At 40.1% G+C, this 58,269-nt stretch overlaps 2 protein-coding genes and 1 pseudogene across 2 annotated transcripts; all 3 read left to right on the forward strand.

The window, feature by feature from the left end:
- Positions 1-1,812: 1,812 nt before the first annotated feature.
- Positions 1,813-41,840, forward strand: LOC125676348 (scavenger receptor cysteine-rich domain superfamily protein-like; annotated as a pseudogene).
- Positions 41,841-44,683: 2,843 nt separating this feature from the next.
- LOC130046310 (rhamnose-binding lectin-like) lies at positions 44,684-45,509 on the forward strand. The gene is made up of 2 exons (XM_048912238.2): positions 44,684-44,842; positions 45,174-45,509. The coding sequence occupies exons 1-2, from the start codon at positions 44,782-44,784 to the stop codon at positions 45,464-45,466; spliced, it is 354 nt and encodes a 117-aa protein (XP_048768195.1). The 5' UTR covers positions 44,684-44,781; the 3' UTR covers positions 45,467-45,509.
- Positions 45,510-51,149: 5,640 nt separating this feature from the next.
- LOC125674877 (rhamnose-binding lectin-like) lies at positions 51,150-51,937 on the forward strand. Its single transcript, XM_048912239.2, has 2 exons — positions 51,150-51,309; positions 51,603-51,937. Exons 1-2 carry the CDS (start codon positions 51,249-51,251, stop codon positions 51,890-51,892), a joined length of 351 nt encoding a protein of 116 aa, XP_048768196.2. The 5' UTR covers positions 51,150-51,248; the 3' UTR covers positions 51,893-51,937.
- Positions 51,938-58,269: the final 6,332 nt, after the last annotated feature.

Here is a 58,269-nt window from a genome sequence, read left to right on the forward strand (position 1 = left end):
GGGACGTAATCGATTAAAATACTAAATTCTCAATAGGAATTTATTATTCTAACAAGAAAAATGGGAGACTGACTTCTTAAAAATAGTTAGAATATGTGAGGGATCACAAGTACTGAATTAGTGCTATTTAAAAAATTACAAAAAGTCGAGAGAATTCGGTCGGATTGAAAACATTTTAAAAAAAATTTGGTTTTTTTCCCCCACGACTAAAAATAATAAGTACTTCAATCCATTTCCTTTTAATATGTCCGGTAATGCAAACCACGATGACCCCCCCCCCCCCCTCATAACAACTGAAAAATAATTAATTAATTCTAGTTTTGTGAATTAATCTTAATTACTGTATCCTCACAACAACAGCATTCCAGGAGAGGGGCTGAAATCAATGATATTGCAATTTTATTCAATGATTTTATGTGAAAGCTGAAATATTTCATCATTGTGTTACAACTAGGATTATGTACAATATTATAAAAAAATGTTCTAATTTCTCTTTTGGAACATAGAATTGCTACAAGGGGATTATCATATGAATTTCATTTTTTTAATTAGATAGGTTCGCAGGGGGGGGGGGGGGATATACATGCCCGATCCGATAGTTGAATTTATCGATTTATTTTTGAATTTTCATTATATATTGAAATGCGTTTTGTGTTCAAAGGCAGTGCTGTTTAAACATAGTTTTACAAACTTGAAAAGTTTGGGCATTTTTATCACAATTAGTATCTTGAAAAGATTGAGAGTAGAAAAAAGGAAAGTAGAGGCTGAGAACATACAATTCAGAAAAAATATTTCAATCACATTCATGTATACATGTTTTTTTGTTTTAATGATTTTTAATATAAAACCCTTGGAGAAAATTCATGTAATGAGTATTTGGCAAATAGATATTGTTTAAATTGAACCTGATCAAAGCATGAACATTGCAAAATATGTACATACATGAAGCTGCGCTCGTTCAAACGGTAGCACCGTCAACATATTATATAAGGTCCGTGTTTGCCCAACTATTTATTTTGTATTGCTTATAGGAATTATGAGATTGATCACTGTTCGTTATCTTCACCTTGCATGTATAGTATGCGCCACAGTAATTTTGATAGTATAGCCTATAAGTCACCGAAATCGCTCTTACATGCACATGCAATTTGCATTTCTAGGCATTTACAAAAAGAAAGTCAGCCGTAAGTAAACAATGACTCAGTGGAAGTGCAAGATGATGATCGTTTGTTGATATTTACTATAGTAGTGTGAAACTAGAAAATTCTTGCAAAATTTAAACATTCCTATGATGGACGTTGATATTTGACCAAAAGTAACGATTGTCGTCATAAGGGGGGGGGGGGGTATTTTTCGCAAACAAGGATTGATTATAAAAGCACCTGAATAGTCCGTACGTTTCCCAAGCAAGATTCGGAGAAATGTGTGTACAGTTCTAGTTTCACTAGTGAACATATTGTAACGTGCCCGAGGTCTATTTCTCTCATGAGGAAATAAAAATATAGCTCCAAATTTTTACTGCATTTATTACTGTACTCGGGTAAAAACACAATTACAGGTTAACAATAAAAATATGAATTGGTCTCAGTTGATGAGCAATATTCATTATGTTGCGTTATATAAAAGGACGAAAGGGGTAGGGGTTAAAAGGTCGACTGGCACCCATCGAAGTAGGATCTGCATCTGGACAGTAATTTGGTAATAATTTCCATTCAGGATTTAAGAAATATTGGTGACTAATAACTGTTGCCCAACTTACATGTTGAATTATCTCTGCTAGCTTGCTCTGGCGTTTCAACTCAACGTAACGCAATGCCCCGAGTGTCGTCTGGCGCCGGTATATATACCTTTTTCACCGGATACCCAACGTTACCAATGTACACAGTGACGTACTGCACATATGACGTCACGTTCTTTGGTGGTCGTGCCAAATTTAGCAACCGGAAGTGTGAAGTTACCAATGTCGATTCGGTAGGGTTATGACTAGATGGTATCCCTCAAAAGCAGGCGACCCACGAGTTACTTGCCCCTGATCATAGATAGAAAGATAAGTCGTACGTCGAATAATTTCGTAAAGAAATGTGTTTACGATAAAGAAGGCAAAGAAAATTGTTGGGATTTTTTTTACTAATTAAGATTACTAATTAAACCCTAATTAGCTGAACTATTAAAAATGTAAGAAATAAATAAAGCAATGAACGCAATATGGAGAGAAATACGATTTGATAGAAAGTATACAGAGTATTATTTAATTAACATAATTAATCAAACCCTAATTCTCTCAGATGTTAAAAACAGTAAGAAATTTGATATAAAAAACTGTAAGGGGCGAGATCAACAGATTGATTTCGGATAAAAATCTAAATTCAAATAGTTAGGGGGAGGAGGAGGGGGGGGGGGGTGTTAAAACTTCTGTAAGTTTCTCTCATCCGACATCGATTACACATTAGTCGAAAAAGAAGAAAGACAAGTGACTGTTAAAACTACATGACGATATTACATTTTAATGAACATTTGATAGTTTTAATCTACACTTTCATTTGTGAATAAACAGAAGATAGGGTATACAGAGTTATTTATACTCGTTTGTTCTTACTTGTTAATCGATTATAGTTTAAACACTCATCATATCTAGTTTAGGGGGTCGTTGTGGGGGCGGATAGGGGGGGGGGGGGACGTAAAAACTATGTGAATTTAGTTTTTTTGTCAGACATTGAACTTTCGATCTCGCCCCTAGGAAGTAGATAAAACAGCGAATGCAACATGGAAAAAAATAATATTTAATAAGAAGTCTTATTAAAAGCAAAACTGATGATATCTAGCGGTGGTCAAAGTAACATATCTTTAGAAATTATTTTTGAAAGTACAGAAGGGTATTTTTGATCAAAAGTTAATCATAGAAATTATTTTAATTACCCCCCCCCCCTCATTCAGTACACAAAATCAACTCAAAACTTTCATTCAACATTATAACTCACTAAAAAGACCATTCCTCAAAACCTGCTTTTGGATATCGAGTTAATTATTAAGACCAAACTAACTCAAGATCCAGGGCGATATAAACACCTACTTTTGAGGGATACCAGATAAGCTTTGCCACCCAGCGAGCCCTATGCTAGCCCTGCCTTTCAGGGATACCAAGTTACTTAATAAGGCTAAACTAGCCCAGGTTCCCGGGAGATCTAAACACCTACTTTTGAGGGATACCAGATAAGCTTTGCCACCCAGCGAGCCCTATGCTAGACCTGCCTTTCAGGGATACCGAGTTAATTATCAAGGCTCAACTAGCCCGGGTTCCCGGGCCCTAAAGTCACCTACTTTTGAGAGATACCAGATAAGCTTTACCACCCAGCGAGCCCTATGCTAGACCTGCCTTTCAGGGATACCGAGTTAATTATCAAGGCTCAACTAGCCCGGGTAACCGGGCGATCTAAACACCTACTTTTGAGGGATACCATATAAGCTTTACCACCCTGCGAGCCCTATGCTAGACCTGCCTTTCAGGGATACCGAGTTAATTATCAAGGCTCAACTAGCCCGGGTAACCGGGCGATCTAAACACTTACTTTTGAGGGATACCAGATAAGCTTTACCACCCAGCGAGCCCTATGCTAGACCTGCCTTTCAGGGATACCGAGTTAATTATCAAGGCTCAACTAGCCCGGGTAACCGGGCCCTAAAGTCACCTACTTTTGAGGGATTCCAGATAAGCTTTACCACCCAGCGAGCCCTATGCTAGACCTGCCTTTCAGGGATACCAAGTTAATTATCAAGGCTCAACTAGCCCGGGTAACCGGGCGATCTAAACACCTACTTTTGAGGGATACCAGATAAGCTTTACCACCCAGCGAGCCCTATGGTAGACCTGCCTTTCAAGGATACCAAGTTAATTATCAAGGCTCAACTAGCCCGGGTTCCTGGGCCCTAAAATCACCTACTTTTGAGGGATACCAGATAAGCTTTACCACCCAGCGAGCCCTATGCTAGACCTGCCTTTCAAGGATACCAAGTTAATTATCAAGGCTCAACTAGCCCGGGTTCCTGGGCCCTAAAATCACCTACTTTTGAGGGATACCAGATAAGCTTTACCACCCAGCGAGCCCTATGCTAGACCTGCCTTTCAGGGATTCCGAGTTAATTATCAAGACTCAACTAGCCCGGGTTCCTGAGCCCTAAAATCACCTACTTTTGAGGGATACCAGATAAGCTTTACCACCCAGCGAGCCCTATGCTAGACCTGCCTTTCAGGGATACCGAGTTAATTATCAAGGCTCAACTAGCCCGGGTTCCCGGGCCCTAAAGTCACCTACTTTTGAGGGATACCAGATAAGCTTTACCACCCAGCGAGCCCTATGCTAGACCTGCCTTTCAGGGATACCGAGTTAATTATCAAGGCTCAACTAGCCCGGGTAACCGGGCCCTAAAGTCACCTACTTTTGAGGGATACCAGATAAGCTTTACCACCCAGCGAGCCCTATGCTAGACCTGCCTTTCAGGGATACCAAGTTTATTAATAGGGCTCAACTAGCCCGGGTTCCCGGGCGATCTAAACACCTACTTTTGAGGGATACCAGATAAGCTTTACCACCCAGCGAGCCCTATCCCACACCTGCCTTTCAGGGATACTAAGTTCATTAATAGGGCTCAACTAGCCCGGGTTCCCGGGCGATCTAAACACCTACTTTTGAGGGATACCAGATAAGCTTTACCACCCAGCGAGCCCTATGCTAGACCTGCCTTTCAGGGATACCAAGTTTATTAATAGGGCTCAACTAGCCCGGGTTCCCGGGCGATCTAAACACCTACTTTTGAGGGATACCAGATAAGCTTTACCACCCAGCGAGCCCTATGCTAGACCTGCCTTTCAGGGATACCGAGTTAATTATCAAGGCTCAACTAGCCCGGGTAACCGGGCGATCTAAACACCTACTTTTGAGGGATACCATATAAGCTTTACCACCCTGTGAGCCCTATGCTAGACCTGCCTTTCAGGGATACCGAGTTAATTATCAAGGCTCAACTAGCCCGGGTAACCGGGCGATCTAAACACTTACTTTTGAGGGATTCCAGATAAGCTTTACCACCCAGCGAGCCCTATGCTAGACCTGCCTTTCAGGGATACCGAGTTAATTATCAAGGCTCAACTAGCCCGGGTAACCGGGCCCTAAAGTCACCTACTTTTGAGGGATTCCAGATAAGCTTTACCACCCTGCGAGCCCTATGCTAGACCTGCCTTTCAGGGATACCAAGTTAATTATCAAGGCTCAACTAGCCCGGGTAACCGGGCGATCTAAACACCTACTTTTGAGGGATACCAGATAAGCTTTACCACCCAGCGAGCCCTATGCTAGACCTGCCTTTCAAGGATACCAAGTTAATTATCAAGGCTCAACTAGCCCGGGTTCCTGGGCCCTAAAATCACCTACTTTTGAGGGATACCAGATAAGCTTTACCACCCAGCGAGACCTATGCTAGACCTGCCTTTCAGGGATTCCGAGTTAATTATCAAGACTCAACTAGCCCGGGTTCCCGGGCCCTAAAGTCACCTACTTTTGAGGGATACCAGATAAGCTTTACCACCCAGCGAGCCCTATGCTAGACCTGCCTTTCAGGGATACCGAGTTAATTATCAAGGCTCAACTAGCCCGGGTTCCCGGGCCCTAAAGTCACCTACTTTTGAGGGATACCAGATAAGCTTTACCACCCAGCGAGCCCTATGCTAGACCTGCCTTTCAGGGATACCGAGTTAATTATCAAGGCTCAACTAGCCCGGGTAACCGGGCGATCTAAACACCTACTTTTGAGGGATACCATATAAGCTTTACCACCCTGCGAGCCCTATGCTAGACCTGCCTTTCAGGGATACCGAGTTAATTATCAAGGCTCAACTAGCCCGGGTAACCGGGCGATCTAAACACTTACTTTTGAGGGATACCAGATAAGCTTTACCACCCAGCGAGCCCTATGCTAGACCTGCCTTTCAGGGATACCGAGTTAATTATCAAGGCTCAACTAGCCCGGGTAACCGGGCCCTAAAGTCACCTACTTTTGAGGGATTCCAGATAAGCTTTACCACCCTGCGAGCCCTATGCTAGACCTGCCTTTCAGGGATACCAAGTTAATTATCAAGGCTCAACTAACCCGGGTAACCGGGCGATCTAAACACCTACTTTTGAGGGATACCAGATAAGCTTTACCACCCAGCGAGCCCTATGCTAGACCTGCCTTTCAAGGATACCAAGTTAATTATCAAGGCTCAACTAGCCCGGGTTCCTGGGCCCTAAAATCACCTACTTTTGAGGGATACCAGATAAGCTTTACCACCCAGCGAGCCCTATGCTAGACATGCCTTTCAGGGATACCGAGTTAATTATCAAGGCTCAACTAGCCCGGGTAACCGGGCCCTAAAGTCACCTACTTTTGAGGGATTCCAGATAAGCTTTACCACCCAGCGAGCCCTATGCTAGACCTGCCTTTCAGGGATACCAAGTTAATTATCAAGGCTCAACTAGCCCGGGTAACCGGGCGATCTAAACACCTACTTTTGAGGGATACCAGATAAGCTTTACCACCCAGCGAGCCCTATGCTAGACCTGCCTTTCAAGGATACCAAGTTAATTATCAAGGCTCAACTAGCCCGGGTTCCTGGGCCCTAAAATCACCTACTTTTGAGGGATACCAGATAAGCTTTACCACCCAGCGAGCCCTATGCTAGACCTGCCTTTCAAGGATACCAAGTTAATTATCAAGGCTCAACTAGCCCGGGTTCCTGGGCCCTAAAATCACCTACTTTTGAGGGATACCAGATAAGCTTTACCACCCAGCGAGACCTATGCTAGACCTGCCTTTCAGGGATTCCGAGTTAATTATCAAGACTCAACTAGCCCGTGTTCCTGAGCCCTAAAATCACCTACTTTTGAGGGATACCAGATAAGCTTTACCACCCAGCGAGCCCTATGCTAGACCTGCCTTTCAGGGATACCGAGTTAATTATCAAGGCTCAACTAGCCCGGGTAACCGGGCGATCTAAACACTTACTTTTGAGGGATACCAGATAAGCTTTACCACCCAGCGAGCACTATGCTAGACCTGCCTTTCAGGGATACCGAGTTAATTATCAAGGCTCAACTAGCCCGGGTAACCGGGCCCTAAAGTCACCTACTTTTGAGGGATTCCAGATAAGCTTTACCACCCTGCGAGCCCTATGCTAGACCTGCCTTTCAGGGATACCAAGTTAATTATCAAGGCTCAACTAGCCCGGGTAACCGGGCGATCTAAACACCTACTTTTGAGGGATACCAGATAAGCTTTGCCACCCAGCGAGCCCTATGCTAGACCTGCCTTTCAAGGATACCAAGTTAATTATCAAGGCTCAACTAGCCCGGGTTCCTGGGCCCTAAAATCACCTACTTTTGAGGGATACCAGATAAGCTTTACCACCCAGCGAGCCCTATGCTAGACCTGCCTTTCAGGGATACCGAGTTAATTATCAAGGCTCAACTAGCCCGGGTAACCGGGCCCTAAAGTCACCTACTTTTGAGGGATTCCAGATAAGCTTTACCACCCAGCGAGCCCTATGCTAGACCTGCCTTTCAGGGATACCAAGTTAATTATCAAGGCTCAACTAGCCCGGGTAACCGGGCCCTAAAGTCACCTACTTTTGAGGGATACCAGATAAGCTTTACCACCCAGCGAGCCCTATGCTAGACCTGCCTTTCAGGGATACCAAGTTTATTAATAGGGCTCAACTAGCCCGGGTTCCCGGGCGATCTAAACACCTACTTTTGAGGGATACCAGATAAGCTTTACCACCCAGCGAGCCCTATCCCACACCTGCCTTTCAGGGATACTAAGTTCATTAATAGGGCTCAACTAGCCCGGGTTCCCGGGCGATCTAAACACCTACTTTTGAGGGATACCAGATAAGCTTTACCACCCAGCGAGCCCTATGCTAGACCTGCCTTTCAGGGATACCAAGTTTATTAATAGGGCTCAACTAGCCCGGGTTCCCGGGCGATCTAAACACCTACTTTTGAGGGATACCAGATAAGCTTTACCACCCAGCGAGCCCTATGCTAGACCTGCCTTTCAGGGATACCGAGTTAATTATCAAGGCTCAACTAGCCCGGGTTCCCGGGCGATCTAAACACCTACTTTTGAGGGATACCATATAAGCTTTACCACCCTGTGAGCCCTATGCTAGACCTGCCTTTCAGGGATACCGAGTTAATTATCAAGGCTCAACTAGCCCGGGTAACCGGGCGATCTAAACACTTACTTTTGAGGGATACCAGATAAGCTTTACCACCCAGCGAGCCCTATGCTAGACCTGCCTTTCAGGGATACCGAGTTAATTATCAAGGCTCAACTAGCCCGGGTAACCGGGCCCTAAAGTCACCTACTTTTGAGGGATACCAGATAAGCTTTACCACCCTGCGAGCCCTATGCTAGACCTGCCTTTCAGGGATACCAAGTTAATTATCAAGGCTCAACTAGCCCGGGTAACCGGGCGATCTAAACACCTACTTTTGAGGGATACCAGATAAGCTTTACCACCCAGCGAGACCTATGCTAGACCTGCCTTTCAAGGATACCAAGTTAATTATCAAGGCTCAACTAGCCCGGGTTCCTGGGCCCTAAAATCACCTACTTTTGAGGGATACCAGATAAGCTTTACCACCCAGCGAGACCTATGCTAGACCTGCCTTTCAGGGATTCCGAGTTAATTATCAAGACTCAACTAGCCCGGGTTCCCGGGCCCTAAAGTCACCTACTTTTGAGGGATACCAGATAAGCTTTACCACCCAGCGAGCCCTATGCTAGACCTGCCTTTCAGGGATACCGAGTTAATTATCAAGGCTCAACTAGCCCGGGTTCCCGGGCCCTAAAGTCACCTACTTTTGAGGGATACCAGATAAGCTTTACCACCCAGCGAGCCCTATACTAGACCTGCCTTTCAGGGATACCAAGTTTATTAATAGGGCTCAACTAGCCCGGGTTCCCGGGCGATCTAAACACCTACTTTTGAGGGATACCATATAAGCTTTACCACCCAGCGAGCCCTATCCCAGACCTGCCTTTCAGGGATACTAAGTTCATTAATAGGGCTCAACTAGCCCGGGTTCCCGGGCGATCTAAACACCTACTTTTGAGGGATACCAGATAAGCTTTACCACCCTGTGAGCCCTATGCTAGACTTGCCTTTCAAGGATACCAAGTTAATTATCAAGGCTCAACTAGCCCGGATTCCCGGGCCCTAAAGTCACCTACTTTTGAGGGATACCAGATAAGCTTTACCACCCAGCGAGCCCTATGCTAGACCTGCCTTTCAGGGATACCAAGTTTATTAATAGGGCTCAACTAGCCCGGGTAACCGGGCGATCTAAACACCTACTTTTGAGGGATACCAGATAAGCTTTACCACCCAGCGAGCCCTATCCCAGACCTGCCTTTCAGGGATACTAAGTTCATTAATAGGGCTCAACTAGCCCGGGTTCCCGGGCGATCTAAACACCTACTTTTGAGGGATACCAGATAAGCTTTACCACCCAGCGAGCCCTATGCTAGACCTGCCTTTCAGGGATACCGAGTTAATTATCAAGGCTCAACTAGCCCGGGTTCCCGGGCGATCTAAACACCTACTTTTGAGGGATACCAGATAAACTTTACCACCCAGCGAGCCCTATGCTAGACCTGCCTTTCAGGGATACCGAGTTAATTATCAAGGCTCAACTAGCCCGAGTTCCCGGGCCCTAAAGTCACCTACTTTTGAGGGATACCAGATAAGCTTTACCACCCAGCGAGCCCTATGCTAGACCTGCCTTTCAGGGATACCAAGTTAATTATCAAGGCTCAACTAGCCCGGGTAACCGGGCGATCTAAACACCTACTTTAGAGGGATACCAGATAAGCTTTACCACCCAGCAAGCCCTATGCTAGACCTGCCTTTCAGGGATACCGAGTTAATTATCAAGGCTCAACTATCCCAGGTTCCCTGGTGATTTAAACACCTACTTTTGAGGGATACCAGATAAGCTTTACCACACAGCGAGACCTATGCTAGACCTGCCTTTCAGGGATACCAAGTTAATCATCAAGGCTCAACTAGCCCGGGTAACTGAGCGATCTAAACACCTACTTTTGAGGGATACCAAATAAGCTTTGCCACCCAGCAAGCCCTATGCTAGACCTGCCTTTCAGGGATACCAAGTTAATTATCAAGGCTCAACTAGCCCGGGTAACCGGGCGATCTAAACACCTACTTTTGAGGGATACCAGATAAGCTTTACCACCCAGCGAGCCCTATATCAGACCTGCCTTTCAGGGATACCGACTTAATTATCGATGCTCAACTAGCCCAAGTTCCCGGGCGCTAAAGTCACCTACTTTTGAGGGATACCAGATAAGCTTTGTCACTCAGCGAGCCCTATATCTGACCTGCCTTTCAGAGATACCGAGTTAATTATCGACGCTCAACTAGCCCAAGTTCCCAGGCGCTAAAGTTACCTACTTTTGAGGGATACCAGATAAGCTTTGCCACCCAGCGAGCCCTATATCAGACCTGCCTTTCAGGGATACCGACTAAATTATCGATGCTCAACTAGCCCAAGTTCCCAGGCGCTAAAGTTACCTACCTTTGAGGGATACCAGATAAGCTTTGCCACCCAACGAGCCCTTTATCAGACCTGCCTTTCAGGGATACCGATTTAATTATCGACGCTCAACTAGCCCAAGTTCCCGGGCGCTAAAGTCACCTACTTTTGAGGGATATCAGATAAGCTTTGTTCGCCCAACGAGCCCTATATCAGACCTGCCATTTAGGGATACCGAGTTAATTATCGACGCTCAACTAGCCCAAGTTCCCAGGCGCTACAGTCACCTACTTTTGAGGGATACCAGATAAGCTTTACCACCCAGCGAGCCCTATGCTAGACCTGCCTTTCAGGGATACCAAGTTTATTAATAGGGCTTAACTAGCCCGGGTTCCCGGGCGATCTAAACACCTACTTTTGAGGGATACCAGATAAGCTTTGCCACCCAGCGAGCCCTATGGCAAACCTGCCTTTCAGGGATACTGAGTTAATCAGCAACGCATAACGACGAGTGTAGTACGATTTGTAGGCTACGGTACTAATCTGCCTTTTAAGGATAGTATTTTTGATTTCCTATACAAAGATCGATTCATAAGATCTGCCTTTTAGAGATACGGAGTTAGTAATCCTTGGACAGCTAAGCCAATTCCTATGGTGTTTTGCTAAGCTGCCTTTGGGGACTATTGTGCACAAATGAAGCTATTACAATAACGTATTTCGCGCCTAGCATAGTTATTACTATGGAACTAAGATGTATAATACTAGTAAATGAGAAACACTTCGTACTGTAATGGAAATGACGCTACACTGTAATGATAAAAAAATCTCCATGGACATCCTTAAACGTTATGAAATAATCACCATGTTGCATTGACTAGATCAAATTAAAACAACATTTAGTACGGAATTTTAATTTTTGATAGACTGATTAAGCTCATCAGCTATGATAGTTTGTAAATGAATGTGTGCACATATTATATTGGGTGTTAGTTGTTACTGTTTTTCTTTCTCTCGCTCTCTTGTCTTTCTTTCTCTCGCTCTCTTGTCTGTCTACCTCCTCCCACCTTTCCTCTCACTCACTCTCGGTCTAATCTATCTCTCCCTACTCAATGCCTCCATGCCTGTCTTTCCCTTTCTCTCTTGCCCCTCTCTCTCCCCACCCTTCCTCCTCCTCTCTCTCCATGTCTCCTGTCTTCTTCCTCCTCTCTCTGTACCACCCTTCCCCTCTCTCCCTTCACTCTCTACCCTCTCCTCTTTATCTCTCTCTCTCATTCTCACCTCTTTATCTCTCTATTCATCCCTCTCTCTCTCTCTTTCTTTTTCTCCCCCTCTCTCTCCGACTGCAGTATAAAAGAAAGGCTCCTCATTTATTTTGATTTTGCAGTTTAATCAATAAGTCCACTGAGTGAAGGTAAGATAATAATATTTTTATCTGTATTCAAATATATACTCAAGATATATCATCATATTTTGGGCAAAAGCATGTATCATTGCATTGAGAGAGCTTGAGACATTGCAACTACATGTATATGTAATCAGAATTGTTACTGATATACCAACATTACCATAAAAAGAAATGATTTATTATAAATCTTGGGTGAAAAATCTAATTGAGAGTTACGCGTATAATTGATCCTTCTTTTCTGCAATATCACATTCCTTGTAAGTATAAACAGCATTGTTAGGTGGGTCAAAGGTCAAGTGATGATGTAACAATATAAGCCATTAGCGCTATAACGTAAAATGTCAATGACGTAGGATTAGGATGGACTCAATCGGATCACGCGCTCGCCTTTTTCCGTAACCGGTAAAAAGACTCGGACGTGGATCGGCGCAAGAATTGCATCAAATTGATGCATTTCTTCGCCGGAAGAGCGCCTGTGGATTAGGTTAAAAGGCCAAAACCGAATCCTTGTATAATGTATTATTTATATTTTCACCAGAGATTCAGTTTTGGTATCATTAACGTCTTATTCACTCCAATACATAAACATAAAAGTAAAAAATAATAGTGGTAGAATACCTTAGACATGTATGATATCTTAAATGCATTTGAAAGCTCGCGTTTCATATTGTAACGTACGCCTGTGACGTCATAGTTGCATTTCTGTACACATGGTAATAGACTATGATGGCGTCGATCCACATATGAGGTTCATTTGCGGTTGCGGAAATAGCCGAGTAGTTACGATTGGGATGAACTAGGTCGGGTATGATATGAAATGGTACCCTGTTGACCTCGCTTCTCTTGCAAATCAGCGGGGAACCAGTTTAGGGTATGATATAAAAATACAAGAGACCTGTGACGTCAAGTCGGATATGACGTAACAATAGAAGTTGGGAGCGCTATGTTGTAATGATAACGCAGAAAAAATTGAGAAAGCCAAGAGCGCTATGACGTAGCAATGACAAGGGAAAAATCGATCAAGTCGGCATAGTATTTAAAGGTGTTAATAATAAGTGTGCCAGTGGTACCATGTATGTATAGGAGGTGATATAGGTAATTGTATGGGTGGTGGTATGTGGTGTATACCACCCATACACTATCAACTACAACCTATACACCACATACTATTACACTGCCCATACTCCACATACCACCACCCATACTACAAAATACCATTACACCTATATCACATATTACTGCAATTGTTACGTCATTGTGTTCTCTGCTATTTCAATTTTTTTAACGTTATTTTCCCGACGTAAAGCTAATAACTCCCATTGTTACGTCATGCTCGACTTAACGTCATATCGCTCTTCAAACTTCCGCCAGAGTTCGTTTGCTCACAAACCAAATTCTTCCAGTTAGGCATTATGGGATAGCGATTGTATACTGTGTGACGTCACTGTAGAATGACGAAAAAAGAACCATAATGTCAAACGTAAATAGTTCAAATCAAGAACGTAAACAACAAGTTTATTACTTTACACTATAATTTGAACAGTCTCCCTTCTCTTTGATGATCTTTTGATCATTTTATATTTAAAATAAAATCCATACTTTTATATATATGCTCTTAATGTCAATATTTTCAAGCTTTAACTACGAACTACTTCTTTAGTGTTATTTGCCCGCGTGATAATCGCGGACTCACAATATACAAATCTGTATATTGTACTGCGTCACATAGGAGATGTCTATACATAGGTGACGCAGTGAGGCCTCGACGGGGAGTTTGTACGCTTTTGCATTCCTACGTCATACCGCTCCCGGCTTCCATTGTTACGTCATACCCGACCTAGGTCTAGTCTCGTTCAACCAGACACTCGGCTGTCTCGGCAAATCTGCAACGAAAATCTCTGCTCGTCGGAGATTTCTGGAGACAGCCGAGCGTCTGGTTGCACGAGACTACCTTAGGTCCTAAGCTGGTTCCCTACTGATTGGTGCTTCATACGAGAGAAGCGAGATCAACAGGGTACCAGTTTACCTAGGTCCCAACCCAATCGGAACGCCTCGAATGTCTCGTGCACTCGACATAGTGCGCCATTCTCTACCCAGTGTTCTGTGCGCTACTTTTAAAGGGAAAGGAAACGAGAATAATTGTTTATATCATGTGATTATATTATCACGTGATTCCAAACGTTGACAGAGGTATAAGCGACGCTTGCGTAACGCCACCTCTGGTAAGAGAAGCTTGCGTAACGCCCCCTTTGTTGAGAGAATGATAGTGCGCGAGACATTCAAGGAATTCCGATTGGGTCTCAACCTAAACTGGTTCCCCGATGATTGGTGCTACACCAATGGTTGCTATACATAAGAAAAACCCTACTCCGACATGACCCTTTTAAGAGGGTGACCCCAAACTATTGTGAGACCATTTAAGAACCTGCCCTTATAGGGGTCGTCCGAAGACCCTTCGTGGGGTCCAGGATTAAAAACTGGGGTCCCTAGGTATTTCCGGTACCGAGATATCAGCCCTCAAAGAGAGCCCCCTTGGCCGATTTCGACCCTTTTTGCAAGTTTTGGGACTCGAGAATGGGTGGGGCTAGGGGACCCAAATTTGGGGAGGGGCCTTCGTGATGAGCGCCTTGGAGCCCCATGGAACTTATTTGCCCCAGTGGGGCCAAAGTGGGTGACACCCTTTACTGGAGGACTTGTAGGTCTGGGGTCGATGGGGCTAGAGGACCCCAATTTGGGATGGGGCCTAAAAGGGGTCCGTTCTCGGTCGCTTTGGGACAAATCGGCCCTTTTGGGGTCAGGGGTCCTTAAAAGTGGGGCCAACATTTTTTGAATTCCGACTGGGCCGAAGTTGATGGGGCCAGACCGGACTTTTCCCGAGTGGCAAAAGGACTGGCCCCACTCTGTTGCCCCATGGGGTCCTAAGGGGCAAAACACCTATCACGACCCTACCTTTCTAAAGTTGTCATGCCAATCCACTCTGGCCCCCTCATGAGGCCTGGCCTTCGCTGAGTCATCAGAGGGCCCCATTTGGGGTCAGTTTTTGAGAAGATGGGGTCCCTAGGTACTTCCGGTACCGAATTATGGCCCATTGGAAAAATGGAGAATTTTACATTTTAAGGGCAATTTTGGTTACTTTTAAGGGCAGGTTTGGCTACCGGAATTATGGCTTTTTTCAAAGACCCGTCACTGCCAAATGGGTGGGGCCAGAGGACTCAAGATTAGGGAGGGGCCTTCCGTGTTGTCTCTCTCGAGCCCCCTGGGGCCAGTTTGCCCCAACGAGGCAGAAGTTTTAGAAAGGTCACCCTTTACTGGAAAACGTGTAGCTCTGGGGTCGATGGGGCTAGAGCACCCCAATTTGGAATGGGGCGTAAGAAGGGTCCGTTCTCGGCCCCTGTTGGGTAAATTGGCCCCCTTGGGGTCAGCAGTTCCCAGAATTTTTTAACCACTGGTCGAGCCCCTCATGATGGGGCCAGACCTAACCCTATTCGTTTCCAGAACTAATGGGGCCCCACTCTGTGCCCACTTGGGGTCGATTTGGGGCAAAGGGCTAAAAACCCTACCCCGGCATGACCCTTTGAAGAGGGTGACCTCAAACTATTGTAAAGCCCCCTTTTGGTCCTGCCCTTCCGGGTGTCGACATAAAGTCCTTCGAGGGGTCTAGGGCTAAAAAATTGAGTCCCTAGGTACTTCCGGTCCCGAGATATGAGACTAGAAATTTGCCCCCTTTTGCCGATTTCGAAGTGTTGGGGCTCGAGATTGGATGGGGCTAGGGGACTCAAATTTAGGCAGGGACCTTCAAAGGGAACGTCTTCGAGCCCCCTGGGGTTCATTTGCCCCCTTAAGGCCAATGTTTTTTTAGTGACACCCTTTACTAGAGGACTTCTAGCTCTAAAGTTGATTGGGCTAGGGGACCCTAATTTGGGATGGGGCCTAAGAGGGGTTCGGTCTAGGCACCCGTGGGGGCAAATTTTTCCCCTTCGGGTCAGGGGTCCCCAAAGGGGGGTTAAGAACTTTTAGACTGCCGACTGAGCCCCATTTGATGGAGTCAGCCCCCAATTTTTTGAGTGGCTAATATCATGGGGCCCCACTGCATTGCCCCATGAGGTCGATTTGGGGCAAAGGGCTAAAAACCCTACCCCGACATGACCCTTTTAAGAGGGTGACTCCAAACTTTTGCCGGCCCCTCAAAGGACCTGTTCTTCAGGGTGTCGACAGAACCCCTTCATGGGGTTCAGGGCCAAAAAATGGGATCCCTAGCTACTTCCTGTCCCGAGATATAAACCCTCCAACAGAGCCCCACTTTGCCGATTTCGACCCTCTTTGCAAGTTATGGGGCTCGAGAGTGGGTGGAGCTAGGGGATCCAAATTTGGGCAGGGGCATTCAAGGAGAGCGGCTTGGAGCCCCATGGGGCTCATTTGCCCCTTGGGACCCAAGTGTTTCAGGGTGACACCCTTTACTCGAGGACTTGTAGCTCTGGGGTCGATGGGGCTAGAGGACCCCATTTGGGACTGGGGGATAAGAGGGATCCGTTCCCTAATCTTGTGGGGCAAATTTGCCCCCTTGGGGTCAGGGGTCACCAAAGGGTGGTTAAGAATTTTTAGACTGCTGACTGAGCCCCACTTGATGGGGTCAGCCCCATATTTTTTAAGGGGCTAATATTATTGGGCCCAACTGTATGGCCCCATGGGGTCGAGTTTGGGCAAAGAGCTAAAAACCTTATCCCGGCATGACCCTTTGAAGAGGTTGGCCCCAAACTATTGCCGGCCCCTTTAGGGATCTATTCTTCCGGGGATCAACCAAGAACCCTTCGAGGGATCCAGGGCCAAAAAATGGGGTTCCTAGGTACTTTCGGTCCTGAGATATGACCAATCGAAAGTTGGGGATTTTAAACGTTTTTTAATAGCCGTTTTGGCTACCGGAAGATCCGCAATCTGAAAAAATGGCTCACTCTCAAACTTCTGGGATTGTTCACGTTTTTGTTTAAGTGCCATTTTGACTACCTTTTAGGGCCATTTTCGCTACCTGAATAACAGCCTTTTTAAAAGAGGGGTCACTGCCAAACTTGTGGGGCCAGAAGACTCAAAGTTCGGGAGAGACCTTGAGAGGGGTCACCTTCGAGGGTTCTGGGGCCAGTTTGCCCCTTGTGGCCGGAGTTGAAAAATGGGTCACCCTTCACTGGTAGACGTGTAGCGCTGGGATCGATGGGCTAGCGGGCCCCAATTTAGGATGGGGCTTAAGAGAGGTCCGTTCTCGGTCCCTGTGGGGCAAATGGGTCCCCTTGGGGTCATCAGTCCCCATGGGTTGGGCTAGAATTTTTTAACCACTGGTCAAGCCCCTCATGATGGGGTCAGACCTAACCCTATTTGTTTTGAAGATTAGTGGGGCCCAACTCTGTGCCCACGTGGGATCCATTTGGGGCTAAGGGCCATAATTGTTACCTGACATGACCCTTTTAAGAGGGTGGCCCCAAACTATTGTGGGTTCCTTTAGGGACCTGCCTTTCCAGGGATCGTAAGACAACCCCTCGAGGGGTCGGGGGGGCAAAACATAGGGTCCCCAAGTACTTCGGGTACCGAGATATGAACCCTCCGAAATAGCCCCTTTTTCTCTTTTGGACCCTTTTTGCAAATTTTGTAACTCCGGAGTGGAAGGGGCTAGGGAACTGAAATTGGGACAAAGACCTTGGATGGGGCCCCCTTGATGCCCCATGGGTCCAGTTTGCCCCCTGGGGCAGGATTTTCCTGAGTGATCACCCTCTAGTGCAAGACCTGTAGGTCCGGGGTCGATGAGGCTAGGATACCCCAATTTGGAAAAGGGTCCTTGGAAGGGGGCGATCTCGATCCCTGTGGGGTCCCAGAGCCCCAATGGGGTCAGGGGCCATCAGGGATGGGGCCAACATTTTTATAGTCAGGACTGAGACCTACTGGATGGGGCCAAACCAGACCCCTTTCTGTGCGAGAAATGTTGGGGTCACACTCTGTGGCCCCATGGGGCCGTATTGGGGCTAGAGGGCTAAATACCCACCCTGACCACACCCTTCTAAAGGGGTGACCCCAATCCACTTTCGACCCTTGTTGGGAGTTGCCCTTCTAGGGGTCAACAGAGCCCCTTTCTGGGAGTTCCTGTGCGGAAAATGGGGTCCCTAGGTCCCGAGGTATGGTCACCGTGCTTGCTGGAAAGAGGGGTGATTTTTATAGGGCTACTTGGCTACTTGGAGGGCAGAAATGGCTACTGGGTCCTGGAAAATTGTCTAAGTGTTTTAGGGCCAAAATGGCTACCTGACAGAAGTGAGGCAAAGGGTCCCCAATTCGACAGAGGGACCCTCGGAAGGGGGCGATCCGAAATCCTCATGGGGTGACATGGCCCCTCCGGTCATCGGGAATCCCATGGGGAGTACTCCTTTTCTTTTAAGGTTTGGTGCTCTGGAACGGATGGGGCAATGGGCCCCCAATCGGTTCGAGGCCCCTTCCATGGGGTGCCTCTCGGACCCCATGGGGCCAATTTGCCCCATGCAAGCATTGTTCGCACGAGTGATATTCCTTTTTGAATAACTTTTTGGGGGTGTTTGGGCTTCCGGTTCTAGTATGAGCTGAAGGGCCCTTCGGGGACGCGACCCCAACAGGTCCGGGGCCAGTGAGCCCCCTTTTTTTGAAAAGTCGGAATTTTGTCCCTTCCCGGTCATCACCTCAAAATCATTTTTTCGCGGGTCCGGAACTGATGGGACTAGAGAGCTCAAATTACCGGATGACCCTTAATAGGGATGGTAGTCGCCCCTCATGGGGTCTGTTGCCCCTTGGGGTCGAAGGGCCCATATGGTAACCTTCGAATTTTGGGTCATTTTTGAGTGCGTTTGAGCCCCATCTATGTTTTACCCAATCCTAGAGAGGCATTGTCTATCCTCAAAAGGTTTGTTGACAACAACTCCCCAATGGACCCCATGTTTCCATTTTCGACCTTTTTTCTAAGAGTCGTTGCCCTAAGGTCGAGGGGGTTGGAGGGTTCCAATTTTCGCGAGGAACCTCTTAAGGGACAGCCCTCGACTCCCACGGGGGAAATTTAGCCCCTTGAAATCAGGGGTCAAGTGGGGCCCAAGTCGATTTTTTCACTTTTTTCTACTTTTTTGAAGGGCCGGAAGTCCTAGAAGCCTTAGTGCTAGGGAATCGACATTCACGTGAGACGGGACCCCAAACCTCCCCTATGAGATCCCAAAACAACAGCGTCGTACAGGGTAGCGGAGATATGGGGTCAGGACTGAAGTCCCCCAATGGCCAAACTGGTGAAAATGGGCAATTTTTGAAAGACGTTGAGGGATCTTGTTGCCCTTTACAGGGCCAACATAGAAAGGATTGTGCAATTCGGGACCCAAAAATCAGGTGCCTGGGTCAAGGGCAAAGGATCTGTCTGACCCCCACCCTAGCCCCACCATTTTGGGGCGAGTCGGCGACTTTGATTCTTCACTGAGCCCAAGTCTTTGGGGCTACCGAAGACCCCTTAGCACCCAAACATGACCTGGCCCCACTCTATTGCCCCATGGTTGAAAATAGGGGCTAGGGACCAAGACCACTCCCCAAGGCCTCCGGGAAGTAACTGGAGTGTCACCCGTCGCCTTTGACTTCTTCTGTAATATCCTTTTAGGAGCCGATCTGAAATGTTGGGGGTCCTTTGGGGTCGAAAGAAGGGGTCTAACCCCCTTTTCTAAAGGGGCACAACCCTGAAAAAACCCTTTTAGAGCGAGCCCTGCACTTTAAGGGCAAGTGGCTACCTTAGTAAAACATCATCCTATCCCCTTTCCAGGCTGATTTCAGGCGCGAAACTTGCCAGATCCGTAGGGCAGGGTCCACTCTTTATTACCCCACCCAGAAAAAATCTCTGAGGGGGCGCTTAGCACCCGGGGTGGGGGTTGAAAAAAGGCTCGAACTGGCCACCGATATGAGATGTTAGGGCCAGTCTTGGCTTCAAAAAAAAAACTTCAAAGTCCATCCCCAGCCCCCAAGTTGGGGATCGGGCTGCAATTTTGGGAGGGTAGGTTTTCAACCATTGTCCCTCGGACCAGGGTAAAAATCCAAGTAAAAATCCAAGGAAAAAGAAAAACATGCTATTAACCCCAAAAAATGAAGTACTTTTGTACTTAGACATTATTATAGGGTAAGTTGGTTATACCCCTCAGACCATCCTCGTTCCTGGGTCCCTTGGAGCCATATTTCTAGGGGTGCTGGGCTATCCCTTCCCACAGGGTTAGCCCTTAATTTTGACCCCCTATTCAACCCCTAGTTAGTTTTATCTAATCCTTTATGGGAAATCAGAGTTTAAGGGCATTTTTCGCCTTTTTAGGGATTTTGCCATAACTTTGTCCAAAAAAAACCCTAGCGTCCTGGGGGTTGGGGCACGTTAAAACTTGGCGATTTCCGCAGGATCTAACACCCACGCCGTGCCCACACCTTAATTACTCTACCCACGGGACTTGATATTTTAATTAGGCGGGCAACTAGGGTTAGGTTTAAGAACACCATAATTAGGGTAAAGCTTATCTGGTATCCCTCAAAAGTAGGTGTTTAGATCGACCGGTTACCCGGGCTAGTTGAGCCTTGATAATTAACTCGGTATCCCTGAAAGGCAGGTCTAGCATAGGGCTCGTTGGGTGGTAAAGCTTATCTGGTATCCGTTAAAAGTAGGTGTTTAGATCTCCCGGGAACCCGGGCTAGTTGAGCCTTGATAATTAACTCGGTATCCCTGAAAGGCAGGTCTAGCATAGGGCTCGCTGGGTGGTAAAGCTTATCTGGTATCCCTCAAAAGTAGGTGATTTTAGGGCCCAGGAACCCGGGCTAGTTGAGCCTTGATAATTAACTTGGTATCCTTGAAAGGCAGGTCTAGCATAGGGCTCGCAGGGTGGTAAAGGTTATCTGGTATCCCTCAAAAGTAGGTGTTTAGATCGCCCGGGAACCCGGGCTAGTTGAGCCCTATTAATGAACTTAGTATCCCTGAAAGGCAGGTCTGGGATAGGGCTCGCTGAGTGGTAAAGCTTATCTGGTATCCCTCAAAAGTAGGTGACTTTAGGGCCCAGGAACCCGGGCTAGTTGAGCCTTGATAATTAACTCGGTATCCCTGAAAGGCAGGTCTAGCATAGGGCTCGCTGGGTGGTAAAGCTTATCTGGTATCCCTCAAAAGTAGGTGATTTTAGGGCCCAGGAACCCGGGCTAGTTGAGCCTTGATAATTAACTTGGTATCCTTGAAAGGCAGGTCTAGCATAGGGCTCGCAGGGTGGTAAAGCTTATCTGGTATCCCTCAAAAGTAGGTGTTTAGATCGCCCGGGAACCCGGGCTAGTTGAGCCCTATTAATGAACTTAGTATCCCTGAAAGGCAGGTCTGGGATAGGGCTCGCTGGGTGGTAAAGCTTATCTGGTATCCCTCAAAAGCAGGTGTTTAGATCGCCCGGGAACCCGGGCTAGTTGAGCCCTATTAATAAACTTGGTATCCCTGAAAGGCAGGTCTAGCATAGGGCTCGCTGGGTGGTAAAGCTTATCTGGTATCCCTCAAAAGTAGGTGTTTAGATCGCCCGGTTACCCGGGCTAGTTGAGCCTTGATAATTAACTTGGTATCCCTGAAAGGCAGGTCTAGCATAGGGCTCGCTGGGTGGTAAAGCTTATCTGGTATCCCTCAAAAGTAGGTGACTTTAGGGCCCGGTTACCCGGGCTAGTTGAGCCTTGATAATTAACTCGGTATCCCTGAAAGGCAGGTCTAGCATAGGGCTCGCTGGGTGGTAAAGCTTATCTGGTATCCCTCAAAAGTAAGTGTTTAGATCGTCCGGTTACCCGGGCTAGTTGAGCCTTGATAATTAACTCGGTATCCCTGAAAGGCAGGTCTAGCATAGGGCTCGCAGGGTGGTAAAGCTTATCTGGTATCCCTCAAAAGTAGGTGTGTAGATCGCCCGGTTACCCGGGCTAGTTGAGCCTTGATAATTAACTCGGTATCCCTGAAAGGCAGGTCTAGCATAGGGTTCGCTGGGTGGTAAAGCTTATCTGGTATCTCTCAAAAGTAGGTGACTTTAGGGCCCGGGAACCCGGGCTAGTTGAGCCTTGATAATTAACTCGGTATCCCTGAAAGGCAGGTCTAGCATAGGGCTCGCTGGGTGGCAAAGCTTATCTGGTATCCCTCAAAAGTAGGTGTTTAGATCGCCCTGGATCTTGAGTTAGTTTGGTCTTAATAATTAACTCGATATCCAAAAGCAGGTTTTGAGGAATGGTCTTTTTAGTGAGTTATAATGTTGAATGAAAGTTTTGAGTTGATTTTGTGTACTGAATGAGGGGGGGGGGTGTAATTAAAATAATTTCTATGATTAACTTTTGATCAAAAATACCCTTCTGTACTTTCAAAAATAATTTCTAAAGATATGTTACTTTGACCACCGCTAGATATCATCAGTTTTGCTTTTAATAAGACTTCTTATTAAATATTATTTTTTTCCATGTTGCATTCGCTGTTTTATCTACTTCCTAGGGGCGAGATCGAAAGTTCAATGTCTGACAAAAAAAACTAAATTCACATAGTTTTTACGTCCCCCCCCCCTATCCGCCCCCACAACGACCCCCTAAACTAGATATGATGAGTGTTTAAACTATAATCGATTAACAAGTAAGAACAAACGAGTATAAATAACTCTGTATACCCTATCTTCTGTTTATTCACAAATGAAAGTGTAGATTAAAACTATCAAATGTTCATTAAAATGTAATATCGTCATGTAGTTTTAACAGTCACTTGTCTTTCTCCTTTTTCGACTAATGTGTAATCGATGTCGGATGAGAGAAACTTACAGAAGTTTTAACACCCCCCCCCCTCCTCCTCCCCCTAACTATTTGAATTTAGATTTTTATCCGAAATCAATCTGTTGATCTCGCCCCTTACAGTTTTTTATATCAAATTTCTTACTGTTTTTAACATCTGAGAGAATTAGGGTTTGATTAATTATGTTAATTAAATAATACTCTGTATACTTTCTATCAAATCGTATTTCTCTCCATATTGCGTTCATTGCTTTATTTATTTCTTACATTTTTAATAGTTCAGCTAATTAGAGTTTAATTAGTAATCTTAATTAGTAAAAAAAATCCCAACAATTTTCTTTGCCTTCTTTATCGTAAACACATTTCTTTACGAAATTATTCGACGTACGACTTATCTTTCTATCTATGATCAGGGGCAAGTAACTCGTGGGTCACCTGCTTTTGAGGGATACCATCTAGTCATAACCATTCGGTAGGCTGTTTAAGTTATAAATACAGCAAAATTACGTAAAAGCGTTGAGTGTCAGTTACTATAATTGATACAAACAAGGTAAGGAAACATTAATGGTTGATTGCAGGTATCTTGTGTTAATAAAAGTGAGTTAAGCGCTACATTTCGATGTATTTCTCTGCACCAAAGTCGCCAACACGTGCTCCGATGTAGTACACAACATGTCACGAATCATGGGTTATTATCCAGACTCTGACAGGAAATACACAAGCGTTTATAGCTTTATGTATATTACGTATATATCGATGACTGCACACTCTTCGATAATCCCGCATTATACATCGTAGCTTTATAGCGCTAATTTTATCAATACAAAGACCTGCACATTACATTATCAATCTATAACTTCAAGGACGCCTACCTCAAAATCAAGGTTAGCTTCACCCTTTCATATTTCTACAGGAAGTTAGGTATATGAATAGCTTTTAATTGCACTGTTTGCAAAAAAATTCATTGACAAGTTTTTGAGCAGTGCTTCATTTAGTATCTGGACTACCCTGTTTTTTTAGTACCAATTTCCACCCGAAATCTTTAAATTTTCCCAATTTCTTATTATATGGTTATGTTTAAGCATGTTATTATTATTATATATTTTATATTTTGCATATATTCTAAAGATTATTGTAAAAGATATAGATAAAAACTCCATCAAATTATTTTTTTTGAATTGAAAATCGGAATGATCTTGTAAAATTCACAATTTTCGAAAATGGGGGTAATTCAAAGCTTATTATCTCCCTTGTATACATAGAAAGTGGTTATGAAATTAATACACATTGTAAAGGACATCCTGATGGTGCTTCATGAAAAGAGAAAAAATATTCATTGACGAGTTATTTTTTGCCACATCATCCCGCATGTCCTTAAGTCCATCTAACTTTTGATTTAATTTCCATAAAGACATGAAATTTTCAGTATTTGTTAATTTGAATTATTTTTATAAACCTTCATGTTTTTAAACATCTGTGCTAGATAAATCTAAGATATAAGTGATCAAAATTTGGACTTAAGTCTATTCTCAGTTTATGGTCTTGAGGCCTGGTCTGCCATAACTTCAGGCATGCATAGATATATTCTTCAATCACCATAAACACCTTTGTTTCTTGTTATGATATTGGACCGTCTCAGATAAGTATTGGATGAAAAGAGAAGATAACGAACAGTGATCAATCTCATCACTCTTATAACCAATACAAAATAGAGAGTGGCAAATACGGACCCCTGATTGGCCCTGAATATGCCAGAGGTGGGGTCAGGTCCCTTGGCTGAGTAAGCATCCCCTGTCAACAGCCACACTTGCCGTGAGCCCTATCTTGGTCAGGTAAACAGAATAATCCTTAGTGAGAATCAGTGTACCAAGGACGGCCTAAAAATATGCCGAATACAGTTCTATACGGAAAAATCAGACAGTTTGCAGCCCGATAGGATAAAGTACTACAGTGGAATTGAATTGAAAATGGGGTGGATCTCGAAAAAGGAGATCGTTTTATCACCATTTTTCACAGTGGTGGTAATATGACACCACCTTCACAATTTCAGTCCCTGGTGTGGGGTAGGTGTCTTCGATGTTTCCGAACCCGTTGTTCCTTGATTATTGATAATTTACGTCATCGATGTTTGTAAAACCAATGTTTCTTGACTATGTATAATGAAAGGTGAAGATTATGAATAATGATCAATCTCATAACTCCTATAAAAAATTTAAATTTATAGTTGTGCAAACACGGACCTCTGGACACACCAGAGGTGGTATCAGGTACATGTACCTAGGAGGAGTAAGCATCCCCTGTCGACCGATCATAACCGCCGTGAGCCCTATATCCTGATCAGGTAAATGGAGTTATCCGTAGTCAAAAGCAGTATACCAAGAATGGTCTTACAATCGGTATGAAACACGTCAGACAGAATTTGACCCAATGATAGGTTGTATTGACGAACTAGATCGTTATAACGACCATAGAATTTGCGAAATGCTGATTTCAATCGAGACTGTTGAAACACCTGTACCATCAACTTGTTTGTAAGTAGCTTGCCTCAATTTAAAAACTGACTATACGCAGAACAATCTCTTGTGTATCGAATCAGTTGAGAGATAAACACCATATGCACGCGATAATGGAATGTTGTTACATAAATATGGGAAATTGGCGATGGAGAAACTGAAATGATCCCGTTTGTCATACAGTTGAGTTGTCAGTTTGCCGTTAATGTCTACTTTCAATAAAATATCTAAGTAGGAAGCAGACGTGAACGACTCTGTGATGTTTTTTATTTCGAGCTCACAGGGAGTTTATTGTTATTTCGAATTTTCAAAATTTCGGTTTGAGCATCACTGAAGAGACATTATTCATCAAAATGCGCATCTGGTGCATTAAAATTGGTACTGTATACGTTTTACATCGAATCGACATATGAATGAAAGTTATTATTGTTAATAGACAAAATGTCGTCGATATATCTAAATGTCGAATTGAAGGCCACAGGAGGAGATTTTTTCTTCTCACGTAGAAGTTTTTCAATAAATTCTGCTTCATATGAAACAGTTGAGCTAACAAAGGAGCACAATTCATACCATACGAATATAGAAACAGGCGTTGAAAAGTCATCGGTTTTGATATTATTGATTTGGGAAAAGTTTTTCGATTTCAAGTTTACTAAAAGTTCTTTTTTTTTTTAGAATCCACATTTGATTGACACCACTTCTGACATATGTAGCCGCACAGTAAGTTTGAAGTTTCTCCTTCACAGCTGTTGATATTTTCGTGAGGAAGGGGCTTGGTAGAGCACTTACGGCATCCAACAATGTATCTTTGTTTGTAAGGGTTTTATGTAGTTTAGGAATACAATATAGGTACGGTAACTCATATTCATTCGACCCATTGATGTATAAAACTGAAGCATAGTTTTGAAGAATGTCATCTTTTGAAAGGGCAGTTGGAGTATACGTACGATTACCAAAAGTGGAATTAATGCCAAGTTCGTTTACAATACAGTTGTAATAACGTGCCTTACAAAGACAATGTTGTTACTAGCTTTGTCAGCTGGAACCAAAACATATTCCTCATGTAACATATCTCATTCTTTTATCACTTCTGGTTTACTTAATACAGAAGGATATATGGTACGTACTTTTGTTTTAATATGTCTAATGCGGGATTTTAATATTCCTCTTCTGCGTTTAACCCATTCTGACAATGTATCAAGTTCTTCTTTTTCATATTTAGCCCATCGTCTGCATAAGCTTCGACTGAATTCATAATTGAGATGAAGTTCTGTCGCTAATTAAAAGACCGAGGTTCTCTGTATTTAAGATCTTTTAGAATAAGTGATTTGATGTCCTCATTTTCAACTATATCAACATAACCAGTAATGACATGTCCAGCTGGACTATAGTTGAAAGAAGATGAATAAGAAGAACACGTTGGTGGATTACGTACATGTATAAGATGGTCCTTATCTAGGCACTGCAAAGTTTGTATATAATTAAAAGTTTGGATGCAATAGTAAAAGTTTAGTTGTAGGAAATACAGGGTGTAGACTAACAATATAATTTTATATAAATATATAATTTTATTATGAATAAAAAAAGAGTGAGTGTGAATCTGAAAAACGAGAATGGTACTATCAGCATATTGTCAAAGAGGTGGAGGTTGATTACTAGGACGCCACCCTCAAAATATCAGTCCTAGGGCGTAGAGAGACTTAAATGTTTTCCATCCTGATGTGTCTGGATCATAGATAATTAAGAAATACATGTAAGAAATCATTGTGAGTGTTATAGGTACGTGTATATGACATGAAGTTGGTATCGTGATCAAATCCTATAACACCCGAAAATATTTTTTAAGGCAAGCCTCGCTCATGCCGAGTCATGTCCATAATAGCTGTTGCCCGGCAACAACAGGTTATGATCACCATAAAGTTAATAGACTTATGAGTCATCGTATGAATATTCGCCATGTTGGTGAAATGGCAGTTTCTGCCTAGTAGCAGAGGGTATTTGAAATGAAACAAATGTTTCTGTTTTATTAATTCATTTCATTCTTGTCTGTTTACAAAATAAACTCTGTATAAATATTCTGATGCGTTTTTCATGTTGTTATTTTGTTTCCGTTATGATGTCATTGCAATGGCGGATACAGGATTCCCGAAGGGTGACATGTGAACGTCAAGTATTAACTAAAATACTCAGCCATTTTGGATATAAATCTCGAATTTTACACCTTTTTTAAAATTTGTGGCGAAAAAGGGGAAGGCCTATAAATCCGCCACGACATTGTATAAGCAAGAAGCCAGGTGAGCGTACCTGACTTTTGAAGAGTTGATTGTATTCATGCACTAAAAAGGCTGACCACGTGACTGACTTTATAACGAATTAAAAGTCAATTTCATAAGTATTGTCATATGAGCCATTCCAAGCAACCCCCCTTGCGTTAATTTTTTAAAAAACTTATTTTTATATTAAACGAATATATACACATGGGCATCATTCCCTAAAATACTAAAGATATATTTATTGTCGTTAAAATTTTAAAGTTAATCAAATATAATAAGTATAGGTGAGCAATGACGTCGTTTTATTACTTTGACGTTAAGTTCCTTTCGAGAAACAGGGTGGGTCTTGTCCTCGAACGTTGTCTTTAAAGTGTTTAAACAAAATATGGTATTACCTTCAGACTCACCTGATGACTAGGGCATTTTTTATTTATTTTTTGATTGTTTGGTTATGAATATATGTGGTAAAATATTCATAATTCATTCGAGACCATTTGGTTGAAATTATCTCCGGATGATATACATGAGCACAACTACGTATATCATGTTCTTACCTATAATTAGATGTTTAAGTAGTATTCATGTGTATCATATCTAATAGCGTGTGTATCTTTTAGAAAATATTCATATGAAAATTCTATGTTTCACAAAATGACATCATGCTTAGACATGTATCAAGATAATGTTTCCAGTATGCTCACATCTCGGTACATTTCTCTGAAAATCCTATGCTTTGATTGTTCATGTTTTTACTTTAAAACTTATTATAAGAGATTGACGCCTGATTTAAATTACATTGGAAATTACAAAATGATTTAAAAAAGTGAGGGACAAGTATCTAAAACAGCTAAGGATTAAGTGCCATTACCTTTTTTTTTTTTACAGGAGTGATAGTAAACCACAAGGGCATCACCGTCAAATATTCAGTTCCTGAGGTAAGGTCTTCGATTTTTCCGAACTCGATGTTTCTTCACTAAGTATAATATATTATGAACAAAACAGTGAGAATTGGATCTCGAAAAAGAGCGATTGTTTTCTGTTTTACGTCCCGTCGAGAATTTCCCCCTCATATTGTGATGTCACCAGCTGAAGGTGAAGTACCACAAATTTAGACCTATTCTTGGCGTCCGGGACTGTAGCACGAGCCCTTATCGTTTCAAGTCCTGTCACGACATGGGACCTTTGTTGTTGAGGTTATATCCAAACCAAAAACGATATGCTCACTTCTAGATACTGTGCGTTTGGCGAAGGAGCAATCACTACTTATTTTAACGTCTTAGGTACAATTGTAGTAGTTGACAACTATGACAACACCCTCAAATTGTCAGTCCCGGGTAAGGGTCTTTTTATGTGACTGTTCAGTATCTTTATCATATACATTGTATACTACCAGTATTGGTCCAGAATGGAAGAATGTCGATCGATCTGTCTGCGATCATGAGAACGACGCGGGAGTATATTGCTATAAGAGTGGTTAGTATAGACACAATAAGGCAGGGTGTGTTACTTTAAATTCGAATAATGTATCTGCTACTTTATTACATCTATGTTGATATTTCAGTGCGAGTGCATGGGGGATATCAAGGAGATAAAACAACTTATGGTATTGTTGAAATATTCCAGAAATACTTCTGGACCCCTTTATGTGTTGATATGTTCGATCAGGCAGATGCTGATGTAGTCTGCAAACAGTTTGGTATTTAACTGTAAGAGTCTTTCTTCCCGGTCAGTTAGGAAGATCATTAAATCATCTTTATACAGTATCCATTAACTGCACTGGAAATGAAACCGACATCTTGGACTGTGAGCATGGTATGGGCCTTTGTTCTTGGAATAACTTCGCTTCTGTTCTTTGTTCACAGCAAAACACCGATCCAGATAAACAGCCAGGCTCTATCAGCTAAAGAATTTTCTCGTATTTATTAATCTATGGTTAAATGTTTACTTTAACCATTAAATTGATATCTGTTTTTGGAAATTTCATGCAATGCGCATTATGCATTTATCTGTTCATCAAGTGACACATATTCCACGAGTCTTTTTAAATGCTCATTCGGCACTCGTTAAATACAGGTACAGTGAAACTTCTCCAAACTGGTCCCTCAGAAAACCGGTTCTCCCTGAATATCGGCCGATTTTCAAAGTCCCGGCAGAAATCTTAACATTTCCTTACAAAGAAAGTCTCACAAAACTGGTCACCCCTGAAAACCGGACATCGGCCACTTTTTAAAGTACATTTGTTAACAGACATGTGTAATTTACCCTTATACCGGTCACTTTTTGAAGGCAAGAAAATTTTGGACAGAGGTTGATCAAGATCGTCCAGGTGTGTAAATTGATTGACCGACCGGCCAGATGGGAAATAATCGACCGGATTGATTGATTGATTAAATATTGTTTAAGGTCCCTCTCGAGAATCTTTCACTCATATGGAGACGTCACCACTGCCGGTGACGGGCTGCAAAATTTAGGCCTATTTTCCACGCTTACGGCCTTTGAGCAGGGAGGGATCTTTATCATGCCACACCTGCTGTGACAAGGGGCCTCGGTTTTTGCGGTCTCCCCCATTTAGTCGCCTCTTACGACAAGTAAGGGGTAGTGAGGACTTATTCTAACCCGGATCCCCACCGGATTTATCGACCGAAGGTGTGAAAAACACGAGTGGTGTCTTTAATTTCTATTGTTTACCTGCACTGTCAAGGGTGTTAATTGACACTTAGCTAATCTAAGTGACTCTTCCAAATCTGTATAAAATGTATAAAAAGAAGGAAGAAAAACAGTTAGGAACATATTGAATGAACACAGTATAAAACGTCATATTGTTGCACCATTCTATCGTATGGATATAAGCGGTAATTAATAAAGAAACAAACCCATGACTGTTAATAATAATTATTAAAAGATAATTTTATTTTCTTGGTTTCCTAAGCTTAGAATTCCTAAGAAATATTCAAATAATTTCATATTTACTACTGTACTTTTCAAAAACGTCAAAACAAATTTGTTAATGACATACGCGAGTTTTTATAGGTAAGAGGAATTCCAATATGCCTCTTTGTTTTATTTATATATCAGAATCCTGTTATAGATTTTCAGTTTAAAATTAGATGATTTCAGTGAGAATATTTCTTATCATTTATACATGTATAATTACCTGTAGGTACATGTACAAGCGGACTAATTTGATCTCCGCCGATAATTGATCATAGATCATCAGAAGAAGGGGAACAGTATCTACTTCGACAATATTGAAATAAATGCTAAATTCTCGGTTAACCGGGCCACCCTTCTAAACCTGCCGGAGTTTTTTTTCGGTCCGAGAGCCGGTCGGTTTATAGAAGTTTCACTGTATTTACATCCTGTTTATATGCATTGCTTTGAAAGTATCTATAGATTTCAAGACATTTCCTTAGATTTAGCCATCAACTTGATGTGATAGCTGTTGTTTTATCTAAACATAATTGGGTAGTTTAGAATTGTGATGTCACAAAGCAAGCATAATTATTTCTCTAAACAGTTTATATTTTACCAGACAAAATTCTGGTGGGATGCACCTGTAGATTTTGTTTTTGAAGTAAATACTCTCACAATTGTAAAAGTCCCGTGGGAATCCGAGTTAGAATAGGTCCTCAGTACCCCTTGCTTGTCGTAAGAGGCGACTAAATTGACGTACTTCGGATGAGACCGCAAAAAACGAGGTCCCGTGTCACAGCAGATGCGCACGAAAAAGATTCCTCCCTGCTCAAAGGCCGTAAGCACAGAGCATAGGCCGATATTTTGCAGCCCTTCACCGGCAGTGCTGACGTTTCCATATGAGTGAATTATTCTCGAGAGGGACGTTAAACAATATTCAATCAATCAATCAAAGACTCAATTTCTGTATTACATGATTGAAGATAATTAATTTATATGTACCAATGATTGATGCATATAAAAGACTTTATTTAGACCTCGTCGTTTACTTCGAGCACTCGGACAATGGCAGAGTGATGGTAAAAGAGTTTGGTGTCAGAGGAACTGTATGTCGTGGTGGCTGGGACAATGTGGCTGCGATGGTTCTCTGTCAAGAACAAGGATTTAAGTGTGGAGTTATGTTCAGCTCCTCTGATGATCCTGCACGATATCAGCCTATATGGGTGGGAAGTATTACGGTAACGTGGCGAATAAGAACACCATTTTTGGATTTGCAAATCCTGACCCAAATCGTGAACAAAAGGTAATCATGAAATTTCCTTTAATTTCTTTCAGTGGTCAGGCCAAGAGAAACGTATAATAGACTGTGCCTTTAACTACTCAGTGCCAAGGGAGTGTGGGTATGATAGGTTCTCCACTGGTGCCCTTTGTTATAATGCTACAGGTTTGATATCTTGCATCAGGTCATCCAACAGTATGTTGAAATTCCTATGGGCACAAATTATGCTCCTATTTAGCTGACCTGTTTTATATTCTTGTAAGAACGAGTTTATTCAAAACATTCTACCACCGTAAAATGACTGAAATATTGCCTAAACGGCATAAAACTATAATCAATTAATCAAAAGCTTCTACATGAGAGGAAAAATATCTTGCTGTGGCTTTTAACTCGACATTTAGATAGATCGACGACGTTCTGTCTATTAACAATATCCACTTCCATTCATATGTCAATTCGGTATATCCTAGTAAACTCGAAATAAAAGATACCACAGTCTTCCACGTCTGTATCATAATTTAATATTTTACTAAACGTAGATATTAACAGCAAGCTAACAGCTCAACTTGATAACAACCCGGATGACTTCCTTCTCTCCTCGTTAATCTCTCATATTTATGTAGCAATCTTCCGTTAATCATCTGCTTGTGGTGTTTATGCCTCTCAATTGATTCGATAAATGAGAGCATATTCTGCATATGATCAATTTTTAAACCGACTCAGGCTACTGACAAGTAAGATCATATTAACAAGTTTTCTACAGCCTCGATTAAAGTTAGTATTTCTCAAATTCTATGGTCGTTATAATGATCAAATTTGGAAATAAAACCTGTCATTAAGTTGAATACTCTTTGGTGTGTGGGGCCGTTCTTTACGTGCTGATTTAGCTACGGATTACTCCATTTACCTGATGAAGATACAGTACTCACAGCGGTTGTGACCGGTCAACAGGAGATGCTTACTCCGTTTAGGTACTCGAGCGCACCCTGTCACACCAGTAGTACAAACACACAATCCCTCTTACACAATGGGAATCGTGTATGCAATAGACAATTGCGTAATTTGTTTTCAATATTTGAATATCCCAATTCAGGTATTTTCTTGTACCGGGATTCGGCGATGTTTTCCCACTTGGTATATGTGTATACATATATTAGGACATTACCCGTGAAGCCTTCGTATAAGTTGTTATTATGTCATTATGAATTTTCACTTTGGAACGCTTTGTATTAGATATTGCAATTTCAAAATGAGATCTTTAAGCAACGATTGAAATTATTGCAGGTGTAAAACTTCGTTTGGGAGGAGGCTTAAGCTCCAAGCTCGAACCAAGGCAGAGTAGAATTATCACGTGACTCGGTCTGGGGAACAGTGTGTCACAATGAATGGTCGGACAGCGGCGCAGAGGTAGTCTGCCGACAGCTCCATTATGCCAGTGGAACGTCATACCGTGGCTCGTATCATGGTCCAGGAACAGGCCCAATACTGATGAACAATGTTAACTGTGGTGGATCCGAAAACTTGATATTTGAATGCCCTAATCAGGGATTGAATATGACATCTGACGCCTGTAGAGATCACTCCCAGGACGTTGGGATATATTGGCCATGGGGTATGTGTATTCAATAGAGAACATTGTCTTGTATCCCTTGTTTTGCTCTGTTGTCTAGTGATAAATTTCGGCAGTTATTGTAAACGTTCATGGATTTCGTGGCTCACTCTTACTCAAGAATTTACGTGTCCTAGAACATTTTTTAACCAAGTACAGTTATCTCTCCAAGTGAGATCGTATCGCTTACCCACGAAATTACGTTCCCATGAACCAGCAAAATTTTGCTTACCCGCGAACATTAGTCCTCGTGAATTCAAATAATTCCTCAGTAGTTGATATGCATGAAGCATAAACTAATGATATATTGTGTTAATAATAAGCCAACTTAATGGAACGCGATTTCATATTGTGAATGTATCTTACAATACTGCATAGAAGTAAATCGCTCTTAGCACCGAAAAGTCCTTAAAATAAAGAAACCAAAGAAACAATATTCGATCTTTTTGGGGGGTGGGGGTGGGGTGGGGTGGGGTGAGGGTAATATAAGGTTTACTGCTCTCTTATATACAATAATTCAACAAGACTGAACATGTAGTAAATCTTTCAGTGAAGTACACTTATTGGAACTCTTCAATGTATAGTGTGTAAAGCTCCTTAATTTGTACATCAAAAATACCTGATTTTCTCATACTCGCATAGTAAATGTGTCAACGTGTTTGCAAACTGATTACAGCAAAATATATACCATATACATCAACATTTGTCTCTGAATTTTACAGATAAACAATACGATTGGATACTGTAGACTCAGTTATATAAATAGGATATAACTATCTTCTTGTTATTTGGGACCGTTGATGCTGATTAAAACATCATCGGTAAAGCTCAGTGTGAGACCGTTAAATGAACATTAAGGATCGCAAATAATGAGTTACAATATAGTTATTTAGAATTCTCTTTGATATCTGTGTCTTATTACGTTGAGGTTTGCTTTATCGTTTTATAAAATACTAGTACTTCACGAACTTTTTGCGCTTGACGTAATGATAATTGCAATTATAAAATGAGATCACAATTAAAAGTTTTCCATCCCGTTAATGCTCATTTAACTGTCTCAAATCTGAGTGCATTAGCTAATCAAAATACAAATTACAAAATAGTTGCATTTGAATGTAATGTACGTGGTATATTCCGCTTCTTTGATATGTTTGATGTGACCCCTGCGAAGCGATCACTCCGTCCGTCTGGCACACTGTAACTCTTTGAAGCTGTAAGAGGCAGAACTTTGTTTTTTATCATGTGCATTCCTTATGTGAAGGTCATTTGTGCTATATAGGAGAATAATTCATAACTTCGCATACTCATTCCCTGACAGATAACACATCAGTCACTATAAACAGTCTCAGGAAAACATTAAATCTGTAGTAATCATCGCTGCAATAAATGGTGATTTTCCAGATTTGAATTTCGTGAATTTAATTTATTTCAGAATTATTTTGAATCAATCACGCATCGTCAAAATAACATATAAACCGCACTGGTTTCCTAGGTGCTGAAGGTTTTACAGACAATGGCGCCACAGTTATTTGTCGAGAAAATGCTTTTCAGTCTGGCCTAGCTCTGTGACACCTTCGACCAAACAGTGGAGAAACCTTTTTTGGCTTAGGAATACGTCGTGTACTGATACAGAGAGCAAGTTCAGCGACTGTCCAAATGCGAAAAGAATCGGGGAACTGGGATTTTTTGACGACAATGTCAATCATATTTCGCGTATATATTTACTCGAAGTTATGCACCGAATTTCTTTTATCAGACCCACCAACAACTCAACTGAGGCTCTCAAACGAAAGTAAACTCAATGAAGGACATGGTTGAAATAAACTTCAATAGAGCTTGGTGTTCGTATGTGCTTGTAACTTAACTAAATCGGAGGCCAAGGTGATATGCAGACTGAGTGGTCACCGAGATGGCGTAGGCATGCCTGCTGGTTCTTTTAGCGACAATTCCTCGCTCGGTTACTCTAGATCTTTATTGGATTTCCTGAAATGACCTGGTGACGAGAAAAGGCTTCTAGACTGTAGAATCATTGTCGTCTAGTCGATCATTTTATTCTCAGATGTCAGCGGTCAGATGTTATGATACTGGTATGTGTGGTTTTCTTATTGATAGATAGCAAGATAAAAAGCATTGTAGCAACTACTAAAATAACAATGGTGCACTGTTGCAGTAGTGGTCAAATCCTTAACAAACACCATATCAACCAATACTCCATTTGGGATACACTCTTCTATCCAGTTACATCACTGTTAATTGCTAGAAGTCTAAATGGTTAGAATGTCGTCTGATCTGTTCATACCATTGGTTTTGGTCATTCATATTGATTGTAACTACGAATTACTGCTGATAAATCCAGAGGGCTCACGGCGGATGTGACCGGTCAACAGGAGATGTTTATTCCTTCTAGGCATCAGATCCCGACTCTGGCGTTTCCAGACACCCGTGTTCACCCTGTTTTCGATTTACATGTACTACTCGTTATAGTACTTATGAGATTGGTCTTCACTTTTTTCATAGCAAACAAATAGATTTGTACTATTTCTAGTCATTTCGTTTACAAATTGTAAAATGATGCAGATCGTGCTTTATTTAGCCCCCTAGCAGAGATTCCATACTGACTTACGTTCATTCATAACAATACCACTCGACCGTAAATCAAACCAAACGCTATCGGACTTTGACAGAACTGTATCATAAATCTTCACCAAATCCTATACCATCATCCAAAACCATGACATAACTTCTCCCCTCCATTTCTTAATGAAAGACCTAGTGATTTTTGTAAATATATACGAAACTGATTTTAATCCAAACGGCAATACTAAAAATATAGAGAAAAAAAATTGTTTACCGTTCATAATCCATGAAAAACCTTAAAACTCTGTATTAGCATTAAACATTTGTACATGATGATAATCTGCTTGTAAATTAAAGTTAAACATAAATGAATTACCTTAAACATACACCATTGAAGTCCTAATATCCTCATACTTAACACTCAGCTTTAAAACATGTAAATTGACGCACCCGAGGTGACATATTAGCCTCATTTAGACGTTTGATTGCACAAACACTGTACGAGCGTTAACAGTATAGGGTATGTCACAACATTCCCCAATTAACCCATCTTCTAACAATTCAGAAATTGTTTTTCAGCAAATTCATTGTACAACAATGCCAAATTGTTAGTCTTCTGAAAACACTTTGGCGGTAAGCTGTAAAAAGGTATTTCATACCCGTTCTTTTTTCATATGCGCCATTTTCCCCCAGAACTGTACATGTGATCTTAATCTACCTTTAACTTCATCAGAGCATGAACTTTTATTCTGATATTAATAGTGTTCAAATACATGCTCATCTTTTACAAACTCTAGTGTCTCAGACTATACTTTGCTTTTTGTCTTGCTGTTCACCATTTCTGCCTCTGGCGGTGAGCAGGCATTTTCTTTGCAAGTGGGTGAAATCCCCACAGACGTAACACCCACCGAAACGAAAGGGAGTTGTCTTCAACTGTTGCAAATGTTGCTGAAACACAGGGTGAGCAGGATAGGAAACTATAGGTACAGATGAAACGAAGTCAGAGAACAGATTTGTTGCAGCGGGTGAAGACTTGCTTTTTGCATATTCTTGGTTATCCTTTCTATTCTTTTATATCTTCTTTCTGAGCTCAGCTAGTATATCTGCTACTGACGGCTCGTTCTGCATACTTGAGAGCGACATTCTCGTGTCTTCCGGAATCGTCAGAATAAATACTCTTTGGATACCCTCTACCCCTCATCACTTTTTAATCCTACCTACCTCATAATTATTCATCATTCCAGAAACAGAAAATATTTCCAGTCTAATTCACCAAGTTCAAACGAAAGAAAATATATTTTAATAAACAAACAGATATGAATTTCTTCAGAAAATCAAGTTAAGAAATTTCACATTTAAAACAAAATAATTTTGACAAAGTACATGTTTGTCTTCGCAGTCCGTCTTACTGACAGTCATCGAGTGGATTATGGTCGTTTAGAGCTCTGGAATAAGAACGGCTGGTATTCAGTATGCGATGAGAATTTTGATGATCAAGACCGTTGTCTGCAGATTTTTGGGATTTATGTTGGGAAAAGCTCAGTGTTGTTCCGCTCTAGGAAGCAATGGTACTGCTAGTCCAATACTGTTTAGTAACTTCAACTGTATTGGAAACGAGTCCAGTCCACAGTTGTGTTTACACGAGACAGCTGGACAGTGTAGGGCGGAGAAATATGCATCCGTGCTTTGTTTGGCGACCCCTGCTGAAGAGGGTGAGTGACGTCTACTGTATGTTTTATCGTTAGAACGTGTCATGATTTGTTGAGTTCCTATGTATCTATTTCAGATTTGACGATTCGCCTGGAAAGCTTTTATGGACCCGTGGTAATGTCTAGATATGGTCTTCTCGGTTACGTCTCCAGTAAACATTTTGATAACTTTGACGCCACTATGATTTGTAAGACACATGGACTCCAGACGGAATATGCAGTGAATGTTTACAGGGACTACATGCTCCCGATTGTTCTGAGAAATTTAACGTGCAATGGAGCCAACGAGATTGACAGATGCACCTTTTCGAAATTCAGTGAGGATCACGGATAGTGACACCGTTATTGGTGTGATTTGCTTAAATTCAGAAAGTATATCGTTTCAGCTGCAAAGTTACAGTCCAAGGAAAGGCATCCCAATACTACAGGTTGATAGCAATATCCTGTATTTAGACGACACATACTTTGACGAGGCCGCAATCAATATATTTTGTTTGAATGCGGGATTTGCTAGCGGATGAAAATTATCTCAGTCCGTAAGCATACATGTACCTTCAATGAATTACATTGTCACAGGCATAAGGTGTTCTGCTGATGTTCCCTTAATTACTCGCTGTAAAGGGAACTGGGATCCTAAGAAATCTAAGTCTGTACTAATATTTGAAATTTCCTGTTTTCATCAAGGTAACTGACTTCTTGCAAATTAAAACGAAAACCGTAATCTGTCCGACTGATGTTTAAATAACAAAGCATGTGTAATGTTTATGTATTAAAGTCCCTACAATGTTTGTATAACAAAGTTCCTGCAATGTTTATATAACAAAGTCCCTACAATGTTTATATAACGAAGCCCGTGCAATTTTTATATAATCTTCTCTGAATTCACTTGTAATTTTTCGTAATCCTAATCTTTCGAGATGTCTATTGATACTTGATATTTATTTTTTTTTTGGACATTGTGGTATGGATATAAAATATTTTGTCTTTGACAACACAAAGTTGTAAACATGTAATTTCCATTCACATTTCGTTAACTGTTGGTTGATGAAATATACTACTCAAAATTTGATAAGGATCATAGATATTTTTCTGTTTACAAAATTAATAACTGCATGACTGGCAATATTGTGTCCAAGTGAACTAAAAAAAACAACGTCTTCAACAAACTTGCACGTGCATTTCATGCCATGGGAAATGCGTTTCTCATCACAGTTTATGCTTTTGCTACCTTTGCACGATTTTCACTCGGGCATCGGTGTCTGATTCTTTCTAAAATTTCAAACTCACTTGAGTGTTTACACTACGTTTATCAACACAATGCCCCTCAACGTGTAAGGCGTCGCCTGACGACAGAACAACTGGGCAGATGTATTGGAATGGTCTGGGGTGGAATCAGCAGGGATGGAAGAACAGATCTTCATGTCCTGGAGAGAGGACAATGACGGGGGTTCGGTACCGGGATGAGGTCCTCGATGTTTACGTCAGACCCTACGCTGGTGCTGGTGGCCATGAGTTCATCCTGATGGATGATAAAGCCCGTCCTCATCGCGCCAGGGTGGTGGAGCAGTATCTTCAGCAGGAGACAATTATCCGTATGGACTGGCCAGCGCGCTCGCCGGACTTGAACCCGATTGAGCATGTATGGAACATGCTGCAGGTTGCCCTTTCACGCCGTAGAGCACAACCCACGACTTTGGCAGAGCTCGAAAACGCCCTTGTGGAAGAGTTGAACATCCTTCCCATTGGAAACATTCGGGTGCTTAATGACAGCATGGCTCGACGTTGTCAAGCCGTCATTGATGCAAGGGGAGGCCATACCCGGTATTGACATTTCATCGACTAAGTGTAATGATGGACTATCCCCAAAAACTGTGTAATTCTTTTTCTGGTTTGCTGTTAACTTTTTGTAATGAAATGCCTTTTGGTGTTGTTATCAGATTTCAAGCATTCCGTATTGATAAAAGTTCATGCCGTTCGTGAATTTTCATTCATAACCTGAGTAAACACGTTTCTGCGTCAAATTTATGTCTTTTGTTATGTTAGTGGTAAATTACACACATATAACCTAGTGATCCTTATCAAATTTTGAGTAGTATATATTATAAAACCGAGGCTGGATTTCTCAACATCAACTTATGTGGAAACTTCGACTAAGTCTAAGATTTCACTCTAGTATTGGCTGCTCAAGTAAAAAAAACAACACTCAAACTTAAGTTTGAGAGTTTGTAGAGAAATCCAAACCTGTTTTCTTCTTCCTCCCTTGTTTGCGTGTTTTCACTAAACAGACATACATGTATTATTTCTCGTTTAAAGTATGCTTGGAAATGGAGGTGCTTACTGTGGTGCCATCGCAGTATTTAACAACAATTTAGAGGAAACAATATGCCCAGAATCGTTTGGACAATCTGAATCCGGTAGGCGTCCTTATAAAAGAACAATTTTGTATTTTTATCGGTAGTGCGGCCGCCTGTTGGATGATGTTGTATGACTATTAATTATTTCTTCCATTCTTTTTCATTATATGCAGATGTTGTTTGTTCCACACTTGGGTACAGCAAAGGTTTGCCAACATGCTGCTCTCCCTTTGGGACACTACCAAGTAAACAATTATTTAAAGATATTCAGTGCAGTAGTTTAGAGAAAAATCTTATGAAATGTCCCCATACATTTCAATTTGATGGAGTTCAGTGTCGGAGCTCCCTGCAATTATGCCTCTGTTCTTTGTTACAACGGAGAACTAACGCCATGTACATGTAAGTGATTACCTCAAACCGTAAACTTGCATAGTTAATACCAAACAACCTTTGATAAAATTATCATACAGCATTGAGGAACTTAAAAGTCGTTCTGAATTATCTGCATCGGTTTATATCAGATTACAGTGTCGAGATAAATGAGGAGGGATTTTGGTGACGTAACAGTTAATTATATGGATGTAAAAGGTCGAATTTGTCAAGATGACTGGGATGATGATGACGCCCAAGTGGTCAAGTTAATCACATCCGGGGACTCGCCTATTCCCATTATGTGGAGGAGGGAAAACAAGAAAGTGACCCATCCTGGATCTCAAAAGGTCAGTGTGATGGTCACGAGAGCTCCATTCAGATGTGTCCACAGTCAAGTATAGGAACTGTTGCCGAGTGTAAATCTCTCCACTATGCAGGGGTTTTCTGTTGCAATCATCATGGTATATGAAATTTAGCATGCTGACTCTTTAAATTGAATGCTAAAATTTTGTTTGCAAATCACGATTTTCCACGATCCGTTTAACAAATGATGGAATTCACACATAGTAAAAAACTGCGTGTAAATAATAGTGATTCAGAGTATATAGTATGTAAACAACATGAAATATTCACTAAATAATCATATTCAGGTATATATTATCGCATTGCCGGTGGGAACCCTTCGGGCAGATCCGGTAGGGCAGAGATCTTTCTCGATGACAAATGGGGCACACTGTGCAGCACACACTGGGGCACAGAAAAAGCAGCTGCCCTCTGTAGACAAATGGGCTTCCATGGTGGTGATCCCCATTGATGATCCTTATAAAGTACCCGGTAAAGGTATTGTATATAAGACGTCTTATCAGTGTATCGAGACGAGTCAGACTCTCAATGATTGTCCGCACAGTGGATGACAGGAAGTCGTTAATGGATAATGTACACAACACCGAAACGATGCTGGGTATTTTGTTATCAGAACGGTAATCATCAGTTATTTCAAACTGCTATATTTATGTCATATATCAGTCGTAATATACATTTGTAAGCCCATTAAAATTCCTAATATTCAATGGCAGAATCATATAAAAGTGCATTTGTATTATTTCTTTCAACTTTAGTTCGAATATACAATAACATTGGTAGAAGTAAATCGTCTGGTCCAGTGTTATTGTTTCTAGACAATGGATGGTATATGCTTTGTGATGATGGCTTCACAGACCATGCAGCTACTGTAGTGTGCCAGGAGCTAGGCTTTCCCTAAAGTTATGCTTCATGTTGCTCTGCTTTCGGACCACTGGGTTTTCCAATCTGGATGAATCACACTCTAGATTGTTCATATGGAATACATGTAGAAGGTTGTCTTCACAAAAAAGTATGTGACAGAAAGAAATATGCTTCCGTATCATGCACATATCAACCAAAGACAATTATCAGTAAGAGAACTCTTCATAATCTTTTGTAGACCAACTTCATGAATTGAAAAATAAAAGCGGAAGAATACTGAAAAACTAAATCAAAAAAATAGAATATTTACAAACGATTTCATACTTTCAGACATATCATCAAAACCAGATGTTCCGTTACCTGCAAAAGCAGAAGGCAATAGAACAGATGTAGCAGTGTGGTTCACGATTGTTGTCTGTTTCTTGATTGTATGTATCTTGCTTAACGTCTCACTCGAGAATTTTTCACTCATATGGAGACGTCACCAAGACCGGTGAAGGCCTTCAAATTAGGCCTATGCTCGGCGCTTACGGCCATTGAGCAGTGGGGTTTCTTTAACGTGTCACACCTACTGTGACACGAGTCATCCGTTTTTAAGGTCATCTCCGAGGACCCGTGACATTCACACCTAATGCCGAGTATTTGGCGATGGAACTGGCACTACCTGTTTTAACGACTTAGGTCTGTCGCGGCTTGATTGTAATAATAATCATAATAGTTATGAAGTGTAGGAAATCTAATAGTAAGGAAACAGACGGTGATGCACGTGGAATATTCAGGTAAGACGTGCTCAACCAGGCACGTGATGGCTCTGTACATGCACATAATCCACTCAGTAATTTGTATGACAACAGAGACGTCACCATACAAAATGGCCGTGTTCCGTAACAATAACGACACGGATTCAACTTAGCTTTCCCTAGCATCAACTACGATTCAATGCATTTTCCATTGCATCACGGAGAAAGAGACAATGATTTAAGCCATCATCATGCCATTGAACATAGCGACATGAAATATCTTGGAGTCAAACCAGATTTTGTGGATTCGTAATAAGTCCAAATTATTCGCCATGCCGTGTGACTGATGATAGTTTACGGAACAAAACGTACCATAGCTGTGCTACTGTGGAAACGATGGGTCATCCAAGGAATTGGTTCATTTGGTCCTTGCCAGAAGATGGGGACATTTCTCCTCCAGAGTGAATTATGATCTACATTTGTGTTAATAAAAACTTGTGATCAGGATAATATTCATTTTGGTGGATTCGATCTGCGTGTATGTGTCATTATGGACGTTTGAACATCCGTTAAAAACAAACAATTGAATAAAATGTATACTTAATACAAAACAATATTACAAAAAGTCGTATGCTTTTGTGCAATCCTCATTCTTTGTCAAACAATTTGAGCGATATACTGTGGAATCATCATTGTTCGTGGGGACTGATGTTCGTGGATTTCGTGGGTCACTCTTACCCACAAATTTACGTGTCCTCGAGCATTTTAGACCAAGTAGAGTTATCACTCGTAGTGACATCGTATCGCTTATCTACGAAATTACGTCCCCACGAACCAGCAACATTTTGCTTACCCACGAACATTGGCCCCCACGAATTAAAATGATTCAATAGTATCTTAATTGGAGAAAGACTTTGTGCATCCAATCAATCTATATTCACTGTTACTAAACTACAAAAAACTGCAGACGTATTTCACATTGTTACTCCTTCTACGTATTATGTCTAATATCTTTAAATTATTTTAAAAATAAAACATACATACACGTGAAGACACATGTAAATCATTCTGTACATCGGGTATTTAGCACACAATATGGCTATTTTGCATAGAATTATTCCGAAATGCAATTCCTGTCGTGTGTTTATACATTTTGTATGCATGAAAACCGCAAAACTCCCATAAGGAATACAAAATAGAGTTGGGAAACCCCAGACCCCTGGATAAATCAGAGGTGGGATCAGGTGCCTAGTATGAGTAAGCATCCCCTGTTGACCGGTCACACCCGCTGTAAGACCTATATCTTAATCAGGTAAACTGCGTAATCCGTAGTCAAAATCATTCAGATGAGCAATTGTACACCCATTCAAAAACTTCTACGTGAAAAAAAATATTTTGCTGTAACCTTCAATGCGACATTTAGATATATCGACGACGTTTGATCTATCAAAAAACAATTATCATTCATTTGTCGATTCGACATATATCCCAGTGAATTTGAAACAAAAGACACCACAGAATCGTCCACATATGCTTCATACTTTGATAGTTTAATGAAAATAGGCATTGACGGCAAACAAACACCTCAACTTTATGACAAACGGTATGATTTCAGCTTCGCCATCGTCAACTTCCCATATTTATGTAGCAATATTCCATTATCACCTGCATATGGTGTTTATATCTCTCAACTGATTTGATACGCAAGAGCTTGATCAGTGTTCAAATCGAGTCAGGCTACTGACAAACAAGTTGATGGTGCAGTGGTTTCACAGTCTCGTTTAAAGTCAGCATTTCGGAAATTCTATGGTCGTTATAACGATCTTGTTCGCCATTACAACCTATGATTAGATCAAATGCTGTCTGACGTGTTTTATACAGATTGTTAGACAGTTCTTGACGAACTGATATTGACTACAGATAACTCCGTTTACCCCATCAAGATATAGGGCTCACGGCGGGTGTGACCAGTCGACAGTGGATGCCTTCTCCTCCCAGGTACCTGATCCCACCTCTGGTATATCCAGGGGACCGTGTTTGCCCAACTCTCTATTTTGTATTGCTTATAGGAGTTATGAGATTGATCACTGTTCGTTTTCTATCTTTGTTTATGTTTGACACAATGCTTTGTGACATTCGGAAGCTAAAATTACCAATTTATGTAATCTGTCCCTTAATGGGGGACATGAGTATCTCCTCTGACGGATTATATACGCTGATTATAATTATTCTAGATAAACCTCCTGGTAACAAGAACTGCAGGAATTTAAGTCATATTATATCTTTTCGGATAATTCACGGTATTTTCCCAGAAAAACATCATTATAGAAATTGCTCCATCATACTAAAATGCAAGTAAATACAAGCGTTTCTTCAAACACATTTTAGCAGCCTAGAGATATTCTAACTCATTGTGAACACGATTAGACCGGAGTGGTCATGAAATTCTCCATGATGTTGGATATCTGTCTTTTTGCTACGATGATATATCTTTCTGCAGGTAACTTGAAACATTGATACCACTATCATTAAAGCCAGTTTTTCTTTACTAAAAAGTTTTGCAAAGAATGTTTTTCTTTCTTTCGAATTTGGTAGGGATTCGAGAGCAAATTATGGTATTGCATTCATTTGAAATTAGGGTGTTTTATGCTGAAAAATGTAAGGAAGGTAATCATGTAATTCATTTTCAACCAAGTTTTGTATTTATCCATTATTCCAATTTTGAAAGAAAACGTTGAAAAACAATTGACAATCAAATTCCTTCAGTACATATGTGAAACGCAGCTAATTTTATACTGCAACTTAAATTGCCTGAATTAATTTCTTTTTAGAACAAGGTCCTCCCCGACTTGCAATAGAAATTTGTGAGAACGAACAGGCCACCATACGCTGCGGAGGAGAAAGAATACTAGTTGAATCCGCACGTTACGGCCAAACAAGAGGAAACAGATGTGGTACAGAGGCCTATGGTGATTGTGAGAGGAATGTAACTAACATAGTTAAAGGGTTATGCAACAATAAGGCAACGTGTCAGATTCAACCTGTTCAGCTGTTCGCTGACCCATGTCCAGGGACAGTGAAGTACGCCAAGGTTGTTTATGTTTGTCTGTTCTGGCTGTTTTAGTACAATAGTACACTTGTAACTTGCTATTAAATGATACCTTAGAGCGAGTTGTATAATGTCTCTCTGATAAAAGAAAACAAACAATACAAATCTAGGGATGATCGATTTTGCAAGGCCATTGACATGTTACTAGTAAAACCAGTGTTCTACAGTTTCATTTCTAGATGTTCTATTAAAACCTGTAAAACATGTAATATATTAATCACTAGGAATTCACTTATTAGTAAACTCATTGGACGTAGTTTCCGCATCAAAACGTCGGTGATCTTTGACCTGTAAACCTTCCAACGTTTTCTATGCAATTGACTGTAACCTTTGTGCCAGGGAGCCTAAGGGGTCACTAGATAAAGGAAAATCACGACAAAAAATTTCAAATTAATCAACTTCTTTATACACATGTAAATTCCCCAGATCATTTGAATTGGACCATGGGGGTCAGAATTATGGGGAAAACGCCAACTTAACAACAGTCCTACATTTTGTAGACAAAGGTTACTGGAGGAAGATATTAGGCACTTCGTTTCCATCTGGGTGCAACGACAACATAATAGTGCTGGAAATCTGACAAGGGACGTATTGTAAATGTTATTGGACCTTTTCCTTAAGGACAACGTAGTCATGGACATCGTTCATAACCAAAAACACATACAAACACGATGTCTCAGCGGATTCACTTTTACCTTACGTCAACAGACAATTGGGTCTATATCATATTCGCACAACTTTACACCGTACCATTGAAAGTTTTGAATATGTTATTTATAGAAGCCAAACTTGTATTTCTCAATACCAGAATACAGATTAGATTATGTGATTATAGATGTACATTACAAGCTCTTCAAATCAGCACGGGTTATGGATAATAATGCTTCCAAATCATGTGGTCGGTTCTATAAACTTAAATTTACTTATAGTGGGATAAAGATACTATCAATATAAGCAACAGCTTTCGGCGTAAAAGGTTTAGTCATATGTTTCGTTATACTTCAAGTCTACGACCTGTATTTCCTACATGTATACTTCTACTATTGCATCCAAGCCGTTTAATCACAAGCAAAATTTACAGTGCATAGATATAGACCATCTTATACTTAATCCACCTACGATCTAAAGCATTTTACCGCCGGGGCAGTCTAGAGATTAGAGCGTGGTCTATATCTAGGCACTGTAAAGTTTGTAATTAAAAGTTTGGCAGCAATAGCGGAAGTGTATTTGAAGGAAATACAGATTGTAGACTTGAACCCGAAATATGCTGGAATACAAGACTGAACTTTTTTATTACGAAGAATATGTCATCTATTCATTCGTTGGTAAATTTGAGTTTATATAACTGGCGGCATGAATCGGATGGAATATTATTCATAACTCGTGGTGGTTAAAAGAACCCGTGGACTAGTGTTGTGAAATTTAGGAATCCAGAATAGGTATGGTAATTCATATTCATTCATCCCACTGACTGGGATATTAAACGTGTTTAAAACTGAACCATGATTTTGAAGAATTTCATCCTTTGAAAGGGAAGTTGGAGTAGAAATACGATTATCAAATGTGGAACTGATGCCGAATTCGTTTAAATTATAGTTGTAATAATAAGCCTTACAAACAAAAACATTGTCGTAACAAGCATTGTGTGCTGGAAACTAATAAAGGGACATGACAAGGAAAGATTAAATTTTCAGTTGCTCGCTTCAAGTTCTCAAAATGTCGGTATTAATTGTGATAATGCATTCAACGTTTTGTCAGTAGAAAGGCATAATTTTATTATTTTCTACATACATGAATCGTTTGTCTGAGTTCACAGAAACTTTTAGAAAAAAAGTACAATTTCCGAGAATTAGGTTGCCGTCATTAACCCTACTCTTGAATTCGTATTATTTATGAGATGAATTACTGTTCGGGGTTTTTATTTTCACTTGTTCTTTGATGCTGTCATATTTTTCATAAATAACTTTATGTGAATACCGTGTAAAGTTCGTGAGAACAAAGCTTGTGATTTCCACGTATTCCATTTATTCGTCCACTTATCTACAAATATAAAACGGTGTAAAGCATCTGATGTAACGATTATATAACATAACAAAACATAATCTCCATTATTCTCAAATACTACAGAATAGCAAGGCCATACATAATTATGTCATTACATAACATACGTAATGTTAACATTTTCTCACTAGAGGGAAATGCAAATCTACGGAAATCAGTTGATGTCGGGTTAGAGATTTAATATCAATCTTCCTCCCTGGCATCTACTGCCTTACTACAAATCAATTGCATCTTCAACAGTCCACCTTAAAGGTCATCGACCAATCAGAAACACATTCCGTCCTTCGCCCAGTTCAAACGAGCAGTAAACCTAGCGTCGGCTCAGCTACTGGTGAAATAAACACATGTATGAAGAATCGATATAGACATTGTTCATGTTTACATATATATTCTTGTAGTCATTTTTACCATTTTAAAAATGTTAAAACCCTGTTGTTGCTTCAGAGGACCCCAGGTGTTGCAGAGTGATCACGTCTGAATATACACTACATTTGGATGCTTGATATGTTAACCCAACTTCTTAAATAAATCTATTGATTTTTACTACGGATTATTCCGCTTATGTTATCAAGATAGAAGGCTCAAGGCAGGTGTGACCGTTCAGTAGGGGATGCTTACTCCTTCTATGCACCTGATCCCACTTCTAGTGTGTCCAGGACCCCGTGTTTGCTCTACTCTTAATTTTGTAATTTTATGGGATTTATGAGATTATCACTGTTCGTTAAATTTACTTTTCCATGATCCTGTGCAACGAAAATAGTTTAATGTATATTTATTATGTTGTTAGCTAAAAATGTGCAATTTCTTTATGTTGATATAAAAAAGATGAAGATAACGAACAGTGATTAATCTCATAACTCCTATATACTTCTGTTTATGTGTGTCTGACATCTTAATTAAGGTGGCAATAGATAAATTGTCTTTGGGTATTAATGAAATTAAAGTATACGAAGTGGAAATTTATTAATCATTTCTTCTTAGATCGAGGCATTGTCCTTCATTTTAACTTAAAACATTTCTGTTACGCAATCCTTTGTCTTTTTAGGCTTTTATATAGAAGAAAGTCCACTTGTAGTGAAAAGGTTACCTGTAGGTGTCCAATAAGTTGACAATTGCTGTCCATTATTTTTAAGAATGAACAGATACTGTCCGTTCTTAAAAATAATGGGCAGTAATTGTCAACTTATTGGACAGTGCCAGGTAAACCCAATAACTTATTAGATGTCTACAGGTAGGCTGAAAATAAGAGAAATACAATATGTTTGTCAAAGAGATACAAATTTGATTTTAAATTCCCTACAAGTAAGAATCAACACAGATTTCGGAAAAATCAATGAAACACTTAAAACGATATTTCCCCTTAGTAGAATTCTCTGCTTCAACTTTACGGTTCACAATTTTTTAAATTCCATTGGCCATTATTATATCGCATCAAAACTTGGATTTCAAAGACATATTTCCATACTGTATTTGAATTTCGCTAGATTGAGAGGCACATTCCGAAACTTCTTCAAAACGCTTTTTTATGTTTTCTTTATTAGCATATCCTAATTCTGAAACATTATTTTCGCTTTTATAAATGATTTCATTTCACGAGATGGGCGTATTGGGTTCTTTTGGCTGGGGTTAATTATTTCCTCGTCCAAATATTCGAAAACAATGTTTTTCAGATGAAAATTTGGCTCCATAACTTTTTCACCCTCCATATCCAGAATATAACACTCATCAAGATAATATTCGCAGTACTTTCATTAAAATCCTTAAATTTTGATCGTGAAATAAAAATATTCTCCCTATCAGAGGAAGACATGTTGATATGGCTCAGTACTACAAAGTGAGTGAATATAAAACCTGCAGTACAAGACTACTTACCTGACACTATCTAATAAGTGAACAAAAGAAACAGACTTCTACGCAAGACGACTATTCAAAACTAGCTTTATTCATAATTATCATTGTCAATGGGTTTACCTGAGCCTGTCCATTCTTAGAACAAAAGATGTAATGTTTTCAGTAGGATATAAGCCTCAAACTCTCCATTCTGTGAGAAAAAAATCTGATCCTGGCCCTACGGGACTCGATCAGTTCTTTCTCTCACAGATTGGACAGTTTGAGGCTTATATCCTTTACAAAACTTTCACCCCCGTCACAAATGCGTTATAAGCAGTGCAACTGAAATTGAACATTTTGGCTCCAGAGAATAAGAAAAAGAAGGAAGTATGAAGTGTTTACAGACGATGGACAAATAGACGGGCGATTAAAATAACCAGGTCAATAGAAAATGTTATCATATCTAGAAGGACGGAAGTAAACAGCAGAATATAGGTCTTCAATACAAATCTAATCGGGAGAAATCTTTCTAAACTACCAATAGGCATTTGAGTATAATTTGTATTTTGAATTCATAATACGTCAATTTACAAATAAGTGTAGGTTCACAAGTTTACTTGATTTGCGCATACCATGCATTATAAAGTAGTTTATGAAGTATAATATACATGATATAATAATAGGCTCTCTATGCATTCAACATTTATAATCAAGGAAATAGTCTTCCTGTAAACAAACTATTCACAAGATACATCACGCCGACATATTGGTTTTCCTATGTATCAGCTGAATTGCAAGTAATGTGCGACAAAAAGTACAACATTATAGGATAATTATACCCCTACCGTCAAACAGCAAACTCTGTCAAGATCTTAGCTGTTACATCGTCATGGTGAACTGGAAATAAAGTCCATTTGTCGTAAATAATCAACCGTCAAATATCGTCTACTGTTTCTCGAATGCGTGAAATGGGTAATGGGGGTCGCGTTTTCTTTCGTTGAATATGATATTCTTCTACTGTGGAACATATTATATGTGCACGGAGAGCGCGTCCATAATGAATATAATGATGTTTTGTAGATTTGGGGTGTTTTATAATATCTATACACACACACACACACACATACACACATACATACATACATACATACATACATATATATATATATATATATATATATATATATATATATATATATATATTCTGTGTTTTATATTAAATATTTCTTCACTTAGGGCAGTTATGTTCATTTAAGAGTTCATTGCTATTTCCGTGCTTTATATGAAATATTTCAAATGCAATGTGTATCATGTATGATCCTCTTAAATGTACGTTAAATAACTGTATCCTAAATTCATTCCCAATGACCGTGTAGCGTGTGACAGCGTAGCGAGAATTCCATCGTCATCGAAAGCAAGGTTGTTTGATTTGCCTAGATGGTCGAGCGGTCTAGCGCGCTGGAAATTGAAATTTTCTGTGCTTTATATATATATATATATATATATATATATATATATATATATATATATATATATATTCCGTTTTTAACATAAGAAAAAATAAATTCACTTTGGGTTATGAAAATATCTGTGTTCAAGTTGTTTTTGCGTATACATGTGTACTTTAAAATTCGCAAAAGTAGGGAACTTGCTTTGAATTACCAAGTCACGTGATCTGTTCCTTAATGGAGGACATAACTATATCCTGAAACTGCATGGATTCGGTTTAACATTATATCTCATCGGATAATTCGATAATTTATAGCATTTTCCGAGAAAAAATTATCATAGAAATTACTCCATTACACTAAAAATGCAAGTAAATGCAAGCGTTACTTCAAACATTCTCTAGCAGCCTAACGATATTCTAACTCATCCTTGTGAATACGATCAGTCAGGAGTCGTCATGAAATTCTCCATGATGTTGGATATCTGTCTTTTTGCCACGATGATATATCTTTCTGCAGGTAACTTGAAACACTAATTCGGATTATCATAATTAGGATTATCAAAATAATTATTGAAAAAATGTTTTTCTTTCGAATTTGATAGGAATTCGAGAGGAAAATGGTGATATTGAATTCATTTGAAATTGGAGAGTTTTATTTTAAAATAATACATGAGAGATGTACGGTAATCATGTAGTCAATTTTCAATCATGTTTCTTCTTCTTTATCCATTATTCCAAAGGAAATGTTGAAATGGGAAACGCAACTGGATACGATTTGGTCATACATTGTCTGAACTAATTTCTTTTTAGAACAAGGTCCTTCCCGACATGCAGTAGAAATATGCGACAACGAACAGGCCACCATACGCTGTCGAGAAAGGATAGTGGTTGAATCCGCACGTTACGGCCAAGCAAGAGGAAACAGATGTGGCGCAGAGGTCCACGGTAACTGTGAGAGGAATGTAACTAACATAGTTAAAGGGTTATGCAACAATAAGGCAACGTGTCAGATTCAACCTGTTCAGCTGTTCGCTGACCCCTGTCCAGGGACAGTGAAGTCCGCGGAGGTTATTTATATTTGTCATTTCTGGCTTTTCTAGTAGAGTAGGACACTTGTAACCTGCTATTAAATGATATCTTTGAGAGAGTTGTATTATGTTTCTCTGGAAAAATGAATGGAAACAATATAAGTCTATGAATGATCAATTTTGCAAGGACATTGACATGTTAGTAGATAAACCAATGTTCTACAGTTTCATCTTCAGATTTTCTGTTAATGATTTTAAAACGTGTGATATATACGAGTAGGAATTCATTTGTTAGTAATCTTACTGAGCGTAGTTTCCGCATTAAAACGTCGGAAACATTTAGTTGTAAATCTTCTGTTTAATGTTGTCTATGCAATTGGGTATAACCTTTACGAATTAATTCATGTCGGAGGAATATGAAAGATATGTAAATAAAAGAATATCAGGATATAATATTTCAAATTAATAACGGAGGGAAAAAACCTTTTTTATAAACATTCAAATTTTCCAGATCTGTTCATGTTATCCATGAGGGTCAAAATTCTGGATAAAATTTACCAAATATCGCACCAACTGTTCAGGTTTATGTACAAAATGTATTATATTTCGTAAACAACGAGACGATTACTGGATTGAGACACCAGACACTGTATTTCCATCTAAGCTTTCCATGCTGGGATTTTTCAACACCAGAATACAGATTAAATTGTGTGATTATGGATGTTGCCTATCACAATCTCTTTACACCAGTTAATGATAATCCTTCCACCCCACCCCCAAGCAAGCATATAATTACTTCTAAAAGAATAGATGCTGTCAATTTCATCGCAAAAGGTTTATTCCTGTTTACAAATGTACTTCAACGATTGCATCAAAATTTTTAATTTACAAAAGAAACTTTACAGTGTTTTGATATAGACATTTTATACAAAATCTACCTACATGTTCTTGTTCTTTATTCATCTATCGTATAGCTCAGCTAGACATGTCATTACTGGAGATTGTGACAAAACTGAAAATGTAGACCTGGAGTCATTTATTTTTAAAGGGTCTTAAACTCAGCGAGTCTCGTTCATTCATTTGGCAAAAGGACTTAATCTCTGTTAGGAATTCCATCGAAGATTATGCCAGACAAAAGGCCCGACATGAACAAGTACTTGAGAGCTTGTCAGAATGAATAAAAAATATAAAAGGAATATTAAAACATACATACGTAACATCAATCCTATGTTTATAAAACTGGAAGTGATTATAGAATCAGATAGGTTACACGAGGAATGTATTTGTTCCAGGTGACAAAGCTTGTAACAACATTGTCTTTGTTAGTCTTATCATTACATTTAAATAAACTTGGCTTTAATTCCACATTTGGTACATGTAATTCATTTATGTTCCAAGTTCCCTTTCCAAAGACGAATTTTTTCAATATCATATTTCGATTTTAAACACATTTGATTTCCACGTCATTGAAACGAATGAATGAAAGCCAAAGATAACGAACAGTGAGTGATCAATCTCATAACTCCTATAAGCAATACAAAATAAAGAGTTGGGCAAACACGGACCCCTTCATATACCAGAGGTGGGATCAGGTGCCTTTGAGGAGTAAGCATCCCCTGACGACCGGTCACACCCGTTGTGCGAGTCCTATATCTTGGTCAGGTAAACGCAGTTATCCGTAGTTAAAATCAGTGTGCCAAGAACGCCCTAACAATCGGCATGAAACACGTCAGACAGTATTTGACCCAATGATACATGTAGGTTGTATTGGGAAACTAGATCGTTATAACGACCATAGGATTTGCGAAATGCTGATTTTAAACGCGACTGTTGGATCCCTGTACCATCAACTTGTTTGTCAATAGCCTGCCTCGATTTTAAAACTGACAATAAGTAAAAGAAGCTCTTGCGAATCGAATCAGTTGAAAGATGTAAACACCACATGCAGGTGATAATCGAATATTGTTATACAAATATGGGAAGTTGTTGATGGAGAAGTTGAAATCATCCCGTTTGTCATAAAGTTGAGTTGTTAGTTTGCCGTTAATATCTACTTTCAATAAAATATCTAAGTATGCAGCAGAAGTGGACGACTCTGTGGTGTCTTTTATTTCTAGTTCACTGAGATACATTGAATCAACATATGCATGAAAATTATTATTGTTAATAGATAATACATCTTCGATATATCTAAATTTTGTATTGAAGCAACAGCAAGAGATTTTTTTTCTTCTCACGCAGAAGTTTTTGAATAAATTCTGTTTCATAGGAAAATGAAAACAGGTCAGCTAACAAAGGAGCACAATTCGTGACCATGGGGATTCCAACAGACTGTTAGAAGACCTGATAACCAAAGACCACGAAGATATTTTCAATGAGGAACTCCAGCATATTTTTTTATTTCATCTTCAGAGTACTTGTACGTGGAATCAGAGTGGCGTTTAACAAACTAATTTTTTGAATGACTTATCACTAGATAGGAATATTTACGTTTTCCATTTTTTGTTGAAGAAGCAACTGTCTATGATGTCAAAAAGTCTAGTCTTTAATTTATCGTGAGGAATGGTCGTGCAAAGTGTTGAAAAGGCATACGTTTTGATGTTGTTGATTGAATAAATCATCTGTTTCTGTATCTGGTATATCCAGAGGTCCATATTTGTCCAACCCCTTATAGGAGATACAAGATCATCACTGTTCGTCATCTTCACATTTTCATGTTGAATGTTATCGGTATAGTTACCAAGTTGAAATATGAAACTATGGAGGATATAAATATTCGCGTTGTGGTTGCTACGAAACCCAATGAGATACTACATGTATAAGCAACAAAGACAGACAAATGATGTAAAGATAGTGGTAAAAAGCTTTATTTACAGAAGAACTGACTAGATGCCGTTCTGTAAATTGCTGTAGTTGATGGTGACAACAGAACATGTGGTATAGGAATTGGACTCTGTTTCATTTAGGGAAAGCGTATTTTGAATACGCCGGTTTCGAGATACACCGAGTTATTTCCCTTTGGAGAACTCTCGTATATAGTGAGGCGCGAAACAATTTGTTTACACGCGGGAGTGGGACCAATTTTCATCACTGCGTAAGTGAATGTACTCCGTAAGTTTCTCATACACTGTTACATTACCCGAATTCGACTGATACACAAACTAAGTAAGTTATAAGTATTTCGGGAGTAATTAAATAAATAGAATTAATATCATATCACGTTATTTCGTTGGTCATACATGTAAGTACCATATTTGAGATATTACTTGCAAATATGACATTCTTTTTATGTTTCCACTTAAGTAAAACATTTCTTTCGACAGTATTTTGTATTTCCCACATTTACATATTAAAAGAGAAGCCGCTTTTAATGCATTTCGTCGTCTTCTTCGCTGACTGTAGGTCTACTCTGTCCCACTTAGTCATTCAGAGTTCCATTAAATGCACCTCCTACACAGAAGAGTTCGTATCTCGAAACTGGCGTATTGAGTCATTTGAAAATTAGATTACATATCAGCGATTTATCAAATACACTGGGGAAATGAGGCTGACAAAGGTATTATATTATATCACTGAAGAGACATTATTTGTCGAAATGCGCATCTGGTGCATCAAAATTGGTACCGTATAAGTTTTATATTATGATCCCTGGGTTGAGGCCTCTGCTGGTGGACTGTTGGTCCCCGAGGGTCTCTACAGCCCAGTAGCTAAGTACTTCGTTACTAGCTTGAAAATACGGATGTATATTTAATTGCTGTTATAAAATTTAGAAATTCATTTCAAAATTAAGGATTATCTCCCTCATGCATAGCTCTTATCCTTGGACGAATTTGGCTCCACTTTTTTGGCACGCTGTTTTTGGCTATATTTAGCTCTAAAACTTCATAGTTATTTCGGATTTCAAACATTTCGGTTGAGCATTACTGAAGAGACATTATTTGTCGAAATGCGCATCTGGTGCATCAAAATTGGTACCGTATAAGTTTTACTTAAGTGAGATATGAAGGGGTTTTGCTATTGACTTGGACAAAGCCTAAATTATCACAATGGAGCACAACTGGTGAACTTTTGAAGGTAACCCTTCAACTCTCTCAAAACGACAAAGATAGGGAGAAACTTTTGTATTGAAATGTGATTGTGACGCCACTTTGGTTCAGAATACCCGAAGAACTATTTTCTTCTAAAAGTACAGCCAAATCCCATGTTACTGGCAGCCGTAACCAGATGGAGTGAAGATGAAGTAACTGAAGGAAAAAGGCTATACTATTGAAATGCTCTAGGGAAGATGTCCCCGCCTTTACATCAATATTGACATCTGGGTCTCGCAAGCGTCAGTAGATCAACAGTGAAGTTTGTTATGCTTCTCCATAAAGAGCGTCATGGCAGGACTACCTAACAGGCAAAATACAATTCAATCAACGATTGGAGTTCCTCGAGGGATGCAGAAGATTTCCTTTGAAAGAACTGTGAACGATAGTATTGTTTCGCCGCCTATACCTTCTGGTAAATTTTTAGAAGTTATCATTTTAAATGATTTTTTAAAGTCAATGTATATAGATATTTATATGAATTTTCGTTTGACAAAACAAAGGAAGATAACTCTATAATTTTGGTTCACTATTGGAATCACTGAATAAAAAAAATGGACAAATATTCACCACTGCATAATTGAATGTGTTCAGTAAGTTTCTCATACGTAGTTTCATCACCAGGATTTGACTGATCCACAAACTAAATAAATGATAAGTATTTAGGAATTCTTATTATACATCGCGTGATTAGTTGCAAATATGGCATTGCTTTTGTATTTCCACTTTAATAAAACATTTCTTTCGATGGTATTTTGTATTTCATACATTCACATATTTAAAGAGAAGCAGTTTTTAATACATGTACATCTTATCGTCTTCCTTGCTGACTGCATGTCCACGGTACTGACTAAAACCCGGTCTCGGTCCCGGTCTTCGGTCTCGGTCCCGTGACTAAAACCCGGTCTTCGGTCCCATATACTTTTATTCAATAAAAATAGAATATATCAGGTTATTTGAGCCCCATTTCTCAATAACTTAGGTATGACATCTCATGCCTGCATTCTGATAGTATATTGATCATATTATTTTCTTTTTTTGTAAAATAATATGTGAAAACTCCGGGACCGGTGGGACCGAGAAATAAAAACAGTGCTAAAAGCCGGTCCCGGTCTCGACATTTTTCCTCAACAGCCGCTTTAATTTACCTTTTCATAAAAAATATAAGGACGTGATACTCAATAGCATCCCTTTGTATACATATATTTCTGATTTATCATGTGTATAGGTTTTTTATTCCAATATTCTTTATACATGTATTTATGTCAGAATCGAACTCAACTACATGTACATGTACGTGATATTTTGTCCCAAATGATCGCGTTACACTACTTTTCATTAGAAGATAAGGATGTAGAAGGAAAATAATATATATGTACTTATCCTGGTGTATTTGTTTGTAATTTACAGTTAGTTTATTTGTTCATTTATTTTATTTCTATTCCTGTCAAAATCAGTTTTCAAAGATTCATGTTTGGTATTCCGAACCCGATCTCTTTATATGGGTATAGTTGTATATAACCAATAAATAATAACTATAAAATATTTCTTCCTTTCTTATTTCATACTTAGTTTTCTTTTTTTTTTTTCAGTTGTGGTTCTTTTAGATACAATGCTTTAAAAAAAGTCCACCTAATATATTTATAGTATCTATAAAAGTGTGTCATACATAGAGCATATGCTCACCAAAAATTCTCAGATTCTGTATACTTATACAGAAGATACCCTCTGACTTTAGATGATCTTCAAATAATCTATGGTATATTTTTACTGTAATATTATGTGTAACTATATTTATTGTGAATAGTTATATACGTATATGTGCAAACATATATGTATTAATTATGCTGCACAAAAACTGTTGGTTTCCTATTTTCAAAATATCTTATATTTCAAAGTGCATAAATTTGACATAAACTGATAAATTTACAAACAATGAAATCTACATTTATAAATATGCAAGACATACATGTAATTTTATTTAAGAAATAAATTTCAGTTTTGAAAATACAAATAGGCCTACGGTACTATTAGCGCTTCATGAAAAGTATGCCTGCGTGAAGCATTTTATACCCTCGTGTATTTTTTACTAACCATTCAAGAGTTATGGCTAAATTTAAAGATTTTCAAAAGTAGGTCAAATTTGAAAGGTGAAGAATTGCATGTAAAGAAAGGTCTTGTCACAAGGAGTACACATGTGAAATATGAAAACCTTATCAACATGCAGTCAAAAGTTATGCCGAAGGTTCAAGTTTTTGCTGACAAACAGACGGATGGACCAAAAACTATATAAATGCGCCCCGAATATCCGATTACGGGGGTATAACATTTGCTTTTCAAAAGCATCATTCTAGTATTCAG

Source organism: Ostrea edulis, chromosome 3, assembly GCF_947568905.1.
Source record: "Ostrea edulis chromosome 3, xbOstEdul1.1, whole genome shotgun sequence".
Taxonomy (NCBI): domain Eukaryota; kingdom Metazoa; phylum Mollusca; class Bivalvia; order Ostreida; family Ostreidae; genus Ostrea; species Ostrea edulis.

Coding starts and splice junctions, on each gene's coding strand:
- LOC130046310 (XM_048912238.2), top strand. CDS start 44,782: ATGAAATTCTCCATGATGTTGGATATCTGTCTTTTTGCTACGATGATA. Junction 44,843..45,173: donor GATGATATATCTTTCTGCAG/GTAACTTGAAAC, acceptor ATTTCTTTTTAG/AACAAGGTCCTCCCCGACTT.
- LOC125674877 (XM_048912239.2), top strand. CDS start 51,249: ATGAAATTCTCCATGATGTTGGATATCTGTCTTTTTGCCACGATGATA. Junction 51,310..51,602: donor GATGATATATCTTTCTGCAG/GTAACTTGAAAC, acceptor ATTTCTTTTTAG/AACAAGGTCCTTCCCGACAT.